At 35.8% G+C, this 72,089-nt stretch overlaps 1 long non-coding RNA gene across 1 annotated transcript; it reads left to right on the top strand.

Annotated features, from left to right (window-relative positions):
• The first annotated feature begins 36,395 nt into the window (after positions 1 to 36,395).
• On the top strand, positions 36,396 to 40,142 carry LOC126808305 (uncharacterized). The gene is made up of 4 exons (XR_007674565.2): positions 36,396 to 36,580; positions 37,457 to 37,581; positions 37,837 to 37,924; positions 39,594 to 40,142. It is a non-coding gene; the product is annotated as an uncharacterized LOC126808305 (long non-coding RNA).
• The last annotated feature ends 31,947 nt before the right edge of the window (positions 40,143 to 72,089 follow it).

The following is a 72,089-nucleotide window of genomic DNA, read 5'->3' as shown; positions in this document are numbered from 1 at the left end:
ATTAATCATATCCGAAATAGTAGTTCACAGCTACATTACAGTTGTAAAAATACTGTAGTGGCTAATTGAAAGGGAACATGTATGTGGGTTTAGAATGTTTATCTTAGTGGAAAAAAATCATGTGGTTCAATGCTTATAAAGTGCTACTGATCTCCATTATTTCAAAAGCATATCACTCAACTACTGTCAAACATATCCCCTGGCTAGAATATGCTACAAATCGACTCTAGCATGTTCCATACAAGCGATAATTTCTGAGCAAACATCCAACAACCAACCCTAACAGGCCCTTGAGATCCAACAAACAAAATAATTATTGGGCTTGTTTGCCCACACCTGGTCTTATGATTCATACAAGACCTGATAGTCTATCAATTACAGGCATTTGACAGAAAGGGAGATAATTCTTTTTTACCGTTAATGGATTTCCACAATTCTTTATTCACCCATGACATTTGTGTTTTGAGCATTTTTATTTACATCAAAATCTGTCCAATAAACTGTTCATTGCCAAGGATGAAGGCATGAGGTGTTTTACCAACTATTTAATTTTATGTCAACTTCAGAATTGTTAGTACACAAATAGCATTTATTTGACAATTTTGACGAATTTCATCTGGCCCTAAATCAATAAATTGCAAACATTTTGCTTGGAACTCCCAGATTTTGTCTTCCTGGCATCATAAGCTTTCCAAAAATGTATAGTTTTTCTTTTATGGAAGACCGTGTAGCGGAGTTGTGTTTCTAAGCTAGCTAGAAATTTTGGCTGCAGGCCTACACCTCCCAAGCTAAATTTCCCTCATGTCATCCTGTATAGCAAAGGCATATGCCTGTCTTAATTAACCCAGTACTAAACACAATTTACTTGTTTAATTTTTCCAGCATTTTTCAGGATAGCTGATGGGATGCGGGTCAAGTTATGCCACTTGTCTATTTAATTATTTACCAGTGAAAAATCGAATTAACTTCACCAAATTTTTACTCATTATAATGATTTTATTTTTTCTGTTCATATTATTTCTATGACATGTGACAGTGACTGTGAATATGAAAGCTTTAATATCTGCTTAGCAGATCTAGTTATTGTTATTTTTTTTTTGTGTTTTGTCCACAAATCGGATTTCTCAGAATCTAACCATAGGATCGTTCTGAAACTTTTACCTATCCCCCCAAAAATGGGTGGTGGCTGTTGATTAAATATATTTTCAAAACGTTTTACGAATCCGAAATCACCGAATTTTACGAAGGAATGCATTTGACATACAATGCTGTAACTTTGTGACTATTTGACCTATTTTACTAATTCTTTTTTCTTTGAGTATCTTGAAACATTTACTTCAAATCTGCAATTTCGAATTTTGGAATTTCGAAAATTCGTCGCTGTCATTTCGAACCGGAAGTTATTACCAATTTGACAACTTCTTTAATAGTTGTGCGATTTTCGTGAAATTTAGAATGTTAGTAGATCTTGCCAATGCGACTTCAATGATGTCCTTGGAAATTTTCTAAATTATCTCCCCTTGGTGAAATTAAGGATCAAAGTTTTCAAAAAAATCGTCGAAATATAGGTCAGAATGACCTAAAAAAAAAATTCGATACTAGACAAGTAATTACTGATTCGTACACAAAATATGGAGTTTGTCGATCGAACCGGAAGTGCCACCATCTTTAAACGTGAAAAATCAAAAAGGCTTTTTTGCTATTTTACTTACAGACTCGGGCGTCATATTTTCGGAATCCTGGAAGGAATACCTAAAAATCTATCGGATCAGAATTTTGATTTCGGTCACGTGATGGTCACCATTTTGAATTGAAAATGAAAAATAGAAGCAATTTGAAGGGCCGGGACTTTGGAACACAAGAACTCTCCTTCTAATTAAGCTAGAATGTTCAAACTTGGTGTAGGCGTTCACTAGGTCAATGTCATGATTGAATTCAAAGATGAGCATTTTTTGCCTAGGGTAAGCAGAGATAAGCAAGCTGATTTGTTGATTCTTTAGGGCACGATGACATTGGTTATAATGAATGGAGGGCGATGAAACTCTTGTCAATCGAGAGGCTAATAGCTGGCCTGTTGTGTGAAATCATTGTATCATTTTTTATTCGAATTTCTCCTTTGATGTTTTCCGTGCCGACAAGGTTGTTTTCGAGTTTAGCTGGATTTGACTTCGTGCATGCGCTACGCTGGAACCAAAGGTACCATGAGTACTAAATTCCGGCGAGCAACTTTTCACGTTGGTACCTAGGTACCCTGAAAATTTCAAGGTGATACCTGCATTCGTTCAAGTCGTTTGTTCTTGTCACCTGCCTTTCGTCGTTTTTTTTCTAAGTCAATTTACGGCTTCCATGAGGGGAAAAAAGTGGAATTTCGCCGTGACACCGGCACCGATTGTCCGAAAACCATGAAATTTGGACACAATACGTCCATTACCACCCCGGACTCTGTGCCTTACCCCCATTTTGATCCCATTAAAAAAAAAGAGTTTTAGCAAATAAACGATTTTCGGAATTTAATATTGGTTTTAACCCTGTACCCAGACAAGATATAGATATTATTATAATCCCTATGAAATATTTTAATTATTTACTGCTATAATATGAATTATCACTTATTCCCCGTTAAATAAATATCGGTCACCGGGTGCAGCTGTACAACTTCAAGGACCCTGGCTTCAAGTCAATTTACGGCTTCCATGAGGGGAAAAAAGTGGAATTTCGCCGTGACACCGGCACCGATTGTCCGAAAACCATGAAATTTGGACACAATACGCCTATTACCACCCCGGACTCTGTGCCTTACTCCCATTTTGATCCCATTAAAAAAAAAGAGTTTTAGCAAATAAACGATTTTCGGAATTTAATATTGGTTTTAACCCTGTACCCAGACAAGATATAGATATTATTATAATCCCTATGAAATATTTTAATTATTTACTGCTATAATATGAATTATCACTTATTCCCCGTTAAATAAATATCGGTCACCGGGTGCAGCTGTACAACTTCAAGGACCCTGGCTTCAAGTCAATTTACGGCTTCCATGAGGGGAAAAAAGTGGAATTTCGCCGTGACACCGGCACCGATTGTCCGAAAACCATGAAATTTGGACACAATACGCCCATTACCACCCCGGACTCTGTGCCTTACTCCCATTTTGATCCGATTAAAAAAAAAAAAGTTTTAGCAAAAAAACGATTTTCGGAATTTAATATTGGTTTTAATTAATTTTGAAATTGCAAATGCAAAGAGATTTTATCGCCTCTTCCGTATGTGATAGGTACTGGTACTATACACATTATCCTTAAAAGACAATTTTTTAAAATGACCGTAACGATGTATCGACACTAGAAACCGAAATCGCCTATTTTGACCTTTTTTGACTGCTGAGGCATCATTCCGGTGGTCCAAATCTCTGGAATTTCTAGCGGTTGGCTGCGCCGCGATGATATTTATCACATACTAAATTGAGAAAAATCCTCAGATATCAAGAACAATAAAAATTCGATAAAATACGGCAATTTTTTAAGCAAAAAACCTTTGATTGTTGGGGGCGGGTTTTGAATTTATTTTGAACGTTCTCGGAATCCAACACTCTTCTATTTTTAATATGTGATAGCTAGAATCCCAAGGTACATTCTGTGCATATTTGAAGGCAATCGGAGCACAGGAACGTTGCCTGGGCAGAGCAAATCAAAGGCTTCTTCGTCTTATGACCTTAAACACTGCGTATAAATTTAAAGTCAATCGGATATTAACAGCAAAAGGGGGGCGACGACAATATACGACCACATTTCAATGTGGGCCTATAAAAAGTAAATCATTGCCAATAGAAAAGACCCACCTTTCCCCCAACAACAACCATGTAATGCACTAGCTATAATGGGATTTTTCTGGAACACAGCGAAATGGGTCTTTTAAAATGTTCACAAGTGTATCACAAGGAGGGTTTGCTTCTTCTCTATGGGACACCCGATACCACTTCTCAACGAGGAATTCAGTCACACAGCCAACACCATTTTGTATGTTTGTGTAATCTTTATTCAGTATAAATCAAGTAATACAAATAAAAAAATACTTGGATTGATGAAAACATAATTTTTGAGAGTTATTCATACATGTAGCATAATTGTTCTTATTTAAAAAATGTACATGATTACATGTTTGTCATAAACAACATTAAATAAACAATCATGTTTCTTCACGATAACAGTAACAGTATAACAATTGTATGAAATATATTTTCCTTTATTTTTTTTTATTTTTAGAAAGGCCACTTCCTTGGTTTAAAATATATCATAAATTGTAGTTATCTAACATATACTTCCATGTATGTTTATCTAACAGATTACCACGTCGCCTTATCTAACAGAGAGTAAATGGTATACAATATCAAATTATAATCTACCAGCATTACTTGTTTCAGTAATTTAATCGTGTGTTATTCTTGTATTTAAGTGAGAAGAGTGAATAAACTATCATGGGTTGAAACAAATATATTGGAGTAGAAATAAACATTGTATATTGGTTTGTAAATAAATAATTGGTACAGATAATGCAATGTCATACAACATACTTTTTGGATTCGGTACAAATACAACCTTTTTATCATCAATGAAAATAATGTGATTTCAAAGTAACGATGAATAAAAAAACATTGCTTATATAAAGTACATGTAATTGGGTTCATTTAATTCACTTTGTATCTATAATATACATGTAGTATTAAACAATAAATATATTGATTAATGCCAATTCTATACAAATCTCATAGTTGTATTCATGTTTTCTTTACCATAACAAGAAACAGTACAACAGATTTAGTAACAATATATTCCTTTCTACATCCGTCAGAGTGGTTGATGATTCATAGATTCTAATAACCCCTTTTGAAGTTTATATGAAAGCTTTGATATCTGCTATGCAGATCTAGTTATTATTATTATTATTTACCGCGGTAGCCTTTTTCTTCATGATTGAAAACAGATATAGATCTGGGGTTAAATTTTCTCTTAGAAAACCATGTGGTGGTTACTCGAAAAAGTATTTTTGGAACTTCTGCGCAGAAAGGAAGTGGCCGAATTTTGAACAGTAGCAATAAATCAAAAATCGGCCGTGGTTTCGCCAATTCTTTACCTATTTTAAAACAATTCACATTTTTGGAAACCCTGAATCTTTTTCGAGACAATGGCTGTCTCACATTTTTCAATTTCGAACATTCATCTATGGCTTTTGTCGTTCGAAATTTGAAAATACGTTGCTTAGGAGACAATTTTCGTAATTTTTAAAAATTTTCAAATTTGACCTACATTTTTGGATACCTGAAGGCAATCCGATTCCAGGAATATAACTTCCATTCAGAGTTATCACACTTTATTTTTCGAATTTTTTCGAATTTTCTGCCCATTTTGTGTGCCCGGGTTTCGTTGTACGGCCGAATTGACGTTTCTGAAACTTATGGAACATGAAGTTATAGTCTAAAACCAACTGATAAAACTATTTCGACAAGAATCCTTAAACCGGAAGTGGTCGAAAAAATGTCCGATATTTTGAAGAAAACGCAAAAAAATGGGTGCTTTTGGGAAAAACATGATTTCTTCACCCGATATCAACGGATTAAAGAAATTAAGGTATCGTTGGGTGGCACGGGGATTCGACTGTCATATGATACCCATTTCACGCGGATCCTATGAGAGGGCAGCAAAATATGACATTCTGAAAATCAGGTATTTTCTGATTTGGAGCGTTTTTGGACGCCTGTATCTCGAAAACTGCTCCAAGGATTTTTTTTAAACTTTCCCTATTGGGAGTCCCTCTGGTAGTCTTGTGCATGAATCCTTCCAATAAGACATTAAAATTTCTGGAATAGGTAACATAACGTACTGAAAATCGAAAAAAGTTGAAAAATCGTGAAATTTTGGAAAATGCTTTATTACTGCATTATTTAAAAAAAATTTTACAAAAAAGTTACATATTCAGATAGCTGACGCAATTACGATTTTAACGATGTATAATATGTATTAAAATATTTAAATTTAATTTTCGATATATTGACATTTTTGCATTTTTGGCACTATTTAAAATAGGATTTCCCAGGGGCATTTTATCTGATCAGACAATGTAATATATCATTACATAGCCCTGTGGCTATTTGATAAGCCAATCCGGTTATTAAAACTATCCCGACAATAATCTTCATACCGGAAGTATGCAAAAAATGAAAAAAAAAGGTTTAAAAAAATAGCGCACTTGCGAAAAACTAGATTTCTCCATCAGATGTTAGCAGACCAAAAGAACTAAAGTATCGCTGGATAGCCCCATTAATGGACTATCATATGACATCTGAATGATACGATTTAGATGGCTAGAAAATAAATTATGGTACACCAAAAATCTAGTGTTTTCCGTTTTGGAGCATTTTGAGACGCCATTTTCTCGAAAACGAAAACTACGATGTTTCTTAATCTTCATTTAATTAGAGTCCTATCGGTGGACTATGGCGAGAGTCCAAAAATAAAAGCATTAAAATAATATAAGTGGTCCAAAAAGAGCCTCAATCTTGGAAAAAAGTTGAAAAATCCTTAAATTACTGAAAATGCTCTTCTATTTTTCTTTCTTTGGAGAACAGCTGAATGGATTTTTCTGAAACTTCTTGTACAGAAGGTTAGGTAACCAAACAACTTGTTACAACTATCCCGACAATGATCCAAAAACCGGAAGTAGTCGAAAAAATATCCGATATTTTGAGAAAAAAAAACCTATAAAAAGTGAAAAAAATGGTGATCTTGCGAAAAAAGTTATTACTACGTAAGATTTCACCGAATCAAAAAAAACTAAAGTGTCATTGGAGAGCCCGAACAATGGACAATCGTATGACATCTAAATGGTAAAAATTCGCGGGTTAGGCAATATATAATGAAACGCTGAAAATCTATTATTTTCCTTTTTGGACCCTATTCAGACGCTTTTATCTCGAAAACTTCTCTTATTTCCTTTCTTATACTTCTGTTACTTATAGTCCTAACGGTGTAACATAATACATAAACTCATTTTATTAGAAATATACTTTAATGCTGGATAACATATTTACAGGTACAGGTAATGCTGGATAACATATTTACAGGTACATATGGTGAAATCTATCTGGTTCTTGTCCCTAGGTCTGCGAAGACCTTATTTCCGGGGTCCAAGGGCAGACCCCTTGCCTCATGGTCTGAGGGCAAGTTCTCTACGTCTCTCTCTGCCCTCGTCTTCTTTGTTTTCCAAACTAGGCTTATTTATATCGGCTATGGTATGCCATAGTTAATACCATTAGTAATCAGAACAATGAGACTTAATTATTAAGATTCACACATCCTATCTCTAGACAATATGTGTTAATGCTTGTTACCCAAATCTTATATCATAATATACTTGTCGGCTAAACATTGTTTGAACAACCCATCACATCTTACATAATACTATGTCATCAATCCCCACACATACAAATTAAATCTAACATGTACATGTACAATAAATAGTGCAAGTGCTTACATTGAATATGTAAAATAAACCATTATCAAAATACCCAACAGTATTTTGTAACAACGGTGGTCTATGGTGTGATTCCAAATATAAAAGCCTCAATATAGTATAAATGGTCCAAAAGGGCCACAGTCTTTGAAAAAGTCGAAAAATCGTTATATCTGTTAATCTGCTTCTAATGGTATAATGTCCAATGGATCTTTCTGAAACTTCTGGTACAGGAAGTTAAGTTCCCATACCACTTGTTAAATCTATCCCGATAATGATCCGTAAAAAGTAGGTAGTCAAAAAATTATTCGATGTTTTTTTTTAAAAAAAAAAAGAGAGTAAATAATCGGTGCTCTTGCAACAATCGGGATTTCACCGTCGGGTGTGACCGGATCAAAACATATAAAGTATGGTTTGGTAGCTCGATAAATGGGCTATTGTATGAAACACTTCCTGCCTGATTCCTGAAAGCCGGTTCAGTGCTGCTTGCAGGTCTAGTTATTATTATTATTTACCGCGGGAGCCTATTTCTCCATGATCGAAAACAGATATCTATCTGGGGTTCAATTTTCTCTCGGAAACTGGGTGGTGGCTACTTGATAAAGTATTTTCGAAACTTCTGCGCAGACCGGAAGTGGCCGAATTTCGTGCGGTGCATAAAAATTAAAAAACGGCCGTAACTTCGTCAATTCTGTACCTATTTTCATACAAATGACATTTTCAGAAACCCTGGGTCTTTTCTCGAATGATAGCAGTTGAAAATTTCGAAACTTCGAAACTTCTTCGCTGACTTCTAGCGTTCGAAAAATGAAAAATGTTGTTTAAGAGACAATTTTTGTTATTTTTCAAAATTTTCAAATTTGACCTACATTTTTGGGTACTTGATGGCAATCCGATTCCAGTAATATAACTTCCATTCAGAGTTATCACCCTTTATTTTTCGATTTTTTTTCGAATTTTCTGCCCATTTTGTGAGCCCGAGTTTGGTTTTACGGCCGAATCGACGATTCTGAAACTTCTGGAACATGAAGTTATTGTCCAAATCCAACTGATAAAGCTATTTCGACAAGGATCCTTAAACCGGAAGTGGTCGAAAAATTGTCCGATATTTTGAAGAAAACGCAAAAAATGGGTGCTTTTGGAAAAAATGTGATTTCTCCACCCGATATCAACGGATTAAAGAAATTAAGGTATCGGTGGGTAGCCCGGGGATTTGACTATCATATGATACCAATTCCACACCAATCGTAAGAGAGGGCAGCAAAATATGACATGCTGGAAATCAAGTATTTTCTGATTTGGAGCGTTTTTGGACGCCTGTATCTCGAAAACTGCTCCAAGGATTTTTCTTAAACTTTACCTATCGAGAGTCCCTCCGGTAGTCTTGTGCATGAATCCATCCAATAAGACATTGAAATGTCTGGAATAGGTAAAATAACGTACTGAAAATTGAAAAAAGTTGAAAAATCGTGAAATTTTGGAAAATGCTATATTATTTTATTATTTAATCAGATTTTTACGAAAAGGTTACACATTCAGATAGCGGACCTAATTACGATTCTAACGATGTATAATATGTATTGAGTTATTGAAATTTAATTTTCGATATTTTGACATTTTTGAATTTTTGGCACTTTTGAACATAGGATTTCTCAGGGCCATTTTATCTGATCAGATAATGTAATATATCATTACAGAGCCCTGTGGCTATCTAATTGCCCAAAATGGTTATTAAAACTATCCCGACAATAATCTCCATATCTGACGTATTCATAAAATGAAGAAAAAGGTTTAAAAAAATTAGCGCTCGTGCGAAAAACTTGATTTCTCCATCAGATCTTAGCGGACCAAAAGAACTAAATTATCGCTGGATAGCCCCATTAATGGATTATCATATGACATCTGAATGATACGATTTAGATGGCTAGAAAATAAATTATGGTACATCGAAAATCTAGTATTTTCCGTTTTGGAGCATTTTGAGACGCCATTTTCTCGAAAACGAAAACTATGATTTTTCTTAAACTTTTTTTACTCAGAGTCCTATCGGTGGACAATTGCGTGAGACCAAAAATAAAAGCATTGGAATAATATAAGTGGTCCAAAAAGAACCTCAATCTTTGAAAAAAGTTTAAAAATCCTTAAATTACTGAAAATGATCTTCTAATTTTCTTATTTTGGAAAACAGCTAAATGGATTATTCTGAAACTTCTTGTACAGAAGGTAAGGTAACCAAACAACTTGTTAAAGCTATCCCGACAATGATCCAAAAACCGGAAGTAGTCAAAAAAAATTCCGATATTTTGACCAAAAAAAACCGTAAAAAGTAAAAAAAATGGCGATCTTGCGAAAAAAGTGACTACTACGCCAGATTCCACCGAATCAAAACAACTAAAGTGTCATTGGATAGTTCGTACAATGGACGATCTTATGACATCTAAATGGTAAAAATTCGCGGGTTAGGCAATATATAATGGAACGCTGAAAATCTAATATTTTCTTTTTTTGAGCCTATTCAGACGCTTTTATTTTTATTTCGAAAACTTCTCTTATTTCCTTTCTTAAACCTATGTTACTTAGAGTCCTAACGGTGGTCTATGGCGTGAATCCAAATTTAAAAGCCTCAATATAGAATAAATGGTCCAAAAGGGCCACAATCTTTGACAAAAGTCGAAAAATCGTTATATCTGTAAATCTGCTTCTAATGGTATAATGTCCAATGGATCTTTCTGAAACTTCTGGTACAGGAAGTTAAGTTCCCATACCACTTGTTAAATCTATCCCGATAATGATCCGTAAACAGGAAGTAGTCAAATAAATATTTGATATTTAAAAAAAAAAAAGACAGTAAAAAAAATCGGTGCTCTTGCAACAATCGGGATTTCACCGTCGGGTGTGACCGGATCAAAACATCTAAAGTATCGTTTGGTAGCTCGATAAATGGGCTATTGTATGACACACTTCCTGTCTGATTCCTGAAAGCCGGTTCAGTGCTGCTTGCAGGTCTAATTATTATTATTTTTATTTACCGCGGGAGCCTATTTCTCCATGATCGAAAACAGATATCGATCTGTGGTTCAATTTTCTCTGTGGAAACTGGGTGGTGGCTACTTGATAAAGTATTTTCGAAACTTCTGCGCAGAACGGAAGTGGCCGAATTTCGTGCGGTGCATAAAAATTAAAAAAACGACCTTAACTTCGTCAATTCTGTACCTATTTTCATACAAATGACATTTTCAGAAACCCTGGGTCTTTTGTCGGATGATAGCAGTTGAAAATTTCTAAATTTCGAAACTTCTTCGCTGACTTCTAGCGTTCGAAAAATGAAAAATCTTGTTTAAGAGACAATTTTTGTTATTTTTCAAAATTTTCAAATTTGACCTACATTTTTGGGTACTTGAAGGCAATCCGATTCCAGTAATATAACTTTCATTCAGAGTTATCACCCTTTATTTTTCGATTTTTTTCGAATTTTCTGCCCATTTTGTGAGCCCGAGTTTCGTTTTACAGCCGAATCGACGATTCTGAAACTTCTGGAACAGGAAGTTATTGTCCAAATCCAACTGATAAAGCTATTTGGACAAGGATCCTTAAACCGGAAGTGGTCGAAAAATTGTCCGATATTTTGAAGAAAACGCAAAAAATGGGTGCTTTTGGAAAAAATGTGATTTCTCCACCCGATATCAACGGATTAAAGAAATTAAGGTATCGGTGGGTAGCCCGGGGATTTGATTATCATATGATACCAATTTCACACGAATCCTAAGAGAGGGCAGCAAAATATGACATGCTGGAAATCAAGTATTTTCTGATTTGGAGCGTTTTTGGACGCGTGTTTCTCGAAAACTGCCCAAGGATTTTTCTTAAACTTTACCTATCGAGAGTCCCTCCGGTAGTCTTGTGCATGAATCCATCCAATAAGACATTGAAATGTCTGGAATAGGTAAAATAACGTACTGAAAATCGAAAAAAGTTGAAAAATCGTGAAATTTTGGAAAATGCTATATTATTTTATTATTTAATCAGATTTTTACGAAAAGGTTACACATTCAGATAGCGGACCTAATTACGATTCTAACGATGTATAATATGTATTGAGTTATTGAAATTTAATTTTCGATATTTTGACATTTTTGAATTTTTGGCACTTTTGAACATAGGATTTCTCAGGGCCATTTTATTTGATCAGATAATGTAATATATCATTACAGAGCCCTGTGTCTATCTAATTGCCCAAATTGGTTATTAAAACTATCCCGACAATAATCTCCATACCGGATGTATTCAAAAAATGAAGAAAAAGGTTAAAAGAAATTAGCGCTCGTGCGAAAAACTTGATTTCTTCATCAGATCTTAGCGGACCAAAAGAACTAAAGTGTCGCTGGATAGCTCCATTAATGGACTATCATATGACATTTGAATGATACGATTTAAATGGCTAGAAAAAAAATTATGGAACACCGAAAATCTAGTATTTTCCGTTTTGGAGCATTTTGAGACGCCATTTTCTCGAAAACGAAAATTAAGTTTTTTCTTAAACTATTTTTACTCAGAATCCTATCGGTGGACTATGGCGTGAGTCCAAAAATAAAAGCATTGAAATAATATAAGTGGTCCAAAAAGAACCTCAAATCTTGGAAAAAAGTTGAAAAATCCTTAAATTGCTGAAAATGATCTGATAATTTTCTTTCTTTGGAAAACAGCTGAATGGATTATTCTGAAACTTCTTGTACATAAGGTAAGGTAACCATACAACTTGTTAAAGCTATCCCGACAATGATCCAAAAACCGGAAGTAGTCGAAAAAAAATCCGATATTTTGAGAGAAAAAAACGTAAAAAGTGAGAAAAAAAAATGGTGATCTTGCGAAAAAAAAGATTACTGCGCCAGATTTCACCGAATCAAAACAACTAATGTGTCATTGGATAAATTCGCGGGTTAGGCAATATATAATGGATCGCTGAAAATCTATTATTTTCCATTTTGGAGCCAATTCAGGCGCTTTAATTTCGAAAACCTCTCTTATTTCCTTTCTTAAGCTTCTGTTACTTAAGAGTCCTAACGGTGGTCTGTGGTGTGAATCCAAATTTAAAGTCCTCAATATAGTATAAATGGTCCAAACGGGCCACAATCTTTGAAAAAAGTCGAAAAATCGTTATATCTGTAAATCTGCTTCAAATAGTTTAAGGGAGGTAAAACTGTCCAATGGATCTTTCTGAAACTTCTGGTACAGGAAGTTAAGTTCCCATACCACTTGTTAAATCTATCCCGAAAATAATCCGTAAACAGGAAGTAGTCAAAAAAAAATTCGATAATTTAAAAAAAAAAAGACAGTGAAAAAATCGGTGCTGTTGCAATAATCGGGATTTCACCGTCGGGTGTGACCGGATCAAAACATCTAAAGTATCTATTGGTAGTTCGATAAATGGGCTATTGTATGACACACTTCCTGTCTGATTCCTGAAAGCCGGTTCAGTGCTGCTTGCAGGTCTAGTCATTATTATTTTTTTTTGGGTGTTTTATCCACAAATCGGATTTCTCAGAATCTAACCGTAGGATCTTTCTGAAACTTTTACCTATCCCCACAAAAATGGGTGGTGCCTGTTGATTGAATATATTTTCAAAACGTTTTACGACTCCGAAATCACCGAATTTTACGAACGAATGCATTTGACCTACAATGCTGTAACTTTGTGACTATTTGACCTATTTTACTAAATCTTTTTTCTTTGAGTACCTTGAGTCAATTACTTCAAATCTGCAGATTCAGATTTTCGAATTTCGAAAATTCGTCGCAGTGATTTCGAACCCGTATTGATGACCAATTTGACCACTTCTTTAATAGTTGTACGATTTTCATGAAATTTAGCATGTTAGTAGATCTTACCGATGCGACTTCGAAAATATGATTAGAAATTTGCTAAATTATCTCCCCTTGATGAAATTAAAGATCAAATTTTTAAAAAAAAATCGACGAAATATAGATCAGATTGCCTTGAAATTTGTTTTCTTTACTAGCTACGTCACTATTGATCCGTACACAAAAAATGGAGTTTGTTGCCCATTCTGGAAGTGCCACCATCTTGAAATGTGAAATGTCAAAAAGCTTTTTTGATATTTTACTAACAGACAAGGGAATTATATTTTCCGAATCCTTGAAGAAAAGCCCATAAATTGTAGGAATTAGAATTTTGATTTTTGGCAAATGATGGACGCTATTTTGAATTGAAAATGAAAAATAGTGAAAAATCCACATTAATGGGCTTAAAAACATCCACAATTGGTCGTGGCTTAAAGAATCTGTCTCCTATTACCGAAATTAATACATTTCAAGATAGCCTGGCTCATGGTCGAATGTTTGGTATTTGAATATTTCGAAAATTCGAAATTCGCCTTTGATGTTTTCCGTGCCGACAAGGTTGCTTTGAGTTTTGACTGGTTTTAACTTCGCGCATGCGCTACGCTGGAACCAAAGGTACCAAGAATACCAAATTCCGGCGAGGAACTTTTCACCCTGGTACCTAGGTATCCTGAAAATTTCAAAGTGATACCTGCATTCGTTCAAGTCGTTTGTTCTAGGCACGGCTCCAGATCTTTTTTTTTTCTAAGTCAATTTACGGCTTCCATAAGGGGAAAAAAGTGGAATTTCGCCGCGAAACCGGCACCGAATATCCTAAAACCATGAAATTTGGACACAATACGTCCATTACCACCCCGGACTCTGTACTTTACTCCCATTTAGATCCGATTAAAAAAAAAGAGTTTTACCAAAAAAAAACGATTTTCGGAATTTAATATTAGTTTTAATTAATTTTGAAATTGCGAATGCAAAGGGATTTTATCGCCTCTTTCGTATGTGATAGGTATTAGTAGTATACACATTATCCTTAAAAGACAATTTTTTAAAATGACCGCAACGATGTTTGCGACACTGAAATCCGAAATCGCCTATTTTGACCTTTTTTGACTGGTGAGGCATCCTTCCGTTGGTCAAAGTCTCTGGAATTTCTAGCGGCTGGCTGCGCCGCGATGATATTTATCACATATTAAAAGGAGAAAATGCTCAGATATCAAGAACAATAAAAATTCGATAAAATACGGCAATTTTTTAAGCAAAAAAACTTTGATGGGTGGGCTTGGGTTTTGAATTTATTTTAAACGTTCTCGAAATTCCACACTCTTCTATTTTTCATATGTGATAGCTAGAATCTCAAGGTACATTCTGTGCAAGTTTGAAGGTAATCGGACCACTGGAACGATGCCTGTGCATTAAAAATCAACCCCGATCGCAAAAATTCATGAACGCTTGTTCATGTATTATGGCAGCTATCTTAGGTCCACCCGACTTCGCGGATCCACCCGACCACACCAAACCACTCCGAAATTCACCCAAAATCCACCACATCTTCGTTTGACTTCGCGCATGCGCCACGCTGGAACCAAAGGTACCATGACTACCAAATTCCGGCTAGGAACTTTTCACGTTGGTACCTAGGTGCCCTGAAAATTCCAAGGCGATACATTTTCATGTCGTTTGTTCTTGACACGGTTCCTGCCATTGGTCAATTGATGGATTCTGTAAGGGGAAAAAATTGGAATCCGAAAACCATGAAATTTGGACACAGTACGCCTATTACCACACCGGACTCTGTACTTTACTCCCATTTTGATCCGATTAAAAAAAGAGTTTTAGCAAAAAAGAAAACGATTTACGGAATTTAAATTTTGTTTTAATTAATTTTGACATTGCAAATGTAAAGGGATCTTATCGCCTCTTCCGTAAGTGATAGGTGTTATTACTATACACATTATCCTTACAAAACAATTTTTTAAAATGACCGCAACACTAAAAACCGAAATCAACTATTTTGACTTTTTTTGACTGCCGAGGCATCATTTCGGTGGTCAAAATCACTGGAATTTCCAGCGGTTGGTTGTGCCGCGATAATATTTATCATAAATTAAAAGGAAAAATTTTTTCTGAATCCTTGAAGGAATGCCCAAAAAACGTTCAAACAGAATTTTGATTTCGGTCAACTGATGGTCTCCATTTGGAATTGAATATGAAGAACAGTGAAAAATCCACATAAACAGACGTGAAAATAAACACAATAGGCCGTAATATGTTCAATGCGCTCTTATTTCTGAAATTAATGTATTTCAGTATAACTCGAGATCAAGATCGATTTATTGGTGTTTGAAAATTTTCAAAATATCGTATTTCGCCTATGACCTTTGACGTGCCGACAAAGTTGTTTGCGGGACAATTTATGCCTTTAATTTTCCAAATTTACAAATTAAACCTAAATATTCGAACAGCTAAGGTCAATCTGATTCAAAAAATATTAGTTCCGTTCAAAGTTATTTCATTTATTTTTTTGATATTTTCCTGCCACATTTTAGTTCTTTCCCGCCATTTTCGTTTCATGTTCTCATCCGTCCCGTTATTAAACGGCTTGATCCATTTTTCTGAAACTTCTGGAACGGAAAGTCATTCCGATTACAGCAATCCAAGTCTCAGTTATTTCCCTTTAGTTTTCAGATTATTTTGTTGCCCGGGTGCAATGTTTCTCACTATATTTAGACTTGTAACTTCGCGACTTTTTCACCGATTTTGATAATTATTTTTTGTTGTTCTTTTTCTTTTAAGATACTTGATATAATCCATGTCACGTGACGATGAATATGAAAGCTTTCATATCTGCATGGGACAGTAGCAGACGTAGTTATTATTATTTTTTTTTATCCCGGGGGCCTATTTCTCAGTGCCTGTATATGACCGTGAATATGAAAGCTTTCATATCTGCCTAGCAGATCTAGTTATTATTATTTTTGTGTGTGTGTGTGTTTTGTCCACAAATCGAATTTCTCAGAATCTAACCATAGGATCTTTCTGAAAATTTGACCTATCCCCCCAAAAATGGGTGGTGGCTGTTGATTAAATATATTTTCAAAACTTTTTACGAATCCGAAATCACCGAATTTTACGAACGAAGAAATTGACCTACATACCCATAGCTCTGTGACTATGTGACCTATATTACTATTTTTTTTTCTTTGAGTACCTTGAAATATTTACCGGAAGGAAAACAGAATTGACAACTTCTTTAATATTGGTACGATTTTCATGAAATTTGGAATTTATGTAGATCTCATTGACCCAACTTCAACGATGCCATTAGAAATGTCCTAACTCATCTTCCCTACGGCACTACTGATTCATACACAAAAAATGGAGTTTGTAGGTCAATACGGAAGTGCCACCATCTTGAAATGTGAAATGTCCTTAAGGCTTTTTTGATATTTTACTTACAGACAAAGGAATTATATTTTCCGAATCTTTGAAGGAAAGTCGATAAAATGTAAGGCTTAGAATTTTGATTTCTGGCTAATGATGGACGCCATTTTGAATTGAAAATGAAAAATAATGAAAAATCCACATTAATAAGCTTGAAAACATACACAATAGGTCATGGCTTAGAGAATCCGTCTCCTATTACCGAAATTTTAATGACAAAACAATTAACCTACAAAGCTGTAACTTTGTGAATATTTGACCTATTTTATATATTCATATTCATATTTCTTTGGGTACTTTGAAACATTTACTTTAAATCTGTAGCTTTTTGCTCAACAGTCCGTTGATTCCAAACTTTATAGGCACAATGGGGACCACATTTGGCAATATCCTCATCATAATTTTGTAGTTCCTGATATTTCCTAGTTTTATTAAAATACATACAATACATTAGGTTTATATACAAAGGAATTTAACTGTTTTTTGGTGTTGGTGGCGATGATGGTCTTCCTTGGATGGTGCACTGACCTAGAGTGATGAAAGATTAGTTCGTGATATTTCCTGGTTTTATTCAAATCCATACAATACATTAGGTTTATGTACAAAGGTAATTAAACTGTTTTTTGGTGTTGGTAGCGATGATGGTCTTTCTTGGATGGTGCTTTTGGTATTCTGGTATTTTTGTTTCTGAAGAAAAAAAAGAATAAATTTGGGGCTCTCGGGGGAGAGCCACATTAGCGTGTTTCCTACTAAGAATTGGATTTAAAAGAAAGGGCTAGGGATTCTTATATCTAGTCGATTTTATTTACTAACGGTTAGGGATATATAGGATTTGATATATGGTTTGTTTTGGGTGAGGGTGGAGACTGGTCTTATTTAATCTAATTTACTGTTTACTAGGATGTCGTTCAGATTTTTGTCTTTAGAATATGCAATTATAAGTTTCTGTGTGAAAATTTTCGGTCGATTTTCTTGGAGATCAGTATAGTGGTTTCTGGTGATTTTGGATGCACTTGCTGCTGTTGCGCTAAATGGAACTACAAAAGGGGCTATTGCGCTAGCCGTATGAATATTCAAACATAGGGGGCTGTTGTTTTCAATTTGTCAATCCAGAATTTTTCTCTTGTTAACCTAAACGTTTTAATTTCATCTGTAGTTTCAAAATCGCTCTTAGTCTTTTCTATTGATTTCTATTGATGTGACAATGAGATCAGAAATGTTATGATTTGGTTTGTTGAAGTGAATTGAGACCGGTTTGTCTTTTTGATTGACTATGTCTGACCGGTGACCGTCAATTCTTTCCCGAAGCGCATTATGGGTCTCACCTACGTATTGGTTGTCACATCGTCTGCATGAAATTAAATAGATTATGTTTGAACTACTGCATGAAAGCTGATCTAATATTGGGAATTTTGTGTGAGATGTTTTGTTATGGAAATGGTCGGATATATTTATGATTCTGCATGTTTGACATCTTGGGTGGCCACAAGTTTTGGTTTTAACTGCTAATTGCATATTATTTGTTTCTTTGGCGGCAATTTCAGCTAGAGTGTTGTTTTTTGTTTGGAGTATTCCCTTTCCCTTAGTTTGCTGAATACCAATGTACACGCTGACTGGGTCTTGGGTTAGGGTCAGCCCTGTTTACATCTCGTGCCTTTAGACCAAATCTGCAGTTGAGTTGGCCTTAATATTTAGACCTAACCATGTTTTGACATCATTCGCGTAAGCGAATTATTGAAATACAATTCAACCATGTTAGTCCCGAAATGACCAAGTTTGTGTCGAGTGGATATTAAACCCTCTCTCTCTCTGGGGTGATAAATTGACATTAATTATTAATCACATTCACCAAAAAAATACCAATTTTATTTACCAACTGTAATTTATATGAATATTTGCTGTTCTTTGTACCAAATTGTCATTTTTATACGCTTGTGGACCCTATAGAGGTCATAATTTTTATCCGATTTTTAAAAAAACGTATCATTATATCACCGTTTCACCCTAAGGACAGCTGAGTTCGAATTTCGTGAAAATCGGTCCAAAACTGACAGACAAAATGACCGCCCTTCGTTCTCAAATGGCGTAAAAATATGGTATATAAAGGTTGTGGACCCTATAGAGTTCACAATTTTTATCCGATTTTGTTGAAACTTGAAATGTAAGTTTATAACCCAAAGATCTCGGTTCCTTTCGATATTCGCGCATATCGGACTGTAACTTACTAAATTATGGCCCCTGATTGTACGAAAAATCACGTTTTTAGCTTATGGACCATATAGAGGTCGTAATTTTTATACGATTTAAAGAAACGTATTATTATATCACCGTTACCTCATAAGGGCGGCTGAGTTCGAATTTCGTGAAAATCGCCCCAAAAATGGCAGACAAAATGGCCGCCCTTCGTTCTCAAATAGCGTAACAATATGGAAAATCAAGGTTGTGGATCCTATGTAGGTCACAATTTTTATCCGATTTTGTTGATACTTGAAATGTAAGTTTATAACACAAAGATCTCGGTTCCTTTCGATATTTGCGCATATCGAATTGTAATTTCCTGAATTATGGCCCTTGATTGTAGGAAAAATCACTTTCTTTTTAGCTTGTTCTCTATCCATCTCTCGAAAATGTGGGCGTATCCTGCCTGGCAGCCGCTGGTTATTTTAAAATAATACATGTAGGTCCATTTATTTATTTAACGGTTTTTGTGTCTAATGGCGCTAAGTGGGAAAGACCAGGGCCCTGTTTCACAAAAACTTAAACTAAAATCACTAAAATAGATTTTAACTAAAATCAAACTGAAATTTAAAATTTTATGCGTTTCACGAAGATCGATTGTAACTTAAAATGCAATTTTAATAGATTTTAGTTAAAATTGCTTGCGCTCGCGCAGTGCACAATTCCGGCGAGGGCACTTCGGGTGTAAGCATACACGCTTCGATACTGAAAACTGTTGCCGGGTTGAAATAACCGTTACAATACCAATGAGGAGAGTTTCATACGTTGTAACAATGCCTGCACCTCGCCAGACAGTCGTAGAGAGATAAAATAAATAAGTTTATTGCGGGTTATTTGTTTTGAAATGTATCAGTTGGTTGGCCTTGAACTTGCATGTCGCTTCAATGGAAATAATGCGTATCAATAAACTAAATGACTTGAATTTCGTAGTTTTTTGGTATTTTGGATAACAGAAACTATTGAGAAATTTTCACAAACATGTAATATCGTAGTTTTTTGGTATTTTGGATAACAGAAACTATTGAGAAATTTTCACAAACATGTAATAGACTAAAGTATTGTCGAATTTTAAAAGTATTTAATAACTTTTGAACTAATACACAAAATAACCAATGTTCCGATATAGATTTGAAATGTCAGTCCCATGGACCCTTTCAATAATAATTTGAAAATGTCAAAATTGCCACACTCCTTATTGGATAATGCCTATCAATCTTATTAAATTAAAATGATTTTTTTCACAATATAAAATACCCTTAGCTCCTATATAAATCATAACCCCAAAACCATAATTAATACTTTGCATATGGCGTATCTAGTATTACAGGACTTACGGGGTCTCGATTCCCCAGTTGTACATGACAGGGAGTAGGGTCGCCCGTCCAACCTCGTGGGTTTTCTCCAGTTCCTCCCACTACTAAAGACCGCTACGAGCAAGCGAATTCTTCAAATAAAATTGAACCATGTGTTAGTCCCGAAATGACCTAGTGTGTGTCTAGTGGACGTTAAACCCCATCTCTCTCTCTATATATATATATCTCTCTGTCTCTCTCTCATTTTAAACAATTGTAGGCCTACAAAGATATTTTTTATAGACATTAGATATGAAGTGGCTTTAGATTTTTTTTAGGAGTTTTTTGTTCTTGGGGTTTTAATTTGAGGCGTCATCTAATTGCTTATATTTTCCATGCAATGAAAAGAAATTGAATGAAAATTATTTTTGTGAATGATAGTATGATTAAATTATATAACCCGGGCCATTGGCAATATTATCATTATTCCAAATATATCTATATGTCGCAACAGATCTCACAACGTAGCTCTAATTAATGTTTGTTAATGTCGTGATTTTAAGTTAGGAGATGGTGACGGCTTTCCTAAGTTACAATAGATTTTAGTTAAAATTGTCCCTAAAATAGTTTTGTGAAACGCCACTATTGTAAGTTAAGATACAATTTTAACTTACAATATTATTTTAGTGGATTTTACCTAATATGCTTAAAATCGTTTTGTGAAACGCGTCTATCTTAAGTTAGGATGAAATTTTAGTTTAAGACGATTTTAAGGAGATTTAAGTTTTTGTGAAACAGGGCCCTGGGCTGTCGGTAATTTTTCACAGATGGTTAGCCGTGTCCAATTTTGCCAAATTTGATTAGCAAATTTAAAAATTGATTACCAGTTTTTATACACCCACATTGAAATGTGGTCGTATATTGTCGTCGCCCCCGTCCGTCGTTCCGGCGTCCACAATTGAGGCTAAAGTTAATATCCGATTGACTTTAAATTTATACTCAGTGTTTAAGGTCATGAGACGAAGAATCCTATTGATTTTCTGATAATTACTGCCAAAGTTATGGCCCTTGATCACTTCAAAAAATCTTGTGGACGCTCTAGAGGTCAAAGTTAATATCCGATTAACTTTAAATTTATACACAGTGTTTAAGGTCATGAGACGAAGAAGCCTACTGATTTTCACCGATTTTCAGTTATGGCCCTTGATCACTTTGAAAAATCTGTACGCTCTAGAGGCTAAAGTTATCATCCGATTGACTTCATATTGTCAATTGATAATTACTTCATGAGTTGTTACTCTTAATCAGATTTTAGTGTATTATAAATGTTTCATTACCAAAAAAAGTAAAAAAATATGCGACAACACTTGTTGACTGCTGTGGGCGTATGTTTCGTTGCCTGGCAACCTATCTTTCAGTTTCAACATAAAACACCTAAATAACAAGATTATTTTATTTTTAATTTATAACAAATGATTAGATTTCATTCTTAAGATTTTTTAAAATTTAAGCACTGCTACAGGTAGCTGTGAACATTTCTGAATGTAGACTTTTGGTAAGGCCTTATGTCTGAAGCCAATTCTTGGCAGTCCCACTCATTTTAATTCTTATTTCTTCGTTAGAAAACAATTTCGTCTGCTTTTTATCGCGTGTTACTTTTTTTGTTCAATCGGACGCACTCGGTATTTTCCGAATAATCTTGATTAACTAGACGCACGCGATATAAACAATAATATTTTATGGGAATTCTTACTTTGATTTTTCATTTTACAATACGTTAACACATATTTATTTTTTTTATTTTATTTATAATATGTGGGGGATACACTGAATTTATTTGTTTTCAAATTGTATACTGATATAATTACTCGAAATTGATATTTCTCGCAACGTGAGTGGTACTACTTGATTCCCTATTTCCGGTTTAATAGTTATGTCCCTGTATAGTGTAATGGATTGAGTCTGGGGAGTTAGAGAAGAAAATGTCACACGGAGAATTCAGTTTTGTTTATAAAATTTATTTGATATTTTATATACGTTGAAAGTGTTGAGAAATGCGGATAAATCTTCGTGTCAATATCAAATGACAGTCATGTTAATGATTCGCAGTAAAAAAACGTTAGATTTTAATTTTTGATTAGCAACGGACAAAATATGTATCGCAAATTGCGCTGCGATACTGGTTGTCAGCAGCCCTGGGAAAGACGCTGGCTCGCAGGCCTGGAGGTCAGGTTTTCGAGCCCTGCATTGGCCAAGAAAGTTCTAGATTTTTCACGTGGTTCCCCCTTGTCAGTGATGCAGGATGGAGGGCCTGGCATGGACAGCTGTCTAATCGTTCAGATGGTACGAAAAACCGAGGGCCGGTGTACACATTTGCGTGCACGTAAAAGATCCCTTGACAGTTAGAATTCGATATAAGACTGAGAGTAGGCCGCTGCCCGGGCAAAATTATCCTCATAGAACACTGTATGTCATATGCCCGTGAGCCCGTCTTCTATAGCCCATTGTTTATAATGGTCCCGCCAAATTTAATTTCCAAGTAATTTGTGGAGTTCAACTTCTTGTAACCAAATACCTTATTATTTCAACTCGTATCACAATAATTTACATGTATATCAATGTTGGATAATATTAGCTTACTGTTTTTTATATCCCACATTTTGGAAGTTGCTCACATTTTCATGTGACCGTAGTCACCGTACCGGTATATCATGTCGTCCACCTGACTCGTCCCTGCCTGGACATTAGTCCAGGGGGATCACGTGGGTAGGATGCTGGCTCGCTAGCCTGGAGGTCGGGTGTTCGATCCCTGCATTGGCCGAGAAAGTTCATCCAGATTTTCCGGCGTGGTTTCCCCTTGTCAGTGATGCAGGACGGAGGGCCTGACAAAGGCAGCTGTCTAGTCATTTGGATGAGGCGGAAAACCGAGGTCCTGTGTACACATTGGTGTGCACGTAAAAGATCCCTAGACAGTTGGAATTAATATAAGAGTAGACCGTAGCGCCGCTGCCCGGGCAAAATTTCCCTCATAGCACACTGTATGGGGTATACCTGTCTTCAATAGCTCAGAGCAGAACAGTAGGACGTTAACCCCCATTTCATTCATTCATTCATTGGGCTTCAGTCCACAATATGTTTGTGGCCGGTCGACAGGTCACAATATTATCCAAAATTTTCCAAAGATCTAGGTTCCTTTCGAAATTGGCATGTGTTGGACCAATTTATTGTTTATGGCCACTGATTGCACTTGAGGCTTGAAATGTATCTTTCTAACAGCAAGATCTTAGTTCCTTTCGATGTTTGTGCATATCAGATGCAACTTCCTGGATTATGGGCCCTGCTTGTTAAAGAAAATCATGTCTTTAGATTGTGGACACTCTAGACGTCACAATTTGTATTCAGTTTAAAAGAAAAAAAAACGTTTTAACCGTTACTATCCTTATGAGTTTGAATTTGATGAAAATCGGACCAAAACTACCCAACAAAAAGGCCGCTCTGTCTACACCAATTGTGTAAAAGTATGTAATACCAAGGTGGTGGACCCTCTAGAAGTCACAATTTTTAACCAATTTTGATAAATCTTGAACTGTATGTGTATAACCCACAGATCTTAGTTACTTTTGACATTCGCTCATATCAGATCGTAACTTCCTGGATTACGGTGTGTCCCCTGATTGAACAAAAAGTGACGTTTTCAGCTTGTGGTACCTGTAGAGGTTATAATTTTTTATCCAATTGAAAAAAAAAGTTAATTATATGATGCAAAGTTCATATTTTGTGAAAATCTGACTGAAATTACCGACAAAATGGCTGCTCCTTGTACACAAATAGTGTAAAAGTATGTAGCCTAATACCAAGGATGTTGTGGACCCTCTATAAGGTGTAAACTTTTTAAAATTTTATGTTTATATCAAAAAGATCTCGGTTCCTTTCGATGTTGGTGCATATCGGACCGTCACTTGCTGGTTTATGGTCCCAGATTGTACAAAGATCACTTTAATTTTTTAGCTTGTTCTCTGTCCATCTCTTGCAAAATGTGGGCGTATCTTGCATGGCAACCGCTTGCTGTGCTAAATTGTCATTTTTAAGGGCGTTGAGTAGTCTACGATACGCTCTAACTTTTCAACACCAAACTTATTAAGACTTTGCACACTTGTTCCTTGTGTAAAATAACCCAGAAGACACAATAACAGCTCCACCGTTTGTTATGTAATAATTGAGGTAGGCTACAAGCGGAAAGAAAAATTATTTATAGCAAACGAGAAGGTTTCCCCGACCTAGATCAGTTCTTGAATAAATCAGAAGGAATTCGCTGTAAGACGCTATTATGCAGGTCTATCGCGACTGGAACATGGCTGAATTTCAAATATTGATGATCGAAGATTACCATTTTTGAATGTATAAAATGATTTTTAGAGCGGCAGAGTAGTGCACTGAAGTAAATATTTAGTTTTACGCCCGAATTGTTGTATTTTAGAACTTGTTGTAAACGTATTCAACGAATCAACCGAAAATCACAAAATCTCGTTTGAAGGTAAATAATGAACAAAGATTTTAAAAGACTTTGAGGTGATATTTTACGTTTTTGGTGTCGAAATGTCGCTTATAACTTATCATTAAATCTATTCGGCATGTACGGTACTAATAGAATTTCAATGAACAAAGATTTTAAAAGACTTTGAGGTGATATTTTTTGGTGTCGAAATGTCGCTTATAACTTATCATTAAATCTATTCGGCATGTACGGTACTAATAGAATTTCAAAGGAATTTTTTTAGAAAACTCATCGTATTTTGGTGTTTCCATAGATACATGTACCTGACAAACCGCAGTCTATAGCCCAAAATTGTCCAGTGCTTTTTTTTGGACTTGCAATTAGCATTGTCCAGGCCAAATTTAATGACAATCCATGCAGGTATATCTGAGAAAATTTGACTTTTGTTCTCATCAACCCACTATATTGGCCCCCGCCTTCCAAAGAAAGCACGGGACTATTAAAATGGGTTCGTCTGTCTGTCTGTCCGTCACACTTTTGGGAAAACAATAACTCTCCTTCTAAATGAGCTAGAATGTTCAAACTTGGTGGAGGTATATGTTTGTTAGTTCAATGCCTTGATGTAGTTCGAAGATGAGCATTTTCTGCTTAGGGTGAGCAGAGATAAGCAATTAGATTGGTTGATGCTTTGGGACATGATAACTTTAATTCTAATTAAGTGAGACTGATGAAATTTGGGGCATAGTTTTATGACTAAGTTCGATACTGAACATTTTCTGCTCAGGGTAAGCAAAGTGATATTATATGCCATTTGATTGGTCGAGGCTTTGGAACACAATAACTCTCATTCTAATTTAGCTAGAATGTTCAAACTTGGCGTAGATGTTTATTGGGTGGTGGAGTTTGAAGATGAGAATTTTCTGCTTCCGTTAAGCAGAGATAAGCAATTTGATTGGTTGATGCTTTGGGACACGATAACTTTAGTTCTTAGGAAGGGAAAGTGAGGAAACTTGTATAGTTTTATCACATCAATACCTTGTCCTTGACTAAGTTCGATAATGAACATTTTCTGCTCAGGGTAAGCAGAGCATTAAGCAATTTGATTGATCGAGACTTTGGAACACAATAACTCTCCTTCTATTCTAATTCAGGTAGAATGTTCAAACTTGGCGTAGGCGTTCATTACGTGAATGCCTTGATGGAGTTCAGTGATAAACATTGTCTGCTTACAGTAAGCAGAAATAAGCAATCTGATTGGTTGATGCTTTGGGGCACGATAACGTTGGTTATAATTAAGTGAGAGTGATGAAACTCTTGAGTTTAGATTCATCATATCATTACCTTGACTGATCGATGATGAGAATTTTCTACTTAGGCTAAGGAGCGATAAGCAATTTGAACATAGGCGTTCATTACGTGAATGCCTTGATGGAGTTCAGTGATAAACATTGTCTGCTTGCAGTAAGCAGAAATAAGCAATCTGATTGGTTGATGCTTTGGGGCACGATAACGTTGGTTATAATTAAGTGAGAGTGATGAAACTCTTGAGTTTAGATTCATCATATCATTACCTTGACTAAGTTCGGTGATGAGAATTTTCTACTTAGGCTAAGGAGCGATAAGCAATTTGAACATAACAACCCTGCTTTTAATTGAGGTACAACGTTTTTGCTTGACGTAGATGTTCATTAGGTGAATGTTTTGATTTGGTCGATGCTTTGGGACAAGATAACTTTGATTCTGTCTGATAAAGAGGGATGAAACTTACTGTATATGTAGTAGTGTATATTTGGTTGTCAGTTGTTATATATTTAGTATGTCATCGTAGTAATCGGTAACTTAGATACTATCCTAACATCCTGTTTCACCTGTAGTCACCTTTTCTTATATCTCCATCTTGAATACATCATTTTCTTTTACAGCACTGAATTTATTAACTCAGGTAGGTTTATATTTGTTTAACTTGACTTGACAATATAATAGAAGACAATTCCTTTCTAATTTAAATACTGTTTTATTTGGATATAAGTTACAAATAAAATAATACATGTATATTTAATCTAAATAAATAAAAACTTATATTTTAAAATGTATGTCTAATTTGGTGTTTTGTTTTATCTTTTAGTGTTTCGCTCTTTTGTACATGTATATATGGTTTTCGTCATATTAGCTGTATAATTCTTCCTTTCATAAGAGCACCTTTATCAGGGTATGTTTCTAGTTTAAGTTAGTTTCTCATTTTGTTATTATATGTTATTTATGTATAATATTTCTAAGTGCTCCATTACTATTACCTGTAATAGGCAATATATCTCTATATTCCTAGTTATTAGAAGCTGTATCTAAGCTATATCCCTTTGTATATATATATTTGCTAATTTAGTTTTATTATTATTTCAGTGCTCTTGTCTTCTACTTGTTCTTCTTTCTGTAAATAATTGGCTGTTTTGTTCCTGTGTATTGTAAATAAACTCTATAGCTGTGTTCCTGTCTTGTCTCTTTTGGTTCAACCCGCGACCTGGAAAGTTGGATAGTCCGTCGTCCATCGATCCTGCTACAAAATGGCGCCCAACATGATTTAAAGAGACATTGTTCCAGTTTTGTGCTTTGTGATCTGTGTTTTGTGTATTTATTGGATTTTATTTCGCGGGAATCAGCGCTGTAATCTGTAAGTTATTTCATTTTATACTTGGCCAAGTCATTAATATTTGTGGGGGGTAATATTATTTTTTTATGTAACTTTATTGCTAGTTATCATATATGTATATGCCTATTACAGGTGACATATGTACATTGAACGCAATCATAATATAAGTAATTTACATATTTACTTAAATAAGTTATTTACATAGTAGTACAAATAATTGATTTTGTTTGGCCCTTTTAAATAAGTTTTCTCTTTAGTGTTAGGGTATTGTGACATTGACACAGTGACCTTATGACAGGACCGCCATTTTATTTGTTTACATTTCCCATTGTTCTTATAAATTAACAATTTCTACACATACACTTGCATGTAACATCTCTCCATTTCTATACTTCTAATGTTATAAATTACTTTATATTTGGTAGGTGCACTATGTTTATATATATGCATTTGGTTTACAATATTCGTACTTTGAATTGAATTATAAATTGTGGTATCTGTAGTTGGTATTTAGATTTGATTTATCTTCATCAGATCAGGTTGAAATAGCTTAGTTGATGTCTGATTGATCCTGGACTTGTATAGTTTGTTGATAGTGATAGATCTTTATGGTTTGTTTAATATTTATAATTTCACTTAGATGTTTTGTTTTTTGAAAGTTTCGATTTCTAGTTGTATAATTTGGGGAATGTTTTGTATTCAACTTAGTTCAATTGTAAACATGGCTCAATCTCAGGATTCAAATTTAACTAGAGAAGTCATTAATGAAATTAAAGGCATTATGTCAAATTTGAATCTGGAATATCAACAGGAAATTTTTCATGATGTTCTTGGTTATGATCCATCTGTAAGGCCCAATCACTCTTCGCCAGTTATTAGTTCAGCTCCATCACACACTTACATTCCTGGTAATTATACTTTCACTCCACGGCCGATCCTTCAACCTAATTTTACCCCTTCTACTGTCAGTAATGTTGTTTCACATGGTATTCCTCCGTCATTTCAAACAATTTCCACTATTCATCAGTCAAACACTTATAGACAGCCTTTTTATTCAAATTCACCGTGGCGTTATTCATCATATTCTCCAACATATTTGACATCTGCTTTTTCAACACCTAGATTATCTACTTTTTCTGGGGATGGTAATAAGGGTGATGTGTCATTTAACCAGTGGCGATTAGAGATTCTTGGTTTGCAGCAAGAAGGTACCCATTCTACACCTGTATTTATTAATACTGTTCGTAGGGCATCCAGGGGTACTGCAGCGGATTTTCTTGTTGGTTTAAATCCACAGTCTTTGGAGGAATTGTTCAGTCACCTCGATCCGTTATTTGGCGACATTCTTTCTACACACCCCTAAACAGACTGATTCTGAATCGATTTCATCTTGGGCATGTAGAGTTCAACGTATTGTAATAAAGTTAATTTCATCAGGTATTTTAACTGAGTCTTACTCTGATAAAATTCTTAAAGATAAGTTTTGGCATGGACTTCATAATTCATTAGTCAGGAGCAATACACGGCATATTCTCGATTCTGGTGTTTCGTTTTCGGAATTAATGATAGCAGTAAGAAAATCTGAAAAAGAATTAAATTTAGTTTCATGTTTTCCAGATAGTTCAAGTCATCCTTAAGTAATTCCTCCAAGTCCTGTATATTCTTCTGATAATTTCCAGAGAGCAGTTTTACAGCAGATTTTATGTCTTTCAGATCAAATTAAAAATATCAGCTTTAGAATAAATGATATGGAACGAATGTCGATGCCTCGTGCAAGATCTCATCCACCTAGAAATCCTCAAGCGCAAAATTTTTCAGTTCCTCCGCCCACACCTTCGTTAAACACAGCTTTTCGTCCTCCGCCACGTTTTACAACTTCAAATCCACCTCGTATTAGTCCCATTTGTTTTAAATGCCAACAGCCTTGACACAGACAAGGTGATAGAATCTGCTCTTTAAACTATCAGGGAATTGCATCACGAGGCGGTTGATGAGTCCTGGTGTTTTCTCCCAGAAAGATAATGCCTCAAATTTTATTTCTAATCTAGTTGGAAGTTCAAATGTTGCAGATATTTTAGTTAATAATATTTTATGTCCTTCATTATTGGATTCTGGTTCTATGATTTCTACTTTGTCAGAAGATTTTCATCATAAATATTTATCAGAATTTCATATTTATCCTTTGAACGATTTGTTAGATGTTCGTGCTGCAGGTGGTATTCCGGTTTCATATCTTGGATATATTTCAGTTCCAGTTCGTATTCCAGATACTTCAGAAGATTTGCAAGCCTTAGTTTTAATTGTTCCTTCATGTTCTTTCAATTCAAAGGTTCCATTTTTAATTGGTACAAATATTTTATCTAGGTTGTGGAATGTTCAGACTAAATCCACTATGTGGAATTCTACGTTTTAAGTTTTATGTGATACGATTAATGCTAGTAATGTTCCTCAATTTTTAAAAAAAAACACTTTTAAGCCTGTAACTGTTCCAGCAAATTTTTTTATGGTTGTTGTTGGTAGTTGTAATTTATCTAAACCTCTACCTGGTAAACAATATTTGGTGTTAGACTACAATTCACTTCCTGGTTTCCTTCATGTAGTTCCTAGTCCTTCGGATGAGACGAAAAACCGAGGTCCCGTGTATACATTGGAATGCACGTAAAAGATCACTTGGCAGTTGGAATTTGATATAAGAGTAGGCGATAGTGCCGCTGCCCGGGCAAAATTTCCCTCATAGCACACTGTATGGCGTATGCCCGTCTTAATTAGCCCAATATAGGAGCAGAACAGTAGGACGTTAAACCCCATTTCATTTCATGTAGTTCCTGAAATTGTACAACCTTCTGCTGATATTCATACCTTTTGAAGATTTATTTAATTTGAATTCACTTCATTCTAAATGTTCTCCTTGCGAAACCCAGCAACTTAAAGATCTTCTTCATGAGTTCAGGGATGTTTTCAGCATGTCCGACACAGATTTTGGCAGAACAGATGTAACAACGCATAAAATTAAGCTGACAGATGAAACACCTTTTAAACAACGACAACGTAGGATTCCACCATCAATGTTCCAAGAGGTAAAAGAACATATCCAGTACATGATAAAAGCCAATGTTATTCGTCCATCTAACAGTCCATTTGCTTCTCCTGTTGTACTTGTACGCAAGAAAGATGGTTCTCTACGTTTCTGGGTAGATTATAGGAAACTTAATTCAAAAACTGTTCGTGATTCGTATGCCCTTCCTCATATAGGCGAAATTTTGGATTCGTTAAATGGCTCAAAATATTTTTCATCTTTAGACTTAAAAAGTGGATATTAGCAGATTGAAATGGCAGAAGAAGATAAATGTAAAACCGCGTTCACTACAGGTAGCCTTGGCTTTTGGGAGTTCAATTTTATGCCATTCGGATTAACCAACGCACCCAGTTATTTTCAGCGTTGTTTAGAGTTGTGTATGTCAGATATTCATTTATTTCATTGTTTAATTTATATTGTCGATATCATTGTATTATCCAAATCATTTGATGAACACATTTTTCGTCTTCGTTCAGTATTCCCCAGGCTAAGGAAGCAAAATCTTAAGTTAAAACCTTCAAAATGTGAATTTCTGCAGTCATTATTGAAATATTTAGGGCATATAATTTCGGAAGATGGTATTAAAGCTGACCCTGATAAAATTTCTACTCTTACACACTGGCCTATTCCTACATCTGTTTCAAAAGTACGCAGTTTTCTTGGATTTTTTGGATATTTCAGACGCTTCATCAAGGATTATGCTAAGATTGCTCGACCTTTAACTAATCTTCTTGTTGGCGATTCACCTAAAAAACACAGAAAATCTAATTGTAATTTATATTATTGGGGTGCAGATCAACAACAGGCTTTTGATAATCTCATTTCTCGTTTAATTGCATATGCCAGCCGGAGTATTACAAAAAGTGAAAAGAATTATCCAGCACATAAACTTGAATTCCTAACTTTGAAATGGGCAGTCACACAAAAATTTCAAGATTATCTTTATGGCAACAAATTCACTGTTAAACAGACAATAATCCACTTACATATGTTCTTTCTTCCGCAAAACTTGATGCTACAGGTCATAGATGGTTGGCTGATCTTTCTGCATTTGATTTTTCTTTAGAATACTTACCTGGATCTCGTAATGTTGCAGCAGACGCTTTATCAAGACTTCTCGTTTCATGTGTAGATAATTCTGTTGTATCTGCAATAACTAATTTCACCGACGTTGAGCACAGTAAAGTTGAAACTTTTTCTTTTAATCAGGATGTAATTGATTGTTTTATGTCTCCTATCATTGCAATTCCTGTTGAATACACAAATTTAATTGACAATTCTAAGATTCGAAAAGCTCAGCAAGACTGTTTAGGAATACGTAATATCATTCATTTTGTCAAAACTAGTTGTTATTATTATTATACATACATTTCTATAGCGCTACTTCCACAATCGTGTTCAGAAGCGCTTTACAATATGATACACACAAAGATGAGATAGAATTCAAAAATTAGAAATAACAAAAGTTAAAATCTGTTAAATATAAAATAAATTTGAACAAAATATAGAAATGACAAAAGTTAAAAATCGGTTAAATATAAAATACATTTCATCTAAAATATATATAACAACAGACAGGATCAGTAACTAGTTAAAAGCTTTCTTAAACAAAATAGTTTTAAGTTGACTCTTAAAAACGGGTAAAGACACACTGCTGCGAATAATATAAGGAAGTTTATTCCACAGTTTAGGTGAGGCAACTGAAAAGGCTTTATCACCAAAAGACACAAGATTTGCTTTTTTTCTCAACAAGGAGGTGACAATCTTCAGAAGATCTTAATTGACGACTAGGTTTTATAAGTATATAAGATCTGATAAATAGGAAGGGATCAAATTATTTAAACACTTATAGGTTAAAAGTAAAATCAAAATTATTTAAACACTTATAGGTTAAAAGTAAAATCAAAAATGACGCCAATATTTCTGGCTGATTTAGAAGGAGTTATATAATTATGACCAACTTGCACAGGAGTATCACTTAATTTATTTAAATTTGTGTTAGATCCAATAATTAAATACTCGGTTTTATCATCATTGAGCTTTAAAAAGTTGTTGGACTTCCACATTTTAATACCTGATATACAAATTTGCATATTGAGTTTAGAAATGTCAAAATAACTTTGAGACGGTTTAAAAGATATGTAAATGAAATGTGGTTCTATGGCACGTCAGCTCCAACCGGGCTATATTGCGCCAAACATATGGTGAATATTACGAGACAGGCTAAATTATATCACAGAAAAACATTATATGCATTATTATTTATTGCCTGTAAAGAGGACAAAGAATCAGTAAATATAATGTGTTTTAAAGATGAAGAGGATTTAATGAACTCCAAAGCCTGAAAGATGGCCTGGAGTTCATCTGTAAATATGGAAGCAGCAGGAGGAAGACGAAAATAAATGGTTTCAGATGGCGTGACAGTAGCCGAAGCTACCCGATCACCATCTTTGGAACCATCTGTATATATTGGAGTATAATCACCATATTTAGACCTTAACTCTCTGAAGAGAGACTGAAACACTGCGGGACTAGTATCTTTCTTTTTATTTTTTGTAAGATCGAGATTAATCTTGGGAAGAGATATAGACCACGGTGGTGTCTCAAAGAAAGGGGTATTCGCAATACTGTCTTGACTGATACCAGCCTGAGACAAAAGAGGTTGAATGCGAATACCGAATGATGGAATAACATTAGTCTTCAGTAAATATAGATGTTCATGATAGGATCTAAATATGGTGTTAAATGAAATATGATGAGGCAGAGATGCAATACTGCATACTGCAGTGCAAGTTTATCACGTCTGTCGTGCAATGAGGGCTCGTGCGCCTCGACGTATAAACTCTGCACTGGAGATGTTCGGAATGCTCCTAAACTGATTCTAAGTCCTTGGTTGTGTATGGTGTCAAGCTCTTTGAGATAAGACTCGCGGGCAGACCCATACACAATACACCCATAATCGAGTTTAGATCTTATCAGTGCTCGATATAATCTGAGCAAGACCTTACGGTCTGCTCCCCAGTCAATGTTTGATAAGACTCTCAATATATTGAGGGCTTTCAGACATTTCTTCTTCAGGGTTTTAATATGAGGGATAATTGATAATTTCTTATCAAATATCAAACCCAAGAATTTCTTTTTTATCTACAACTGGAATGGGACTACCATTCAGCGTAAGCTCCGGATCAGGATGTAAACCTCTTCTTTGACAGAAGTGCATGCACACAGTCTTGGATTTCGAAAACAATCGAAATCCATTGTCAGTTGCCCATCGTTGAATAGAATTCAAGCAAAGCTGCAACTGTCGTTCGATTGTCTGCATACTTGTCGATCCATAACCCATCTGAAAGTCATCAACATAAAGAGAGCCGTCGACCCCACGTTTAAGGCACGCCGGTATTGTATTTATTTTGATTGCAAAAAGTGTGGGAGATAATATGCTTCCCTCGGGAACTCCCATCTCCTGGGGAAATGGGTCAGAGAATATTGATCCCAAACGTACCTTAAACGACCTATCTTCTAAGAAGTTTTTAATGAAGATAGGTAAAAATATAGCAACTAAATGTTGTTTCTGGATGAAAGCATCCCTGACAAACGTTTCAAATCTAACGAGATGATCAAGAGTGCTCCTTTGGGACCGAAATCCACATTGGAGATATGTAATGAGGTTGTTGGACTCAAGGTACCAAACAAGCCTTCGATTGATCAATCTCTCCATGGTTTTGCAAATGCGATCGGGCGATAATTGGTAGGATTCGTAGGATCTTTACCAGGTTTAGGGATGGGAATTATGGTGGCTTCATGCCACGAAGGGGAGAAAATCCCATCAACCCAAACCTGATTGTAAAGATCTAATAATATTAAGAGTGTAGAAAAAGGTAAATGTTTTAGAATTTGATAGTGTATTTCATCTGGACCAATTGCAGTATCTCGAGCTCGCTTTAGCGAATCCCGAAGTTCTGTAATAGAAAACTTGTCATTATAACATTCATCATTACGGGACTTGAAGTTAAGTCGCCTTTTCTCCTGTTGATGTTTAATGGCCCGAAAGTCACCCGAGGAGAAATTGAATGATGAATTGAATGAGAAAGTACTGGTCAGAGAATTAGCAATATCAGGAAATGTTGTTAGGGTGGTATTATCAACATTTAGATGGTTAACTGATAATGCACTACTTTTACCTTTAATCCTACGAATCCTATCCCATACCGATTTGGAAGTGGTACACTGAAAAAAAACTTGTGTTGGATCTCAACACAAGTACTTGTGTGAAAATTATTCTACACAAGTTATGTGTTGTTTTGCATTGCATTAACACAAACTTGTGTTCTTTTTAATGCATTAACACAAATCTTGTGTTTTTTCCATATAATTAACACAAGTAATGTGTACCGTCAACAAATATTTTTTTTTTTTAAATTTGAACTCCATACAAAGTCTTAATCCGGGGGTCCACAAGTAAGAGAAAAGTATTTTTTACTCAGACAATATAGCCAGACAGACTTGAATGCTAATTGGTGTTAAGATGTCTGTAGTTAAAATAAAGTTGGGCCCAATAAACTGGTAGATCAAAGGCCTGTTGAGCGCTCATGCCCGGTGTGATTTTAACAATTGACTCCAAATGCGTTGACAAGAAAATAAGTAAAACTATTATTGAATGTGATTGGTTGATAAAATCAACGTACTATAGGCTACATTTTGTCTGCGATATCATCTCGGTGGAAGCGGACATTAAATGAAGTGATTTCACACAATTAATTTAACATTTAACAACGTGCTGAAATGATTTTAGAGCAGTGATATGTTTGACAAATGTAAGCTAATGGTCACATAGAATACAAGACCGCAGGTTTGTGTATATTTATATAAAGAAAATAATACCATGTATGTAATTTAGCATCGATATTGTTTCTCTGTATAATATTAGTATTTCGTTTCCTTAAAAAAACCTCCAACAATTTAAACCGGAAGTTCATGTTTATAATATGGCGCGGTCAGGAAAAAAATTTCGGCATGTTATTATCAAATCTGTTCAATTTTTCTGAAATCATGCTTAATTAACATTAGTTGTTCGGCGCTACGATGTTGTTCAAATACTTACATTACAGAATCACATTATGATTAAAGCAGAAACGGCTCGACTTGAACCAGCAGGTAAGAATCTGTTTTGAAATTATATCTTGGGAGGTTGGATTGGCGTTGGAGACCCGATTGGCGGCCATTTTGATTCTTGTTTCATGATTTTTTATATTATAACGATTTTGCCAAGAGTAGACATAAACGCGGGCACAGACTAGAAATTTTTTTTTTTACACTTTTGTGTTAGTTGAATTGTAATCTAATTTATGTTTAAAAAAAAACAACCTAATAAGCAGATATTTCCCCACACCCTCCGTTGTTCAACCTCTGTGAGTCTGTGTAATATTTAATATTAGGCCTCATTTTTGCCTGATTCAGTCACAGTTAATAAATAATAGAACTAGAATCAGCCTGTGGAAGTTTCTCTATAGTTTTATTATTTTTTCCAGTCAGTGATGATATGTGACTTTTTCCACCTTCCAGCAATAATTATTGAGAACCTACCAAGGACTCCATTGGCATTGAATCGAAGAAAAACAGGTAAAAATTTCAATTAATTTTTATATTTTCTTTTTTTTTTTTACCAATGTCCTACAATGATTAGTGTATGTGAACATACAATCCAAAATAAAGTATTTATATGGCACTTACATGCAACAGAGAGAGAGAGAGAGAGAGAAATGACATCCTTACATACATGTACTTGTATTTGAAGAATCAAGTAGTCCATGCTGTGTCTATATGCATACCGGTAATCAACTACGACGAGGATTAGCCTACTTCCGTTTCCACCCTTTCCCTGCACACTGTCTCATTCTACATGTATTAAAAATTGGTATGTTACTGTAATATTAATTATGCACGAACCTACATGTAGAGTTGTTGTAAGATGGGTCCTTATATCTACTTAGCCTACAGATGCTAGGTCGTTTCGGGAAAAAGGACAGGTAAGGTTAAATTTAATATGAATAATTCGCTTGCGGGTATGGGTATTTAGCAAAAGGAGGAAACAAAAGGACCCAGAGATTAGAGAAGGTATGCTTCAATTTAATATGAATAATTCGCTTGGCGTAGGGATACATGTATTTAGAAAACAGAGGAAACCGAATGACCCAGCGAAAAAACTCAAGAGATTGGACAGGCGACTCTACTCCTTGAAATTGAAACCATGCCACTTAACACAATGACAGACCCTGTGATTTCATGCGCATGCATTACCTACTAGACCATTCCCCCCAGCCCCACCCCATATCGAATAAAAGTATGACTTATTTCAAATATGATATTTACATATAAAGAAAGTAGAGAGACTTCAATCTTACTAGAAAAATACTAGATTACCTGAAATGAAATGGGGTTTAAAGACAACGTCCTACTGGTCAGCTCCGACTGGTCTAATGCATTGTGCTAAGTGAAAATGTTTGTCTGGGCAGCAACACTATGGCCTACTCTCATACCGAATTCAAACTGCCAAGAGAACTTTTATGTGTACGCCAATGTGTACATTGGATCTCAGGGGAAACCACTCTGCAAAATCAAGATGAGCTTTCTCGGTCAACCCCAAGAGATAACCTGTGGCCTCCATGCTAGTGTGCCAGCACCTAATTCACTCAGTCACCGTGGCCGTCTTCTAATTACTGTGACAGTGAAACCATGTGACAAACAAGGATTATTAATATAGACTTTTACGGCTTAGGTAGTTCCTTGGGATTAAAACTTTTGATATATATAGATACATTAGTTTCAAGTTCATATCACACAGTTTGTATATATGGTAAGGTAGCTTTAATCGTAAATTACATATCATGTATTTATTTTTTCAGTTTCAATATTGGATGTATATGCAAATCACCCAGAAAAAGATCATGTAATAACAAAAGAAATTATAAAAGAAAAAAATGGAAGAAGAAATGGCTGGAAAAAATGATGATAGAGCAGCTTTTTCTTGGTGGGTAACTATTCAATTCTAATAGAAAAGATTGTTATGCTATTTTGAAATCTAAAATTCAGTTTAGTATAGTAAAACTGTACGCGTCATGTATGAACAGAGACAGAATCTTAGTTATATGTAGATATCACTGTCTCATCTGTGGCAAAGCAAACCAACACATGAAACAAAACAAATGTAATTAACATTTTTTTAATTATTCAAAACTGTCTAGTCAATTTAAGCCAACTAATACATTGCCATTTTTTTATTCAGGTACCCACCTTGGAAGATCAAGTTGGAAAGGGCTATTGATATTGTGGAGACGTTTTCTCACAGAGCTTGCTTATCAGACAAAGACTATGTAAGTACCATGCATATTTTCTTTTTAAATCAGGAACTGGTTCTATACACTTGGTGGGGGGGTTGGATGGTCGAATGGTTAGCACGTGCATGCTGTATCATACGGCCTGTCATTGAGTCAACTGGCGTGGTTTCGAATCCCCGGTTGTATGTGACAAGGATTCAGGTCGCCTGTTCAACCTCGTGGGTTTTCTCCAGGTCCTCCGGTTTCCTCCCACTGCTAAAGACCCCTACGTGCAAGCGAATTAATGAAATAAAATTAAACCATATGTTAGTCCCGAAATGACCTAGTTTGTGTCGAGTGGACGTTGAACCCCATTTCTCTCTCTCTATATATATACACTTGGTATTCTAGGTCTTCTTTTTGTGGCATAGTCTAGGGCTATGCCATTTGAAATACGATCAACATGAAAGTCAGCAGGCTTGTTTGGTTGATTTTCTTACAGTTTTGATATATTACTTCAAAACTATAAGATGGATGCAATGTTACACCCTTTCATAACCATTATTATAAAGCGTTCAAATGCATGAATTTGTAAAATATAATTAATATCTTTTTGTAATAATGTTTGCAATACTGTATTCACAATTGCCTTAGTGGAGGTAATTGGTAAATCAAATGATTATTTTTTCATTATTGTCTTTTTTTCAAGACTTTTGTTCTGGCTTCTGACCCATTGGGGCATAATAATCTACCTGGGTCTGTAACTTGAAAAGGCACAATAAGTATTATGCAAAGTTGAAACTCAACGTGTGGAAAAATAAGTTGTTTATTTAAACATTCTGAACCGTAGAAAGTATATTTATTGCCAACTCAAACATATACCTTCAGTCCTTCACGTTTAAGGGGAGCTTTAGCTCCTGCTCCTCTCGACGCACGTCGGCTTTCCTTGGAAGGAGTCATTAAAGACTCCTGCAAATTAGCTAAATCGCTCTCCTAAATATTGAGATTTTTGTTTACTTTTAAACTGCATATATTCAAGGTATCAGGAGCTTTTTATGGCTCCCGTACAATTTTATAAACATGAAGGACTGTACCTTTTGAATATTAAGCCATCAAATTATTTTATAATTTTGAAAATGAAATGAAATGGGGTTTAACATCCTACTGTTTTGCTCATAAATTGGGCTAATGAAGACGGGCATACGCCATACAGTGTGCTATGAAGGGAATTTTGCCCGGGCAGCGGCGCTACAGGATACTCTTATATCGAATTCCAATTGCCAAGGGAACTTTTACGTGCACGCCAATGTGTACATGCGACCTCGGTTTTCCGTCCCATCCGAACGACTAGACAGCTGTCCTTGTCAGGTCTTCCGTCCTGTATCACTGACAAGGGGAAAACACGCCGGAAAATCTGGATGAACTTTCTCAACCAATGCAGGGATTGAACACCCGACCTCCAGGCTAGCGAGCCAGCGTCGTACCCACGTGATCTCCTTATAATTTAAAAAAAAAATGCAGTGATTGTAAAAGCTATCTGTTGCATTTGGCCTGTTATTTAAATATTTTATTTTTGTTTTTAATGTTAAATATCCCTCTCAAACACAATTATATTTTAATTCTCTCCAGAAATTTGTGTAAAATATAGAGTGTAAATTAAAACTTTCATCTTTTAACTGTTGAGTCAATTTAAGTGATCTAATACATAGTATGTTTTTTTTCTCAGTTAACTACATCAGAAAGATAAAGACAGTTGGAATGGCTATTCATATTGTGGAAACTTTTCTCACGGAGCTCGATAATCAGGCAAAATGTAAGTAACATATATATTTGTATTTTTAATCAGGAAGTACTTCTATACACTTGCTTGGTAATCTAGTTATTCTTCTTGGGGCAATGCCTAGGACTCTGCTGTTTCAAGTACTTGGCATGCTTGATTTTTGCCAATCACATCCATTGATTTCCTTCAAGTTGCGATAGGCCCTACATGTATGTGTATTTTTACAGTAAATAGCAGTAAAATAATGATGGACAGTATTTTACTTTCAAATAGATTTCAATAGATTTTAAAGGGTAATATCCAATTTGTTGTCAAAAATTTGTTGTCAATGGAAATAAAATAAGAATGGGTCCAAAAATAATTAGACATTGCCAAGTAAATAGGTGCTGCCATGATGTAGTAGGGAATCTGGATTTGCAGACAATACATGTATGAAAGGGTGAATAGTTGACCTATTATGAGACTTCAGTCCCAAATCTCAAGACTTTTTTCTGACTTCTAAGTCATTTGATTTGAGCATAATAATCTGCCTGGGTCTGTAACTGGACAAGACACAATAAGCGTTAAGCAAAGTTGAAACCAAATAGAGACTCGGTCTCGATGTGGCAAAATAAATTGTTTATTTAAATGTTGTGAACCATAGAAAGTATTCTTATTGCCTACTTTTTATTTTTACACTGGAACACCATTGAAAGAGTATTTGGTGTATGATAACAACAAGAAAACCCAAGCATAAATTTATTTTATACTTCTGGGAAAGAATGCATTTGACCCAATTTTTAAATATTTATTTTTTGTTATTAATGTTAAATTTTCTTCCAAAACACAATTAGATTTTAATTCTCTTCAGAAATGTATGTATAATATAGCAAGTAAAGTGACATATAAATCACTTAGAATTTGATCAGAAATCATAAAGTATTTAATAGGCATTACTAGAAACCAAATGTAGATCAAATACACCCAGAATTACAAAAAACCTTGACCTACATAAAGGTGACTTTCCCTTGCTTATGAAATGAAATACGGTTTAGTATCCTACTTTTCTGTGTTCTTAGAGTGATTCTGCCCTACACCCTACTCTTATATCAAATATTTCAACTGTCAAGGGTTCTTTAACGTGAACCCGCGGGGGGGGGGGGCAATGATTAACACGCACACATTTGATCAGGAAGTCTGTCATTGAGTCAAATAATTCAATTGTCAAGGGTTCTTCTAAGTGAATGCAGTGGGGGTGGTTTCGATTCCGGGAATGGGGGAGGGGGTGGTGGATGGCCGAATGGTAAGCACGTGCATGCGGTATCATACGGCCTGTCATTGAGTCAACTGGCGTGGTTTCGAATCCCCGGTTGTACGTGACAAGGAGTAGGGTCGCCTGTCCAATCTTGTGGGTTTTCTCCGGGACCTCCGGTTTATTGAAACGTTTGGGCTCAGTCGTGGTCTTCGGAATCGCCTGCTCAGCTACATCCTGAAGAATTGAAGTGAATAAGGCCATGGGTTCATCTGCGTCTTCTAACTCTTTTGCATCAAAAGAGAAGAGACATAAAGATTCAAAAAGAGCCCAATCAGCCTTATGTAACTTCCACCTCTGCGGTCTTTCAACCGGAGAGGGACCATTATTATCTATCAAGATGGGAAAATGGTCACTACCACAGAGATCTTCATTTACCCTCCATGTAAAATCCTGAAACAGGACCTGAGAGCAAATGGTTAGATCAAGAGAAGAAAAAGAAGCTGTGGCAGGATGTAGATAAGTAGGCGAGTCATCATTTAATAAACACAAATTATTAATGTTAATGAAGTCCGCTATTTGTTTACCTCTGTTATTATCTTCTGGACTACCCCAGAGTGGATGAGACGAAAAACCGAGGTCCCGTGTATACATTGGAATGCACGTAAAAGATCCCTTGGCAGTTGGAATTCGATATAAGAGTAGGCGATAGTGCCGCTGCCCGGGCAAAATTTCCCTAATAGCACACTGTATGGCGTATGCCCGTCTTCATTAGCCCAGTATAGGAGCAGAACAGTAGGACGTTAAACCCCATTTCATTTCATTTCATTTCTACCCCAGAGTGAATGATGACCATTGAAATCTCCCGTAATTATAAACGGAAGGGGAAGTTGTGCAGCAAAGTCATCAAAATCTCTGGGGTTCAGATGTAAACTAGGTGGTAATTATACAGAGCAGAGTGTGATAGGAATATGTAGAGTCACCCTCACTGCAACTGCCTGTAAAGGGAAACACCACCGTGTGCTCTACAATCATCGTTTGGAAAATGATGGTAGGCAACAAAATGTCTGAGTGTCAAGACATCTGTATTCTTTAAAAATGTTTCTTGTAAAGAAATAGCTAAGGGATTAAATTTTTGAAATAAGATTTGAACTTCATTAAAATTTGGTTTAAGACCACGACAATTCCATTGAATAATGGAATTTGCCATTTTCAGGGAGGTTTAACAGGACTTCTATGATGTTGTTTGGGGTCATGTACTTCAACAATAACATCCATAAGATTGTCCTGTATCCCGAACCTGTTATAGGTTCCGACAGGATCCTCGTCACCCTTCCTACTACGGAAGGTATTTAATTTTCGAGGAACGTCTTTATCAAGAACGTTCCTTGTTTTTGTTGTTTTTTTAGTGGATTTCCACCAATTGGCTGAGGAGTGGGGGGCACAATCTCCTCTTATCACAGCCTGCCCGGACTTACTAACAGCCTGGGAGCTGGGAATATTAATGCTAGGTTTAGGTGGAACCGGAGGTTTCTGTTCCGACGAGGAATCCTCTGTCTCAGCTGGAAATTCAGCAGGCGTTTGGCAAGCAATAGAAGCGGTTTTCGGCTTGACTGCATTTGCAAAAGACATTGCAAATGTTGGGGTTGCAGCCTCAACCAGCTTCCTTGCTTCCGGGTATGGTATATTTTTTTTCTGTTTTCACCTGCTGAACTTGTTTTTCTTTCTTCCATATTGGGCACTCTCTAGAATAAGCAGAATGGGGCCCTTTGCAGTTAATGCAGTGGTGGTCGAGCTGACAAGATGTACTTTCGTGACCATCTTGTCCACATCGAGCACACACCACTTTCCCCTTACACACGTTTTTACTGTGTCCAAAGCGTTGACAATGAAAACAACGCAATGGATTTGGGATGTAAGGGGTAACTGGTATGGCAAGAAAACCAGCTTTGACCATCCTAGGAAGATCTGGTTTATCAAAGGTCAGGATATAGGTGTTGGTTTGTATAATATTACCATTACGTCTGATGGAAATACGTTTGACGTAGGTAACACCTTGTGAGGCTAGATTTTCAAGCATCTCTTCCTCACAGTTGCCTTCTAAATCCTGAGACCGAATAACACCTCTTGAAGAATTAAGAGAGTTATGCGGCGCAACTTTGATTGGAATGTTGGCTAAAGTTTTTGATTTTAATAATGAAGTAGCATGTGATTCTTTAGCACATTCCACTAACAGAGTCCCGTTTCTCATTTTTTTGACGCTTTTGGGCTCACCAGCTATGTCAGCAAGAAATTTAGCAATCAAAAAAGGAGAGGTTAAAGCTAAGTTGATATCATTTGTACTCTGTATAACCAGAAATCTAGGCCAGGTTCGGGAAGTTTTGTTTGGTATATTATTTGGTTCCAATTCCTCGGTCGACGTACGTTTTAATGAACGAGTCTTCTTCGATTGGGAAGCTATGAGTATAATTTTAAAGATTCATCCCTGCCTGCTCTCCATCCACCAATGGTTTACAATATCCATGCAGGCTACTGCGCGGATATCCAGCGCATACGCCCTACGAGGACAGACAGGGATATACCTAGACAAAGTAAAGATTTAATATTTTTACTTTATCCAGTTGACCCAAGCCGCTGCTTTAGAGTAGGCACTTAGGACACAAAGGTAGAGCTGCAATAAATACAATACAGACTTATGGGAAAGATGCGCCTACTCGTCAGCTAAATACGACCAAAGCCGATTGATCAGAGTGGGCCACTCTAACCTCCCGTCTAGGTGAATTGTGGGCCGAAGCAATGTGTTGCAGAAATAGGGCTCGCAAGCCAAATCCTCACTCAATTACCAGGATTCCACTCTCCACCGACACGGGTCGCAAGGCACGGCAAACACGTTGCCCCATTACAGGGATCCTTTTAGTCGCCTTTTACGACACGCAGGACATACGAAGGGTATATTCTTATCACCCCCTACACCCCAGGGGGGAAAAGATATGTAGAGTTGGGTGTCATCAGCATATAAATGAAAAGATAAACCATGTTTTCTAACAATATTCCCAAGCGGTTTAGTATATAGGCTGAAAAGAATGGGACCAAGGACGGAGCTTGGGGTACCCTAGATGTCAAGGTCCGAGGAGCAGAAGACATACCATTCACAACAACACGTTGTGACCTTCCTTTGGTATATGATTCCAAAAGCTTTAGTGCTTTAATTGTAAAGGATGATATTTTATATAAGAAATACTTACCCGATTGTCCAGATCCTGTTCTACAAATTGTGTTACCCATTTCACTTCATTTTCTTGTTTTATCACTACTTCATGACAAGATGGGTCACATGGGTCGTGATCGCACATTGGACTTGGTCAAATCACGCTTCTTCTGGCCTTCATTGTCGAAGTATGTAGAGAAGTATGTCTGATCCTGCGACAGATGTATTCGCCAAAAGTCTCCTCAGCAAAATATTAGAGCGCCTTTAGTTAGTATTCAAACTTCGGAACCATTACAGCTTGTTTGTACAGATTGTTTGAGTTTAGAGCCTTCTAAGGGTGGTATTGAAAACATTTTAATTATTACTGACCACTTCACAAAATTTTCTGTTGCTGTTCCAACTAAAAACCAGACTGCTAAAACCACCACCAGAGCATTAGTTCATAATTTCTTTCTACCATATGGAATTCCTGCAAAACTTCATTTTGATCAAGGTCGAAATTTTGTGTCCAATATTATCAAAGAAGTCTGCAGTATTTTAGGTATACACAAATCACGTACTACTCCATATCATCCAATGGGAAACGGTTTATGTGAACGCTTCAACAGAACACTTTTAAATATGCTAGGTACTCTTACTGAAGAACAGAAAGGTAGATGGAAAGATCATGTTCCTTATTTAGCTTTTATTTATAATTCCACTAGACATGAATCAACTTCTTTTTCACCTTTTTATTTGATGTTTGGTAGAAATCCTAAGTTACCTGTTGACATAATTTTTGGAGATACTTCTGCTACGGATGTACGTAGTTCTTATACACAGTTTGCTTCTGAACTTCAAGATAAATTTAAAGCCGTGAACAGTATTGCCACAGAAAATATTCAGAAAGCGCAGCAGAAGCAGAAACTTTATTATGATGTGAAAACCCGAGGTGCTAATCTACATGTTGGTGATGTTGTGTTAGTTCGTAATGTACAGATCAAAGGTAAAAATAAACTTGCAGATAAATCGGAGAGTGATTGTTATACAGTTATTTCACAACCAGATGTTAAAATTCCAGTTTTTGTAGTTCAGAAGGCTGACACTTCATTAAGACGTACTCTACACAGAAATCTTCTACTTCCGATAAGTTCTTCTGGTCGACCTATTCCTGCCCCACGATTAAATGTTCCACTCCCACGTGTTCGTTCTTCACCTGATGGTAGTATTCCTGATTTTCCCATTTCTCAACATCACACGAATGATAATGATAGTAATTCAAATGCTTTTATTTTATTCGATTCTTCTGTTTGTGTTACCAACGTGTTGCCTGATATTTCTGTTCCGGATATTACTATTCCTCATAATATTACTGTTCCAGATATTTCTGATATGACCGTTCCTAATATTACTGTTACTGATAATTCTGATGATTCAACTTCCCCACCTGATCCTGATATTTCCTCTGATGATATTTCACAACCAGTTCTAGCTCCTAAACGACAACGTAAACCACCTTCTTGGATGAAATCTGATGCTTGGGTTTTAGAGAATACTGTTTGGCTTTGATTTATATTAGTTGTATCTACTGGTATTTTAATAACGATTTTTTTTCTCATTTCTGCATTATGAGTTAGATTATAAATTCTATTAACAGTTGCTTTACAGTTTTACTTGATGACGACTTGGTTTTGTTTATGGATTATGATTTTGGTTATGTGGATTGGTTCATTATTTTTGTATTATATATGTATACTGTTGTTTTTATTATGGTGTTTAGGGTTGTTCGTGTCGGGACGCCACTTCTTGTGCTGGGGGGATAGTGTAGTAGTGTATATTTGGCTGTTAGATATTTAGTATAAAGAAGTAGCCCCTTTCATCCTGTGTATGGTTTTAGTTTATTTAGTCAGTTAACTCAGTTCTTTAATAGTCTTGTTCAACTAGACACTCCAAATAGCTTGTAGTCTTGCTTTTCTGTTTCATCTGTAGTTTCCACCTAATTTGGAGTGAATAGTAATTGGTAACTTAGATACTATCCTAACACCCTGTTTCACCGTTAGTCACTTTTTCTTATATCTCCATCTTGAATACATCATTTTCTTCTACAGCTCTGAATTCATTAACTTAGGTAGGTTTATATTTGTTTAACTTAACTTGACAATATAATAGAAGACGACTCCTTTCTAATTTAAATACTGTTTTATTCGGATATAAGTTACAAATAAAATAATACATGTATATTCAATCTAAATAAGTAAAAACTTATATTTTAAAATGTATGTCTAATTTGGTGTTTTGTTTTATCTTTTAGTGTTTCGCTCTTTTGTACATGTATATATGGTTTTCGTCATATTAGCTCTATAATTCTTCCTTTCATAAGAGCACCTTTATCAGGGTATGTTTCTACTTTAAGTTAGTTTCTCATTTTGTTATTATATGTTATTAATGTGTAATATTTCTTAGTGCTTTGTAGTAGTGTATATTTGTTTGTTATATATTTAGTATTAAGAAGTAGCCTCTTTAATCCTGTGTATGGTTTTAGTTTATTTAGTCAGTTAACTCAGTTCTTTAATAATCTTGTTCAACTAGACACTTCATACAGCTTGTAGTCTTGCTTTTCTATGTCATCTGTAGTTTCCACCTTATTTGGAGTGAGTAGTAATCGGTAACTTAGATACTATCCTAACATCCTTTTTCACCTGTAGTCACCTTTTCTTACATCTCCATCTTGGATGCATCATTTTCTGAATCCACTAACTCAGTGTTTCGCTCTTTTTATATGATGTATGGTTTCCACAATATTAGTTTCTATTTCCTCGAATAATAAGAGCACCTTTATCAGGTGCTGTTGTCTTCTACTTGTTCTTCTTTCTGTAAATAATTGACTGTTTTGTTCCTGTGTATTGTAAATAAACTGTATAGCTGTGTTCCTGTCTTGTCTCTTTTCGTCAACCCGCGACCTGGAAAGTGGATATATTTCGTTGTCCATCGATCCTGCTAAAAAATGGCGCCCAACGTGGTTTAAAGAGACATTGTTCCAGTTTTGTTCTTTGTGATCTGTGTTTTGTGTTTGTGTATTTATTGGATTTTATTTCGCGGGAATCAGCGCTATGATCTGTAAGTTATTTCATTTTATACTTGGCCAAGTCATTAATATTTGTGGGGGTTAATATTATTATTTTTTTGATGTAACTTTAGAAATGGTTGTTATAATATTATAAGTTCTATTTATTGGCGTTAACTCTGTGTGTGTGTGTATTTGAGGACGCTTGAATACACAATATTATCCAAAAGTTTTCTTATAATATTATAACATACTTATTTATTGCTAGTTATCATATATATAATTAAATATATGCCTATTACAGGTGACATGTTTACATTGAACGCAATCATAATATAAGTAATTTACATATTTACTTAGATATGTTATTTACATAGTAGTACAAATAATTTATTTTGTTTGGCCTTTTAAATAAGTTTTCTCTTTAGTGTTAGGGTATTGTGACATTGACCTACTGACATTGACACAGTAACCTTATGACAGGACCGCCATTTTATTTGTTTAGATTTCCCATTGTTCTTATAAATTAACAATTTCTACACATACACTTGCATGTAACATCTCTCCATTTCTATACTTCTATTCTCATAAATTACTTTACATTTGGCAGGTACACTATGTTTATATATATGCATTTGGTTTACAATATTCGTACTTTGAATTGAATTATAAATTGTGGTATCTGTAGTTGGTATTTAGATTTTATTTATCTTAATCAGATCAGGTTTAATTTTTTTTGGGGGGGGTGGGGGGGGGGTGGGTGGGGGGTTTGACTTTTGATGTTGGTATCTGTCGGTGATTTATTTTCGCCAGATTGTGTTTTATATTATAGATTTCTTGTGTTGTTTGACTTGTCTTCTGGACTTGATTATTATTATTATTTTCTGACATAGCTTCAACTGAATTAGTTAGCATTGTGGTATTAGTATTTCAGTTTTGGAACTTTGACTTATTTGAAATAGCTAAGTTGATGTCTGATTGAACCTGGACTTGTATAGTTTGTTGATAGTGATAGATCTTTATGGTTTGTTTACTATTTATAATTTCACTTAGATGTTTTGTTATTTGAAAGTGTCGATTTCTAGTTTTATAATTTTAGGAATTTTTTGTATTCAACTTATTTCAATTTTCCATCTTGTAAATATGGCTCAATCCCAGGATGCAAATTTAACTAGAGCAGTTATTGAGGAAATTAAAGGTATTATGTCAACTTTGAATCTGGAATATCAACACATGAAATTTGTCATGATGTTCTTGGTCATGATCCATCTGTAAGGCCCAATCATTCTTCGCCAGTTATTACTTCAGCTCCATCACACACTTACATTCCTGGTAATTATACTTTTACTCCACGGCCGATCCTTCAACCTAATTTTGCCCCTGCTACTGTCACTTATGTTGTTTCACATGGTATACCTCCGTCATTTCAAACAACTTCCACTATTCATCAGTCAAAACCTTATAGGCAGCCTGTTTATTCAAATCGACCATGACGTTATCCATCATATTCTCCAACATATTTGACATCTGCTTTTTCAACACCTAGATTATCTACTTTTTCAGGGGATGGTAATAAGGGTGATGTGTCATATAACCAGTGGCGATTACAGATTCTTGGTTTGCAGCAAGAAGGTACACATTCTACACCTGTAATTATTAATAATGTTCGTAGGGCATCCAGGGGTACTGCAGCAGATTTTCTTGTTGGTTTAAATCCACAGACTTTAGAGGAATTGTTCAGTCACCTCGATCCGATATTTGGCGATATTCTTTCTTCGGAAGTTCTACTTAATAAGCTGCACACTTCTAAACAGACTGATTCTGAATCGATTTCATCTTGGGCATGTAGAGTTCAACGTATTGTAATAAAGTTAATTTCATCAGGTATTTTAACTGAGTCTTCCTCTGATAAAAATCTTAAAGATAAATTTTGGCATGGACTTCATAATTCATTAGTCAGGAGCAACACACGGCATATTCTCGATTCTGGTGTTTCATTTTCGGAATTAATGACAGCAGTAAGAAAGTCTGAAGAAGAATTAAATTTAGTTTCATGTTTTCCAGATAGTCCAAGTCATCCTTCAGTTATTCCTCCAAGTCCTGTAAATTCTTCTGATAATTTCCAGAGAGCAGTTTTACAGCAGATTTTATGTCTTTCAGATCGTGCAAGATCTCATCCACCTAGAAATCCCCAAGCGCAAAATTTTTCAGTTCCTCCGCCCACACCTTCGTTAAACCCAGCTTTTCGTCCTCCGCCACGTTTTACAACTTTAAATCCACCTCGTATTAGTCCCATTTGTTTTAAATGCCAACAGCCTGGACACAGACAAGGTGGTAGAATCTGCCCAGTTATAATTGAAATCTATATGACCGATTTTGAAGAGAGGGCTCTTTCCACCTCACCCATCCAACCCACAATTTGGCTCCGTAAAGTCGATGATGTCTTTGTAATTCTCCGTCAGAACGAAGACCACACCGCCTTGCTCAATCACCTCAACAACCAAAATGGCAGAATTAAATTTACAATAGAAACAGAAGAAAACCAATGCCTCCCATTCCTGGATGTACTAGTTAAGAAAACAGAAGGTAGGCTCACAACAAGTGTTTATAGAAAACCAACACATACTGACCAGTACATTAACTTCTATTCCCACCACCCACACAGTGTTAAGAAAGCAACCATAGCAACTTTAGCCCGCCGTGCTGTCAACATCTGTGACAAAGAACATCTCCAAAAAGAATTAGACCACATCGAAGAAGCCCTTACAAACCTGAACAACTACCCTCTACAATTTGTTAAAAAGACCATTAAAACCACCATTGACACCCCTACAGATCCGGGAAAAACCAAACCAGAAAAACCACCTATAAGAATCACCATACCGTTTCAAGGGAAGCTCACTTACCACCTCAGGAGAATCCTCATCCCAATAGGTATCCAGGTCACCTTCTCCTCCCGAATAAACCCCCGCCCCAGAAAGAGTGTGTCTATAAAGTTGCCTGCTCTTGTCTTAGTACTTACATCGGTGAAACTAGACAACCCCTAGACAAAAGAATAAGCCAGCACAAGTCCAAGTCGTCCATCACTAACTCAGCTGTTGCACAACATCTCCAGACCAACCCTGGACACAGAATTGAGTCATATGAAACCCTGGCATCTAATCTCCCAATAGAAAAGACACGGAAGATAATGGAGGCAATACAAATCAGAAGGAACAGCCCAGATCTTAACCGTGATACAGGGATATTTTTGCCCAATGCGTATGATCAACTAATTTAAATAAAAGCATGGTTCCACCACTCCTTATAAACTGTACAAGTGTGCTGTGTGTTTTCTTTTGACTAGTTATTGTATTTACTATCGTGCTATATTCATTGTTATAAAATTGTTTTTGTTTTTACATTAAATCTATAACTCTATTGCATATCTAAGTATCCTATCATAAAATTACAAGTGTTAATAGATATGTGCAATGAAATAACAGTTATATTTAATCTACCCTTCATCATGTAACATTTATCTGTTGTATATACTCCATTGCCTTAATTTATTGTCTTAACTATAATAATAATCACCTCCCATATTCGGTTAATATCGCAACTACTTAGTCAGCCTATTGATCGTTTAACATAGGGGTTTCTTTTCTTACTTTTGTATATTGTTACCAAATTGTGTCACAACCCTTTGATCTAATTGTTTTAAGGTATGGTTTCCATTTTTGTTGTTAAGACATCCTCACTGGCCATGGACTATAAGTTAATTAACTCTCTATCTGCTATTGTATATCTTAATAAGTGTTGGTGTAGGCCTTTGATCATGTTGTTGCTATGTATGGTTTCGGTTATGTTGTTGTATTTTGTCTATATATATTTGCCTCATACCTGTTTTACTGTATTAGCTTGATAACGTTGAGAGAATACTCTACAAAACGTCGCCTTAAATACACTAGTAGCTGTTTTCCATAAGTATGTGTTTTGTTGTTACTCTATCCAGTTACTAAATGCTATTTAAAGAACATATCAGGGACTTGTTCCACGAGGCGGTCGATGAGTCCTGATGTTTTCTCCCAGAAAGATAATGCCTCAAATTTTATTTCTAATCTAGTTGGAAGTTCAAATGTTGCAGATATTTTAGTTAATAATATTTTATGTCCTTCATTATTGGATTCTGGTTCTATGATTTCTACTTTGTCAGAAGATTTTCATCATAAATATTTATCAGAAGTTCATATTTATCCTTTGAATGATTTGTTAGATGTTCGTGCTGCAGGTGGTGTTCCAGTTTCATATCTTGGATATATTTCAGTTCCAGTTCGTATTCCAGATACTTCAGAAGATTTGCAAGCCTTAGTTTTAATTGTTCCTTCAAGTTCTTTCAATTCAAAGGTTCCATTTTTAATTGGTACGAATATTTTATCTAGGTTGTGTAATGTTCAGACTAAATCTACTGCGTGGAATTCTACGTTTCCAGTTTTATGTGATACGATTAATGCTAGTAATGTTCATCAATTTTTAAAAAACACTTCTAAGCCTGTAACTGTTCCAGCAAATTCTTATATGATTGTTGTTGGTAGTTGTAATTTATCTAAACCTCTACCTGGTAAACAATATTTGCGTTAGACTACAATTCACTTCCTGGTTTCCTTCATGTAGTTCCTGGGATTGTACAACCTTCTACTGATATTCATATAAACATTACAAATTCTTCAAATAAGCCGATTACTATTTCTCGTAATATTGTACTTTGTCAACTCCAGCAAGTAAATATTGTCAATGATTCTCCATTTTCTAGTTCACATGATTCACCTTTTAAAACCTTTTGAAGATTTATTTAATTTCAATTCACTTCATTCTAAATGTTCTCCTTGCGAAACCCAGCAACTTAAAGACCTTCCTCATGAGTTCAGAGATGTTTTCAGCATGTCCGACACAGATTTTGGCAGAACAGATTTAACAACGCATAAAATTAAGCTGACAGATGAAACACCTTTTAAACAACGACACCGTAGGATTCCACCATCAATGTTCCAAGAGGTAAAAGAACATATCCAGGACATGATAAAAGCCAATGTTATTCGTCCATCTAACAGTCCATTTGCTTCTCCTGTTGTGCTTGTACGCAAGAAAGATGCGTAGATTATAGGAAGCTTAATTCAAAAACTGTTCGTGATTCGTATGCCCTTCCTCGTATTGACGAAATTTTGGATACGTTAAATGGCTCAAAATATTTTTCATCTTTAGACTTAAAAAGTGGATATTGACAGATTGAAATGGCAGAAGAAGATAAATGTAAAACCGCTTTCACTACAGGTAGCCTTGGCTTTTGGGAGTTCAATTCTATGCCATTCGGATTAACCAACGCACCTAGTTCTTTTCAGCGTTGTTTAGAGCGTTGTATGTCAGATATTCATTTATTTCATTGTTTAATTTATATTGACGATATCATTGTATTTTTCAAAACATTTGATGAACACATTTTTCGTCTTCGTTCAGTATTCTCCAGGCTAAGGAAGCACAATCTTAAGTTAAAACCTTCAAAATGTGAATTTCTGCAGTCATCATTGAAATATTTAGGGCATATAATTTCTGGAGATGGTATTAAAGCTGACCCTGATAAAATTTCTACTCTTACAAGCTGGCCTATTCCTACATCTGTTTCAAAAGTACGCAGTTTTCTTGGATTTTGTGGATATTTCAGACGCTTCATCAAGGATTATGCTAAGATTGCCCGACCTTTAACTGATCTTCTTGTTGGCGATTCACCTAAAAAACACAGAAAATCTAATTGTAATTCATTTCATTGGAGTGCAGAACAACAACAGGCTTTTGATAATCTCATTTCTCATTTAACTTCTTCTCCTATCTTAGCTTTCGCTGATTTTACTCAACCTTTCATATTAGAAACAGATGCTAGTTCTCATGGTTTAGGTGCTATTTTATATCAAATTCAGGAAGGAAAACAAAGAGTAATTGAATATGCCAGCCGGAGTATTACAAAAAGTGAAAAGAATTATCCAGCACACAAACTTGAATTCCTAGCTTTGAAATGGGCAGTCACACAAAAATTTCAAGATTATCTTTATGGCAACAAATTCACTGTTAAAATAGACAATAATCCACTTACATAGATGGTTGGCTGATCTTTCTGCATTTGATTTTTCTTTAGAATACTTACCTGGATCTCGTAATGTTGCAGCAGACGCTTTATCAAGACTTCCCGTTAAATGTGTAGATAATTCTGTTGTAGCTGCTATAACTAATTTCCCCGACGTTGAGCATAGTAAAGTTGAAACTTTTTCTTTTAATCAGGATGTAATTGATTGTTTTATGTCTTCTATCATTGGAATTCCTACGGAATATACTAAATTAATTGACAATTCTAAGATTTTAAAAGCTCAGCAAGACTGTTTGGGAATACGGAATATCATTCATTTTGTGAAAACTGGTTGTAAGCCGTCTGATACATTTTTGTTTTATATTGATAAAGACTCACAAGTTATATTACGTCATTGGGATAATTTAATTGTAAAAGATGATATTTTATATAGGAAATACTTACCTTCATCTGATACTGTGTTTCAAATTGTTTTACCTGTTTCTCTTCGGCAACTTGTATTATCATTACTTCATGACAAGATGGGTCACATGGGTCGTGATCGCACATTGGGCTTGGTCAAATCACGCTTCTTCTGGCCTTCAATGTCGAAGTATGTAGAGGAGTATGTCAGATTCTGCGACAGATGTATTCGCCGAAAGTCTCCTCAGCAGAATATTAGAGCGTCTTTAGTCAGTATTCAAACTTCGGAACCATTACAGCTTGTTTGTACAGATTGTTTGAGTTTAGAGCCTTCTAAGGGTGGTATTGAAAACATTTTAATTATTACTGACCACTTCACAAAATTAGCTGTTGCTGTTCCAACTAAAAACCAGACTGCTAAAACCACCGCCAGAGCATTAATTCATAATTTCTTTCTACCATATGGAATTCCTGAAAAACTTCATTCTGATCAAGGTCGAAATTTTGCGTCCAATATTATCAAAGAAGTCTGCACTATTTTAGGTATACACAAATCACGTACTACTCCATATCATCCAATGGGAAACGGTTTATGTGAACGCTTCAACAGAACACCTTTAAATATGCTAGGTACTCTTACTGAAGAACAGAAAGGTAGATGGAAAGATCACGTTCCTTATTTAGTTTTTATTTATAATTCCACTAGACATGAATCAACTTCTTTTTCATTTTTTTATTTGATGTTTGGTAGAAATCCTAAGTTACCTGTTGATATAATTTGAGATACTTCTGCTACGGATGTACGTAGTTCTTATAACACAGTTTGCTTCTGAACAGTATTGCCACAGAAAATATTCAGAAAGCGCAGCAGAAGCAGAAACTTTATTATGATGTGAAAACTCGAGGTGCTAATCTACATGTTGGTGATGTTGTGTTAGTTCGTCATGTACAGATCAGAGGTAAAAATAAACTTGCAGATAAATGGGAGAATGATTGTTATACAGTTATTTCACAGCCAGACACTTCATTAAGACGTACTCTACACAGAAATCTTCTACTTCCGATAAGTTCTTCTGGTCGACCTATTCCTGCCCCACGATTAAATGTTCCACTTCCACGTGTTCGTTCTTCACCTGATGTTAGTATTCCTGATTTTCCCATTTCTCAACATCACACGAATGATAATGATAATAATTCAAATGTTAATATTTCATTACTGTTCCAGATATTTCTGATATGAACGTTCCTAATATTACTGTTACTGATAATTCTGATGATTCAACTTCCCCACCTGATCCTGATATTTCCTCTGATGATATTTCACAACCAGTTCTAGCTCCTAAACGACAACGTAAACCACCTTCTTGGATGAAATATGATGCTTGGGTTTTAGAGAATACTGTTTGGCTTTGATTTATATTAGTTGTATCTACTGGTATTTTAATAACGATTTTTTTTCATTTCTGCATTATTAGTTAGATTATAAATTCCATTATCAGTTGCTTTACAGTTTTACTTGATGACGACTTGGTTTTGTTTATGGATTATGATTTTGGTTATGTGGATTGGTTCATTATTTTTGTATTATATATGTATACTGTTGTTTTTATTATGGTGTTTAGGGTTGTTCGTGTCGGGACGCCACTTCTTGTGCTGGGGGGATAGTGTAGTAGTGTATATTTGGTTGTTATATATTTAGTATTAAGAAGTAGCCTCTTTCATCCTGTGTATGGTTTTAGTTTATTTAGTCAGTTAACTCAGTTCTTTAATAATCTTGTTCAACTAGACACTTCATATAGCTTGTAGTCTTGCTTTTCTATGTCATCTGTAGTTTCCACCTTATTTGGAGTGAGTAGTAATCGGTAACTTAGATACTATCCTAACATCCTGTTTCACCTGTAGTCACTTTTTCTTACATCTCCATCTTGGATGCATCATTTTCTGAATCCACTAACTCAGTGTTTCGCTCTTTTTATATGATATATGGTTTCCACAATATTAGTTTCTATTTCCTCGAATATTAAGAGCACCTTTATCAGGTGCTCTTGTCTTCTACTTGTTCTTTTTTCTGTAAATAATTGGCTGTTTTGTTCCTGTGTATTGTAAATAAACTTTATAGCTATGTTCCTGTCTTGTCTCTTTTCGTTCAACCCGCGACCTGGAAACTGGATATATTTCGTTGTCCATCGATCCTGCTACAGCTTCATTACTATTACCTGTAATAGACAATATATCTCTATATTACTGGTTATTAGAAGCTGTATCTAAGCTATATCCTTTTGTATATATATATTTGCTAATTTAGTTTTATTATTATTTCAGTTCTCTTGTCTTCTACTTGTTCTTCTTTCTGTAAATAATTAGCTGTTTTGTTCCTGTGTATTGTAAATAAACTGTATAGCTGTGTTCCTGTCTTGTCTCTTTTGGTTCAACCCGCGACCTGGAAAGTTGGATAGTCCGTCGTCCATCGATCCTGCTACATATAGTTGATACATGTAATCAGTTTGATTGTTTGATACGTTTGAAAAATGTGCAATTAATTAATATGTGTCCACTATTTATTTTGGGATTTCGGCGGGGGACATCAGCCTCACCGTTGGCTTGTCATCATACTTTTGGGCCAAGTTTGGAACATAGATGGTAAAAAAAGATTGGTATTGTTTTAGTGATTTTAGTTTATCACCCCATGTAACAAAAGATGTCATATCTTATCAACAAAAATTAGAGTGCTAGCTTTAAAATGTGCATTTTAGACTGCTCAATGCCCTTAATTGAAAAATGTGTCAAAAATGACCATCAAAATTTTGGAGCAAGTTTAGAAGTTGAAACCAAGGTACATATACGTAAGTGGTAACTCGTGTTTTACACGAAATCACTTGCTAGGAAATCGTATTTTGAGGGTCTTTTTAACACAGAAACATAACGGTTTTCAGTTAAAAATGACTATTTGGTCTGAAGAATGGTAATAACTATTATTATCATATCCTGTATTATTGTGGTATTTTGTGCATGTACTACGTTCATGGAGATGTTCGCACATTTGTCTCACGACATTCGCTTCCCCACTGCGGTATCACAGTTCTCCAGGTAAAATCGCTCAAAACAGATGCTGTGACTCAGCATTCATTGGCGCCCATGGAGACCACAGCACGATATCTGGCGTTTCTACCATGCTTATGGCGATATTGACTCGCTATGAGGACATTTTTTTGTCGCCGTTGCATTGCAGTAAGGATGCAACCTTGGTCTAATATTGGCATTATCGGTCCATAACTTGTGGAATCTAAATAATGGCCCCTTATTGAACGAAAAATCATGTTTATAGCACGTGGACCCTCTTGTAGGAATCACAATTTCTATCCGATTTTGAGGAAACTGGAAATTATTTATGTTTATAACGAAAAGATCTTGGTTCCTTGCAATAATTAAGTAAGGCAGTATGGATTACCTGGATATTTACCACTGGGTGTATGGAAAATCTTGTTTTTAGCTTGTGGTCTCTCTAAAGGTCACAATTTTATAGGACTTCAAATATCGTTCAAACATATTACCAATTTTAGCTTGTGGTACCTCTAGAGATCACAATTTTTGTCCTACTTCAAAAATTGTTTAAACATATCACCGTTACACCCAATTACAGCTGAGTTTGAATTTTGTGAAAACCAAAGCTGTCTGATAAAATGGCCGCTCTTCATTATGAAACTTGAAATGTATGTTTATAACCCAAAGATCTTGGTTCCTTGTTTGCGCATATCGTATTGCATCTTCCTGATTGTTCGAAAAATCACTTTAGTATTCAATTTTAAAAACCATTTAAATATATTATTTCACCTTTACATCCTAATGGTAGTTCCATTCAAATTTCTTGAAAATCGGACTGATATACTACCTGACGAAATGGACACTGTCTCTGTGTATGCAAATTGTGTAAAAGTGGTTTTTTTTATCCGATTTTGATAAAACATGAAATGTATGTGTATAACCCCAAAATATTGGTTCCATTTGGTTATGACCCCTGATTGTACAAAAAAATCATGGTTTTAGCTTGTGGTGCCTCTAGGTTACAATTTCGTGAAAATTAGACTGAAACTGTCCGACAAAATGGCTGATCCTTGCACACAAATAGTATAAAAGTATGTTACAATTTTTATCTGATTTTGATAAATCTTTATATGTTTCTATCCCAATGATCTTGGTTCCTTTAGTTATTAGTGCATATCGGATTGTGACTTCTGGGATTATAGCGCCTGATTGTACGAAAAATCGCGTTTTAGGTTATTGGCCCTCTCAGGGTTGCAATTTGTGTCCGATTTTGATGAAACTTAAAACATGTTTATTAAGTATCAATATTGGCACATATCTGACCATAACGTCCTCGATTATGCCTCCTGATTGTACGAAATATCATATTTTTACTTTGTTAACCCTCCAGAGGTCACAATTTTTATTTGATTGTAAACCAGCGGCTGCCAGGCAGGATACGCCCACATTTTCGAGAGATGGATAGAGAACAAGCTAAAAAGAAAGTGATTTTTCCTACAATCAAGGACCATAATTCAGAAAATTCCAATTCGATATGCGCAAATATCGAAAGGAACCGAGATCTTTGTTATAAACTTACATTTCAAGTTTCAACAAAATCGGATTAAAATTGTGACCTCTATAGGGTCCACAGCCTTGATATACTATATTTTTACGCTATTTGAGAACGAAGGGCGGCCATTTTGTCTGTCAGTTTTGGGCCGATTTTCACGAAATTCGAACTCAGTCATCCTTAGGGTGTAACGGTGATATAATAATACGTTTTTTTAAATCGGATAAAAATTATGACCTCTATAGGGTCTAAAGCTAAAAACGCGTTTTTCGTACAATCAGGGGCCATAATTCAGGAAGTTACGGTCCGATATGCGCAAATATCGAAAGGAACCGAGATCTGTAGGTTATAAACTTATATTTCAAGTTTCAACAAAATCGGATAAAAATTGTGACCTCTATAGGGTCCACAACCTTGATATACCATATTTTTACGCTATTTTAGAACGAACGGCGGCCATTTTGTCTGTCAATTTTGGGCCGATTTTCACGAAATTTGAACTCAGCCGTCCTTAGGGTGTAACGGTTATATATTAATACGTTTTTTAAAATCGGATAAAAATTATGACCTCTATAGGGTCCACATTGTGGACTCCATAAGCTAAAAACGCGATTTTTCGTACAATCAGGGGCCATAATTCAGGAAGTTACGGTCCGATATGCACAAATATCGAAAGGAACCGAGATCTTTGGGTTATAAACTTACATTTCAAGTTTCAACAAAATCGGATAATGGTTTTTAAAATTAAATACTAAAGTGATTTTTCGAACAATCAGGAAGATGCAATACGATATGCGCAAACAAGGAACCGAGATCTTTGGGTTATAAACTTACATTTCAAGTTTCAACAAAACCGGATAATAATTGTGACCTCTATAGGGTCCACAACCTTGATATACCATATTTTTACGGTATTTGAGAACGAACGGCGGCCAGTTTGTCTGTCAATTTTGGGCCGATTTTCACGAAATTCGAACTCAGCCGTCCTTAGGGTGTAACGGTGATATAATAATACGGTTTTTTAAATCGGATAAAAATTATGACCTCTATAGGGTCCAAAAGCTAAAAACGCGATTTTTCGTACAATCAGGGGTCATAATTCAGGAAGTTCCGGTCCGATGTGCGCGAATATCGAAAGGAACCGAGATCTTTGGGTTATAAACTTACATTTCAAGTTTCAACAAAATCGGATATAAATTGTGACCTCTATAGGGTCCACAAGCTAAAAACGTGATTTTTCGTACAATCAGGGGCCATAATCCATGAAGTTTCGATCCGATACATGCCAATATCGAAAGCAGCCTAGATCGTTTGGGGATAAACCTGCATTTCAAGTTTCGTCAAAATCGGATAAGAATTGTGACCTGTAGAGAGTCCATAAACAATTGTGGACGGACGGACGGACGGACGGACAGGGGCGACGGCATAATACGTCCACATGAAAATGTGGGCGTATAAAAACGGTCAAATATATCACTGTTACAGCCTAATGACATTTGTTTTTGGATTTTGTGAAAATGGTACCGAAACTCCCAGACAAAAAAAAATGGCTGCTCCTTGTACATCAATACTGTAAAATTATGTAACACCAAGGTATTGGACCCCCAACATGTATACATGTACATGTATGTCACAATTTTATATCCTGAAACTTGTGGTTCCTTTTTGATATTGTCGCATGTCGGACCATATCATCCTGGATTATGACCCCTGATTGTACTAAAAATCACTTTTTAGCGTGTTCACCTTGCATATCTTGCATGACAACCGCTTGTTCCTTTTACAATTTTGTATTCCAGAGCATACATGATAAGGTTAAGCTTGTACAAACATAAACCTATTTATTATAGTGGTAGTGCATTTTGATAATTAGAAGTTTCTTGGAAACAAATTTCTCTGTTGAATTATTTTTTAATCTACCACAACACCTAGGCGAAGAAGGTTGTCAACAAAATCATAATCTGATTAAGTTTATATTTATCATACACATCGTTTAATGTCATGAGATGAAGAATTCTATTGGGTTTCAGTGATTTCCGATAATTACTGCCCAGGTTATTGCCCTTGATAACTTTGAAAATTTTTGTGTAGGCTAAGGTTTTAACTTGTGACAATTGCTATCGAAACATAAAGCTTTAGTAAAAGTTGAGCAAAGCATGTATTGTCTGTTCTGTAAATAATGAAAAAAATTAAATCTGTTGAAGTAGAAAAGCTGTTCTTTGAAATATTGGTTAAAATGCACCCTAACACTAACACATGTTTAACTAATCTTAAATTTGATTTCAGAAGCCTGTAGAAAATTAGATATAAACAGTACTATTAAAGAGATCAATGATTTCATTGGAGATACCCTCAAATATTGCCACAAAAGTCAGTCCATCAGTCGGTAAAATTCCAGTATTTGTGAAACTTCATTGGGCCAGAGAAAATCATAAGTCCAAAACTTAAGTGTGACTCTAGTCCAAAGATTTGTCTTATCTTCGATGGGGAGATCTAAACAGACTTGCGAAAATCTTAGCTGAGAATTATCTAAAGCATTTATCAGGAATCATAGCACATATTCAAATGTTATTGCGGCCATGGTTCTCAATATTTTTTCGAACATGATTGATTTGCAGAACTGCCAGTCAAATGAGGTAAATTTAGGCAATTGATTAGCAATTTCCGGTTTTGATTAGCAATATTTTGGGAAAATTGTAATTAAATAAATGTCTACCTGTTGAATTTGCAATATAATGCAAAGTTTTATTTAAGTATAAATATTTCAAAAATTATTATAATGAATATAGATTTCAAACTGTGCCAACTGCTGTCTATACTTGCATCCCCCCTGGGGTGTAGGGGGTGATAAGAATATACCCTTCGTATGTCCTGCGTGTCGTAAAAGGCGACTAAAAGGATCCCGTAATGGGGCAACGTGTTTGCCGTGCGTTGCGACCCGTGTCGGTGGAGAGTGGAATCCTGGTAATTGAGTGGGGATTTGGTTTGCGAGCCCTTTCTGTGCAACACATTACTTTGGCCCATGGTTCACCTAGACGGGAGGTTAGAGTGGCCCACTCGGTCGTTTTTAGCTCTGTAGAATGTACGTTTTTTCCAATTCCATTGCTTTGTTGTTTTCACTCAGCAAATTTACCTTTGTGTCCTGAGTACATTCTACAGAGCGGCGGCTTGGGTCAATCAGGTTGGCTAAGTATTTATACTTTCTGGCTTGAGTATACCCCTCGTCGAGCCCTGAGGCCATGCACCGGATATCCGTGCTAGTCCTCCCCCTGGTAGGCAGGGAAGTAACCTGGGGGACGACGAGGGGTGAATTTAAAAAAAACACATTTATGGATTCCCCAATCCCCCCCACATCAATTAAAGAAAGAAATAAAAAACAGAAACGTCCTAATACAGAGGACGTTTCGAATTTATTTAATACCCCCCAAAAAATTATGAAGGCATGGCCGAGGTTTCTCTTAATTGAGAGTCCCTCTACCGACCTCTCAAAAATTTCACCCTTTTTGATAACCAAGGGCATAGCTGGCTTGGCTGGTGAGCCCAAGGCTATCAAAAAACTAAAAAACGGGACACTCCTGATAGAATGTGCTAAGGAACAGCATGCAACCATGCTGCGTAAATCCACATCCTTAGCAGACATTCCTATCAAGGTGTCGCCGCATAGGTCATTAAATTCAAGTAGAGGAGTTATTCGCTGTCGGGATCTTGAAGGCAGCAGTGAGGATGAAATGGTGGAATACCTTTCTTCTCAAGGCGTCGCGCATGTAAAAAGGATTAGCGTACGCCGGGGAGATAAGGTGATTGCTACAAGCACCTATATCCTCACTTTCAATCGTCCCGAAATACCAAAGACTCTCAAGGCAGGTTATCTTAACATACCTGTTGATTCGTACATTTCCAACCCTCTTCGCTGTTACAAATGCCAAAAGTTTGGACACAGCAAAACCGTCTGCAGCGGTAAAGACACCTGCGCTCGTTGTGGTCTTGATGCCACGAGAGTGCTACCTGCCAGGCGGATTTTTGTTGTGTTAACTGCAAGGGTAAGCACTTTGCTTACTCTCGCGAATGTCCCATTTGGCAGAAAGAGAAACGAATCCAACAGATTATGTCTGAACGGAAAATACCATATTTTGATGCTAGAAAGCAAGTAGAGCTTACAGCAATTTTTCCCATTGCACAACAAGGGAAATCTTTCGCAAGTGCTGCAAAAGTTTCTACAAAATCAATTTCTGTTCAGACTGACCTAACCTGGCCCAGAAAAGAGAAAATGCCTAAACTTTTAACATCAGATCATAATAAAGGGGTATCCAGCTCTTCTCAAACGAGTGAGAGCTCGGATAAAATTATTAAATCTTTGTCTGGCAAGGACTCATCTTCCTTGCCTCAAACTGAAGATGTTGGGACCATTCCCAACACTTCTAACCAGAACGGCAAGGAGCCTGCTCCCTTGCCCCCTGAAGTTGTTACTCTTGATTCCAATTCTGCTGGGTCAAGTTCGCAGCCAAAGGGTATTCCACCTACACAAGAAGTTCTTTCTAAGAAAGAAAAGAAATTGGCAAAGATGCGTGATAGAGAGAAAAAGGGTTCACAAAACCCTATTGCTCTCTATAATAGATATGGGGATGATCTGATGGACGGCATTACTGTAGCGGATGTCCATAAGGACCCCGTCAGTAAGCCGCCAAAAATTAACTATCCCTGACAATGGTCAATTCCATTATTCAATGGAATTGTCGTGGTTTAAAACCAAATTTTAATGAAGTTCAACTTTTAATTCAAAATTACAACCCTTTAGCTATTTGTTTACAGGAAACATTCTTGAGGAATTCTGACACTTTGTCTTTTAGACACTTTGTTGGTTACCATCATCATGCAGTTGGTGATGGTAGAGCTCATGGGGGTGTTTCTATTATTCTTAATGGAGATATCCCTCAGAGTCAAGTCACCCTATTCTCGCCTTTACAGGCAGTTGCGGTAAGGGTGACTTTGCATATTCCTATTACACTCTGTTCTATTTATCTTCCACCAAGTTTACATCTTAATCCCAGAGATCTTGATGACCTTGTTGCACAACTCCCTCTCCCTTTTATTATTACGGGAGATTTCAATGGTCATCATTCACTCTGGGGTAGTCCAGATGATAACAACAGAGGTAAACAAATAGCGGACTTCATTAATATTAATAATTTGTGTTTATTAAATGATGACTCGCCTACTTATCTACATCCTGCCACAGCTTCTTTTTCTTCCTTAGATCTCACCATTTGCTCTCCGGTCCTGTTTCAGGATTTTACATGGAGGGTAAATGAAGATCTGTGTGGTAGCGACCATTTTCCTATTGTAATTGAAAACAATGGTCCCTCTCCGGTCGAAAGACCTCAAAGGTGGAAGTTGCATAAGGCTGACTGGGCTCTATTTGAATCTCTGTGTCTCTTCTCTTTTGATGCAAAGGAGTTAGAAGATGCAGATGAGCCCATGGCCTTATTCACTTCAATTCTTCAAGATGTAGCTGAGCAGGCGATTCCACAAACCACGACTAAACCAAAACGTTTCAATAAACCATGGTATAATGACGATTGCAAATCCGCTCTAAAAGAGCGTGATCGTATTTTGAGACAATTAAAGAACCATCCTTCCATGGAGAATATTGCGGCATACCAGATGGTCCGGGCTAAGGCCCGTAGAACCATACGTCAAGCAAAGAAGTCTTCATGGCAAGGTTACGTCTCTAGGATCAATTCCCGTACAACATACAAATCGGTATGGGATAGGATTCGTAGGATTAAAGGTAAAAGTAGTGCATTATCAGTTAACCATCTAAATCTTGATAATACCACCTTAACAACACTTCCTGATATTGCTAATTCTCTGGCCAGTAGTATCTCATTCAATTCATCATCCAATTTCTCCTCTGATGCCTTTCGGGGCATTAAAGCACAACAGGAGAAAAGGCGACTTAATTTCAAGTCCCGCAATGATGAATGCTACAATGGAAATTTCTCTGTTGCTGAGCTCCGGGATTCATTAAAACGAGCTCGTGACACTGCAACTGGTCCAGATGAAATTCATTACCAAATTCTTAAACATTTACCTTTTCCAACTCTCCTAATTTTATTAGATCTTTTTAACCGGATTTGGGTTGATGGCAATTTCCCTCCTTCGTGGCATGAAGCCACAATAATTCCCATCCCTAAACCGGGTAAAGATCATTCGAATCCTAACAACTATCGTCCGATCGCTTTAACTAGCTGTATTTGCAAAACCATGGAGAGATTGATCAATCGAAGGCTTGTTTGGTACCTTGAGTCCAACAACCTCATTACAGACCTCCAATGTGGATTTCGGTCCCAAAGGAGCACTCTTGATCATCTCATTCGATTTGAAACGTTCGTCAGGGACGCTTTCATCCAGAAGCAACATTTAGTTGCAATATTTTTCGATCTGGAGAAAGCATATGATACCACGTGGAAACATGGTATCATGCGCGACCTCCATAACCTCGGCCTACGAGGTCGCTTACCTGTCTTCATTAAAAATTTCCTGGAAGATAGGTCATTTAAGGTACGCTGGGATCAATATTCTCTGACCCATTTCCTCAGAAAAAGGGGGGTTCCACAGGGAAGTATTTTATCTCCAACATTGTTTGCAATTAAAATTAATACTATCCCAGCGTGCCTTAAACCAGGTACAAACGGCGCTCTTTATGTTGATGACTTTCAGATGTGCTATGGTTCTACAGACATGCGGATAATCGAACGTAAGTTGCAGCTTTGTTTGAATTCACTTCAACAATGGGCAACCGAAAATGGATTTCGTTTTTCGAAATCCAAGACTGTATGCATGCATTTCTGTCAGAAACGAGGTTTGCATCCAGATCCAGAACTTTATTTGGATGGCAACCGCCTTCCAGTTGTGGATGAAACCAAATTTCTGGGGCTGATATTTGATAAGAAATTATCATTTATCCCCCACATTAAAAGCCTAAAAAAGAAATGTCTGAAAGCCCTCAACATATTGAGAGTCTTATCAAATACCGACTGGGGAGCAGACCGTAAGGTCTTGCTCCGATTATATCGAGCTTTAATAAGATCACAACTCGATTATGGGTGTATTGTGTATGGGTCTGCCCGCGAGTCTTATCTCAAAGAGCTCGACACCATACACAACCAGGGACTTAGAATCAGTTTAGGAGCATTTCGTACATCTCCAGTGGACAGTTTATACGTCGAGGCGCATGAGCCCTCATTGCACAACAGACGTGATAAACTGGCCATGCAGTATGCTACGAAAATAGCATCACTTCCGAATCACATTTCATTTAACACCATATTTAGACCTCTTTATGAGCATTTGTATCTGGTGAAGACTAATGTTATTCCATCATTCGGTATTCGCATACAACCCCTTTTGTCTGAGGCTGGAATCAGCCTTGACAGTATTGCGAATACCCCTGTCTTTAGGACTCCACCGTGGGCTATATCTCCCCCAAAGATCGATTTCGATCTAACTCAACATAAAAAGAGAGATACTAGCTCTACGGTGTTCCAATCTCTCTTTAGAGAGTTAAGGTCTAAGTATGGTGATTATGCTCCTATTTACACAGATGGTTCTAAAGATGGTGATCGGGTAGCCTCGGCTACCGTGACGCCATCTGAGACCATTTCTGTGTGTCTTCCACCTGCTGCTTCAATATTTACAGCTGAGCTCCAGGCCATTCTTCAGGCCTTGGAGTTCATACAATCCTCTTCATCTTTAAAGTATATCATCTTTACTGATTCTCTGTCCTCGCTTCAAGCAATTAACAACAAACAGCTTGAACACCCATTAGTAGCAGATGTTTATCATCTGCTATTATCATACGAGTTCAACAGTAAAGACGTCGTCTTTTGCTGGCTCCCCAGTCACGTAGATATTAGGGGGAATGATCAAGCAGATTTTGCTGCCAAAGCTGCTTTAGATCTTCCCCAATCACCCTTTTTAATATCATATAAAGATTTTAATTCGTGTATAAATCATTTTATTTATGACCGCTGGCAACGGTCTTGGGATTTTGCAGGCACAAATAAACTTCATCACATTAAGCCTCTCCTAGGAGATTGGCCCAACTCCTATAGAACCAACAGGAGGGATGAAGTTGTTTTGTGTCGCTCTCGCATTGGTCATACTTTTTTAACTCATATTTTCATTTTGAAGCGAGAGCCTCAACCGGAATGTGTTCACTGTCACGTTCCTTTGACAGTGAAACACATCTTGATTGAGTGCAAACATCTCAAGAACATTAGATCTAAATATTACCGTTGCCAGTCAGTACGTCAGCTATTTGCTCAACCGGAGCTATATGACAAAGTGCTAACATTTTTAAAAGAGACAAACTTTTATAATCAATTTTAATTGTATATATTTAATCATGTATATCGTTTTAAATATTTATATATGTAAAAGATCTGTTATATTTATTTTTAATTAATATATTTTCTGTGATATTTGTTTTTATTTACATATATAAATTCATTTATGTGATATTGTTTTAATTTGTCTCAGATTCACCATATGTTTGGCGCAATATAGCCCCGTTGGAGCTGACGTGCCATAAAACCATATTTCATTCATTCTATACTTGCATGTCTTATAAATACTTTCTTCGAAGCAGTGCCAGTTGAGACACTGGTTGTAAACATATCGGAATAGTTTTGATATGATATTTCGGGGTTGATTGGTATTTTGGAAATGACCTACTGTACTGCTCCGAATTGGGCAAATGGAAGAAGGTTGTATTTTGGACACAATAAGCACAAACATTATGTGCTGTCATCCACTCATTAGTTTACTGGATATTTGAATAGACATTTCATGCCAAAGCTAACTTGCCTCATTTTGTTTTATAATTACAGAAGAGTTACCATAAAAGATACAAATGATAGTGATGGGTCATAATTATATACTGATTCTTTGATACTGCATGATTATATGCTGATTCTGTGATACTGTATGACAATACATAAACTGATTCTGTGATACTGTATGACAATATATATACTGATTCTTTGATACTGTATGATAATATACTGATTTTGTGGTTCTGCTTCTGTGATATATAATTGTATACAGATTTTGGCATTCTGATTACTTTAATATTGCATGATTATATACTGATTCTGTGGTACTATATGACTAAATGTACTGATTCTGTGATGCTAGTTGATTATATACCGATTCTGTGGTTCTGATTACTGTGATACTGTATGATTATATACTGATTCTGTGATTCCCATTTCTGTTATACTGTATGAGTATAATAAATTTTGTGATAAAATGTGATATACACTTATACTGTGGTACTGTATGATAAGATAGTGATTAGAGAGATACTATGATAATATACTGATTCTGAGATACTATCTGATAATATACTGATTCTGTGATACTTTGTGATTATATACTGATATTGTGTGATACTATATCGATTCTGTGATACTTTATGATTATATACCGATACTGTATGATAATGTACTGATTCTGTGATACTTTATGATAATATACAGATTCTGTGAGACTGTGATACTATATGATTATGATACTGATAGTATATGATTATAATACTGATACTGAACTTATTCTGTGATACTGTAGGATTATACAATCATGCTTTGATGCACTGATACTGCATGATAATGTACTGATTCTGTGATACTATATGATTATACACTGATTCTGTGATTCTGATTACTGTTTCTGTTATATTGATGCATGATTTCTGTGATTATATGCTGATTCTGTGATACTGTATGATAATATACTGATACTGTGATACTGTATGATTATATACCGATACGGTATGATGATGTACTAATTCTCTGATACTTTATGATAATATACATGTACTGATTCTGTGAGACTGTGATACTATATGATTATAATACTGATACTGTATGATTATAATACTGATTCTGCCTGATTATACATGCATACTGATTCTGTGATATTGTAGGATTATACAATGATGCTGTGATGTACTGATACTGTATGATAATATACTGATTCTGTGTTACTACATGTATATGATTATATACTGATTTTGTGATTCTGATTACTGTAGGATTATTTACTCTTTCTATGATATTGATGTATGATTTTTGTGATATTGATTTAGGCCTATACTTTTTAATTGATTGTTATCATTACTTAATAAATTTATTTTTAAAAAAATTCTGGTTAATATTCATATTTTTGATGATAGAATTAAGCTGACCTTTGAAGAAATGATATTACAGGATATACTAGAGTTACACGTTATCTGTAACGTTTAGGGGGAATAATTTAATACATGCTATAGACGTTATAGAGAACGTTTCAGGGGGAGAATTGAAAACCTGCTATAGACGTTATCGGTAACGTATTAGTGTGGGGATTTAACATGCGTTTGTTGGACATTTTGCGATATTTTCACCATAAATTTACGCCTCAGTGATCACAAGATCAGTTTAAAGGGCCAGTGGTAGTAAAACAATGGTCTGTGAGTAATGTTTTTTTTATTTTAGACTTTTGTATCCAAGGGCGGTTGTTCTGGTTTTTGAAATAATTTTGTTCATCGATTCAGGTGTTGTGACAAAATGGTGTCACTTTACCTTGCCCTTAAACAAAATGAAAATGATACTTCTCTACTCACAAACACATTAAGCATTCCTAACTTGATCAAACAAACGAATCTTTAACACTTTTAACTTGAATTATTAAAACTTATATGTACTATGGGTCCGTGCTGCCATTCCCCAAGCAAAACCCAAATTTATGGCCCCTGATTGTACGAATTATAGCCCCTGATTGTACGAAGAAACATGTTTTTAACTTGTGTAGAGGTCGCAAGTTTTATCCGATTTTGATGAAACTTAAAATGCATGCTCATAACCCAAAGACCTCGGTTCAGTCGATATTCACGTATATCAGACCATAACTTCCTGAATTGTGGACCGTGATTGTACAAAAAAATCGCGGTTTTAGCCTTTGCCCCTTTTAGAGGTCACAATTTGTATCCGATTTCAAATATATTATTACCGTTACGTCCTAATGATGGCTAAGTTCGAATTTCGTGGAGATCTGACCAAAACTGCCCGAAAAAATGGCGATTTTAATGAAACTTAAAATAAATGTTTATATTCCAAAGATCTGTTGCGCTTATGGATTATGACGCCTGATTGTATTCCAAAATCGGAAGTTTGGCTTGTGGACCATCTAGAGGTCTCAATTTGTATCCGATTTTAAAAATCGTTTGTATGTATCACCGTTACACCCTAATGATAGTTGAGTTTGAATTTTGTCAAAATTTGACCGAAAATGGCCGCTCCTTGTACGCAAATAGTGTAAAAGTGTGTAATAGCAAGGTTGTGGTGCCTCTAGAGGTCACAATTTGTAACCAATTTTGATGAAGCTTAAAATATATCTTTATATCCCAAAGATGATCTCGTTTCTTTTTGATATTCGCGCATATCGGACCGTATCTTCCTGGATTATGGCCCCTGATTGTACGAAAAATCACGTTTTAGCTTGTGTATTCTCTGGAGGTCACTGGGTTCAATATGATACTTGCGCGTTTCGGATCGTAACTTCCTTGATTATAGCCCCTGATTGTACGAAAAAAAAAAGTTTGTTCTCTGTACAACCGCTTGTTAATAGACGCAAATATCATTTCATTTCTGATTTTAATAAATATCATTTTTGTATATCGTGATCTCTAATGCTATACTTGAGACAACGTCGACTAACAATGCATATAAGGAAATGGTGTGTTGTTTCTGGAATCTCAAATGACTTGACTCAAGCTCCACTTATATTTCGCGTGATAGACAAGGGGGTGACCGAATGGATAGAGTTTGCGCGATGTATCATAACGTAGGGTTGACTGTCGAACCTCGTGGGTTTTCTCCGGGTCCTCCGGTTTCCTCCCACTGCTAAAGACCCTACGCCAGAGCGAACTATTGAAATAAAATTGAACCATATTGGTCCCGAAATGACCTAGTTTGTGTCGAGTGGACGTTAAATCCCATTTCACCCTCTCTCTGTGATAGACGCGATTGAATTTTCTACCCATAAAGCAACATCACCATAAAAATGCATTTATAATAATAGTTCTAGTTCGACTTCTCTGCTATTACGACATTATTTTGTTTTCACATATTCTTCACGTCAGTAAAATGTATTCTTCACGTCAGTAAAATGTATTCTCCACTTACGAAAGTTAAATCATCCTAGTCACTAACTTCCGTCGGCCATTTTCATGTTTATTCTGTTTGTAACATTTAGATTTTCTCTCCAAAGTATGCACCAAGAATGGTTGACTAAAACGCTTAAGAGTTCGTTTTCCATAAAACTCGAAATTTAAAACACGAATTAAAATTCAATATTTGACCAGGCCAAACACAAATAATTATACAAGATAAAACCTACGGACAGGACACAATATACAGATAACTCAAGCGCATATATGTTCCCGTAAAAATATGGGATCCCAATACCCAATATTTAAGACATAATGGCCATTTTAAACCAGTACACGAGTCGTGTATATCTGTGGTTTCGAATGCCATTTGTAATGACTAAAGGAAACCATAACCTATAAGACAATGCAGAAATAATTAGTAATTATTGATTAAAATAATAACGAAAAACTTTAGACAGATTTTCGTATATTTTAAGGTTCCAAAGTATAGAGCCACACGCGGGTGTAATTAAAATATACATTACCGACAGTGATCGATACTGAAATATACACGGAGCTTGAACTTTTGTATTGCAACAACAATTGTTAGCAATAATTGGGACAGATTTAAACAATAGCATTCCATTATTTGACATTTGATAATTCCGATAAAAGGATAACATTTCTTGTATTAGGAAGGCTTCTACTTCAGTTAATTTCATAATCTGTAAACAGATTTCCCTGTGGGCACTGATAGCATAATCAGATCCAAATAATACCTTCCATTATTATTGTGTCAAATGTATTCTAACTATGTTGTGAGGATAATATTTCTTGTTATCAGAACTATTATTAAAGTCAAGTTCGAATCTGAAAATAGATTTCACTGAAAGCATTAATAACTAGACGGTGTTTAAAGATGTATTGTGTAAGTTTTACATTAAGAGCCACCCGTGCTTGCTATAGTAGTTCAAAATTTGATAATGAAACATTACTACATTGAAAATTTCATTCAAATTACTTTGAGCGAAGTTACGAGTGTTCGAATATGTAACGTAGGCGGTTTATTATCGTAGCAATAGTACTGGCCAAACGAGACAAAGTTTCAATTATCCATTTTGTCGTTAAATTTTATCTCGCGTGCGTTCTAATCTATTTATTATGGGCTTGTCATGTTAATAAATGACTGAATAATAATTTATATAACATTTGAAGCCAAAACAAAGACCTGCAAAAGGCAGATTTAGATCTTGCGTAATGCATCTTTAATGAGTAATGGTGATGCAAGAATCATTTACGAAGTGTTGTTTAAATATATATAAAATATATTTTGGTAATGAACGTGTACTACCGAATGCATCATTTTGGTTTATGGAGTTGCCTCCCTCCGTATTGGCGTCGTGCATCCAAAGCAGGGTGCGGTTGTTGGCGGCATTCTGCAAAATTCTCTTTAAAATGGCTAGCAAAGCTTCTAAAAGTAAAACTACAAAAACTACAGGTTTGTTAGAACTCTCTGACTCCGACGACGGTTTCGACGACGAAAATTCTGCAGTTTGCAGATGAGCTTCATTTTATCCGTAGGGCTGATGCCGCAATCGATCAGTCTCACAATCAGATGGCCGGGATACCTGCACCTGTTAAGGTCACTACAATTAA

Source organism: Patella vulgata, chromosome 1, assembly GCF_932274485.2.
Source record: "Patella vulgata chromosome 1, xgPatVulg1.2, whole genome shotgun sequence".
NCBI lineage: Eukaryota > Metazoa > Mollusca > Gastropoda > Patellidae > Patella > Patella vulgata.
This window is presented reverse-complemented; position numbering and strand designations above follow the sequence as displayed.